Raw genomic sequence first — 70,110 nt, forward strand, 5'->3', positions numbered from 1 at the left:
CCCCAGGAGTCCCCTGGTTGAGAACCAGTGTGCTGGTTCTCAGTTCACTTTGCGGGCTCTCGTAACTCAGGCCTGGGCCCATTTAATCCTCGCAGCAGTGCCCACCCTTTCTCCTGCACCCTGGTACCTGCCTTCTGTCCCTCACCTTCCCCTCTGGGGCCACCACGCCTACATCAGAGGGGATCCTCTGACCTCTCTCTACCCGAAAGTAGCACCTGGGGTGAAAATGGGAAGCAGAAGTTTCTATCCTTCACCTCTTGCACCAAGGGGATCTCCCTGACTGGATAGGAATTTACATAATTGGTTAAAATAAGACAGCATGTCTGCAGGCTAAGCTCTTAACTGTGACTTGTGCATCAAGGGGCGAGCAGGGCCTGAAGCCCCTTTTCTACCTTGGTGGACTCGGTGGGATAGATGAGGAATCTGCTTTTTCTGCATAGTTTCCCCTTGACTCAGCTCTCCCACTTCCCTTCCCCAGCCCTCACTCATCCTCACCAGTGCCTACCCATATTTAGACACTGCAAGCCTGTGTTGTCTTAGAAAGACAAAAACCAGATGGTTGCTATGGAGATTTATTCACACACACACACATACACACGTACACATACACACCCATGGCCCAGGCTGAGTGGTAGGAGTGTCCCAGCACTTCTTGCTGGGACATGCATTTTTCTTCCTCTTCATTTGCTACTACCCCACCTTTTCTATTCTCCCCACATTTCCTTGCTTCTCATTCCTGCTCCCCGATGCCACTACCCACTCACCAGTACTGTTCTTAAATATCTCCTCTGAATGCTCTCAGGGCTTCCAGAATGCTCTCGGGAAGTCACAGCTTAAGAATAAAATTAACATTTGTGAGCCTTCATCAGTCATAATATGTCACTTCATCTGTACTAAGAGGATAATTATAATACAAACATCATATGGCTTTTGTTAAATTAGATATATGTAAAGAAACTTGTGTCATGGCTGGCAGAATAGGTGCTCAATAAATGGAATTTGTTCTTTAAGCTGTAATAAAATCCTGCTCTGGCACCTGAGAACCAGCCACGAGTGCCTTTGGAAACCTCTGCTTGTGCTTCCTCTCTGACAGTAGGAAAACGCCGTTGTGGGACTGTCCCTTGTCCTGTGGAGTGATGGAGGGCAGAACTGGGGGGAGGTACAGTTGCTTTGTATTTTGTCTTTGTTATACTCAGCTAGAAAGCTGTTTTATTTTGGGGGGCAGGGATCTGGGCACATGATCTCTTTCTTTCTGCATTTTGAAGTGAAAGCCACAGGGAAGAGAAGCCACAAGACAAAATCTTCCTTGCCTGGCTGAAATGGAAGAGTACAGAGGAAGCAGAATGCCCTCTGGGCCCTGGGCTCCGGCTGCCCTCCTCCTGTGCAGGTGGAGACTGGCTGTGTTGTGTAGAGAAGACCCGGCTCTGTTCCTACTGTAGATTCTGTGCATGACCTCTGTTGAATTTGGGAAGAGGAAAATAAACAAAAAACATGGGTATTTTCTAATACCAGATAGAGGGCAGGTAGTTCCACCCCGGGAATAGGTAAGATTTCTCTTCTTCACCTTGAACTTAGTGTAGAGCTATGATCCTGCCAGCGGTCTCAGCTCCTCCCAACACACTGAGGAAATAGAAGAAAATACTATGCACCTTACATTTTCACCTCTGCTCTGTCTCACAGAATAGATATCACTATCCTATTTTTTACACGTAAAAAAACAAAAACAGATTTGAGTGAGATCAGACTGAAAGATAAAATACTAGACTGAGAAGTGTGCTTTCATTGGGGGGGAGTTAGGGGAGGTGGTAATCAAAGGAAATTTAATCTCCTCTGAAATGTTTTGCTTTTTTATAAAGAGCACACCTATGCATTCATTGTGTAATTCAACATTAAATTCTGGATTAAAAGGTAAGACTATTTTACAGAATTTTAGTGAGGCTCAGAAAAGCTCATTTATCTCAGGTCACTTGGTAATTGACAGGTTCTGGAGTCCATGGCTGCTCCACCAAACCACATGACCTGTGTACAACCTCATGGAGAAATGGGTTTGGAGCCAAGAGAGAGGGTGTCCTGGGCAGGGGGTTGTTAACAGTGTTGCCTAGGCGTTGGCTTCGCTTTTTTATCACTAAAGGGAGGTGTGGCCAGATTATGGTAGAGCTACTTGCTGACTATGCTATGACTTGGCCAGTGGAGTGTGACTGAATCACATGCATAGACTCTAGGGAGGCAATGGGAAAGGAGGTAAAGCAAGATTGACAAAGGAGATTGCTACACTTTACACTTAAGATTTTAAATTAGATAGTTCAGCTGGGGTACCAAGATATGAAATTCCAAAGGGAGACATCAGGCAGAAATTGAAAAGAAATGACCGAGGACCAGTTCTACGATTCTGGAACCCCCTCCCCTGTTTCAAGAGTGGGAGATCGGGTTTACACACGAGATTTCTGTGGAGAAAGCTACTTCCGCATGGCATCAGGAGCCTGATACAATTTCAAGGAGAGGGGGGAGTATCTCCCACTCCTCAAGAGAAGTAGCCATTACTTTGGGCCAAATACAGCTCCTGTCTCCCACGTCCTCCCGGCTTCAGCTCTTTTTCCCTGTCCACCTTGGGCTCCACAGACAGGGATCTCAATAGAGTGTTCCACACCCTCCCTCACTTTATCTTTTGTTCTTTGCTCCCAGCTACCTCACCACTCCCCAGTTCTAGAGAACTGGTGATGAACAATCTCACCTTTAGTTTACTTGTTCATTTCAGAAAGAGGGGCTTCGAGGGGCCACTGAAGCATTTGTCCCTGGGTAGGGGGTGAACATGAGACTGTATGACTCATGGCAGAGGAATTTCAAAGCTAAGGTTGGCTAACAATGGAGTCTGAGGTAACAAAGAAGCTACATCTTGGAAGTCGCGGCACTCCCTTCTGACAAAGGGTCAAATATACATGAGTCCTGGGGACCAACCATGGAGCCAGTTTAAATTCCACTTGAGAACTTCCTGGAAGCATAGTGGGACTCTTCGCAAAGGGTTCCATGTAGAATGGACCTCTGGAAAACCAAAGGGTGAGAAGTGGAGGGGTGGCCATAGAAATACGATGAATCATTTCACTTTGGGGAAGCTGACATTTGCCGTTGGAAAGGCTCAGCAGGGAAGCCTGTGATAAATGCACACAAACACCCATGACACAGTCAGCTGTCAGCATCAGCCAGGCCTAGACAGCACGAAGCCACTAGGAACGTCCCTCCTTCTTTCTTTTCCATTCTTGAAGGATCAGTGTCAGCATCTAGCAAGGGGAGGAGGACATGCAGCCAAAGGAGAGAAACCAACTACCCCATGCCCACAACAGCAAGCTGGCAAGTTATACTGACCCTAGCTGGGGTGATGGAGCTATTCTCACGTGTGACAAAAACTGATGAGCTTCTTAATATATTTCTGAATCAAGTGTGTTTTGCTACTTAAAATGATTGCAAAGCTGTTACCTAAGGGTGATGAAAGGTTAGGAGGAGTGCTGAAATTTTCATCCAAATCAGAGGAAAAACCTCTCCCACTGAAATAAATTTTGCAGAGGCCAGGGGAGACAAAATTAAACTCTGATTTTTATTATATCCCCTCACTTGGTACTTGGTAAGCGTTTCAGTTGTAATCATCTCTGTATTCTGAGGCATATATTTGGCACTCATGGAACTGACACTGTTTCTTCCAGTTTGTAGTGTGCCGAAGAACCTGTGAAAGATTAACATCCTCTCCATAATAACACAAGTCCAAAGAACAGACTTGTAGGGGTCTGGGGCCTGGAAAATCTGGCTGAGGCCAAGGGAGTTTTAATTAAAGTTTGTTGGAACCTTAAAGAACAGTTCCAAGTAATTCTTCCTGATTCAATCTTTTCCACAGCATCCCTGGCGAGGGATCCTTTAGTCTTTTCTTGAAAAACTCCAACGTCTTGGAATTTACTACTATCTTCACCCTCATTAAAACTCTTCAGGTGTTGAAGGCTCTCTCTGTCTCATTCCACTAGTCCTAACCCTTCTCCTTTCTTCCAATCATTGCTCCTGGATGTACTGTGGACTCCTAGCCTCACCCTGACTTCTTTCTGGGTGAGTGCAAATGGGCCTGAGTCTGGTCCAGAGATGACCAGACAGCCGAGTAGAACTAAAGCATCACCTACTTGGCTGTGAACTTGGACTGGACGACCGCCTTCAGCGACCTTAGATGTTTTTCACTACCCACCTTATCCCACTCCTGACTTATCCCACTCCTGACAGTTGCTAAAATTTAGAGGTGTAATTTGGGGGGTGAGGTAAGGTTGTTTGGATTTGTTTTGATTTTAGAAATAATACACAAATGCATTTACTTTATAAAACCTCTAAAAAATAGAGATTAAAATCTGCATTAAAAAAAAAAAATACTACAGACAAGGTCAAAGTCTTCTTGGACCATTGTCCCAAATCCTGGTCCTTTCCTTCTGGAGATAAACACTGTTTCATTTGGGTTATGTATCTTTCGAGACTTTTAGCTATGTATTTCCATGGATGTATATTTACATGTAGGAATATGTTGTATGGGATTTTAAAAACATAAGATGGTTTGTGTTATCCTACATTTCCTCTTTTCACTTAATGTGTTTCAGAGAACTTTTCATATTAGTACATATAAAACTGTCTCACTCTTTATAACTACTACATACTATCCCATGGTATGGATATATCACAGGTCATTTAACCAGTTCTGTTGTTGGACAGTTTCCAATTTTTGCTATTACAATGTTTCACTGAAAATTCATCAGTGCTATGTGGGAGTATCTCTCTGGGATAAATAGGGACAGATTCAATTGCTGGGTCACAGATTCAATTGCTGGGTCACAGAGTATGCACATTTAAAATTTTAACACATACCTTAACATTGCCCTAAAATCATTTATATTCCCACCAACCTTGTGAGAATACCCAAGTCATTGCCCCATACCTTTGATAATATTTGGTATTAGTCTTTTAAATTTTTGCCAATATGAAAGGTGAACAAAAGTTGTCTCATATATAACATACTCGTACAGATACATATATATGTATGTATATATAGGTATGTGTATATACATGCCATTTGTAAGTCCTCTATTTCAATTACTTTGTCCATATATTTTCTGTTGTGTCTCCTAATTTTCAAAACATATTATGCCATATCATTCATATATATATATATACACATATATATATGTATATAAAACCTTTGTGCTAGATTTTACATTTAATCCATTTCAACAAAATCTTGTTAGATTTGATCTAGCCTGCCAAGATCTCTGCATTCTCATTCTGTTCTCCAACACACTCATTATCCCTCCCTAGTCTTGATATCTGCAAATGTGATCATCTATCTTCATGTTCTTAACTAAACCGTTTGTACAAAAGTCAAACGTGACAGCTCTCAGGTTGGCGCCCGGTGGTACGAACTAGAAGCCTCTCGTTTGGTATCAATTCGTTATCAGTCTGTTGGATTCTGGGCTCTGCTCATGCAGCCTTTTTAGCCACTAGCAATTAGGAGCTTGGTTCAGCTGGAACCTACAGCTCAGGCCTCATTGTCAGACCTCACACGAGAGGTCAGAGTTCCATGTCCCAGGCCAAAAGGATAAAAATTGAAATTCAAGTAGAAAACCAAGTTTACTACCCCTTTCCTGGGCTTCTGTCATATGAGTCAGCTACTCTAAGGATCTCTTCCATTTTAGAATGCACAAATTTTGTAAAAATGTGTAACTTGTCATTCATTCTTCTATCTTGTATCGCTTGGTTTGGGCCAACTACAGCTCCAGTCTGCCACATCCTTTGTGGCTACACTTCTTTCCCTGTCCACCTTGGGCTCCTTGGACAGTGATCTCAACACTGTTACCACACCCTCCATCGCCTTTATCTTCTGTTCTTTGCTCCCGGCTACCTCACCACTCCCCAGTTCTAGACCAATTTAATCTTTATTTACTCAAGGAATATTTATCGAGTGCCTGTTGATGTGCCATGAGTTGTTCTAGGTAGGGGTACAGGTGTGTTTTCTCCACTTCCGGTTGTTGGCTGCTGCTTTATGGGACAGCACCAGTTGACCACCAGTCAGAACTGGTACTAACGTGTTGTTTCCAGCCTTAACTTGGCTGTCCTCACAGGGAGCCAGATGTCTTGAGAATTTCCCACAGCTATTGCCCTCAAGCACCTCTCTCTAGCCCCAGCCTCTGCTTTTGCAGACCGCCTTGCCGTCTACCTCAAAGGAAAGTAGACAAACCAGTGCCCAGCATTCCTCTTGCCCTCTAAACTGACCTGTGAGGGCACCCGGTCTGTAGCTTCCTGCCCAATTGGAAAAGAGGATCTCCTCACAGTCTCTAACTCCAGCCTTTGCCCTCCCATCTGTCTCTCCCGGAGTACCTATCAATTGTCCCTTCTTTCTCCTTTATAATTGCTTTCATTCCACAAGATCATTCTCCTTAACCTACAAATATGTTTGAATCTCTCATTCCAAAAAAAAAAAAAAAAAGCTTTCTTCAATCCAACCATCCTCTGCTTTCTCATCTCTCTCAAATTTCTTTAAAAACGAATTTTCAACTCCTATTTACTCTTTAACCCAGTGAAATTCAGCTTTTGCCCTCGTTAATTTGCGAAATCTGTTCTCAAAACCAACCTAATTGCCAAATGCAATGGCCAATTTGCAGTCCTTACCAGAATGTATTCCTCTCTCGCCTATCTGACATCAAAGTCTGTGCTCTTTGTGAATATAGCTAAATCTTAAGGTAAAGGAGAAAGGAATTTCCATTCCATCCCAGTGAATTTTCCATGTCATCGGAAGGAGAGAGCCTCAGCAAAAACAGGAACTTTCTCTGCCAGACTGGTAAGAGTGGTTAGAGTCCCAAAGGAGCAGTCCCACGTTCTTCCCATGAGTCCACGTGCCACCCCAATTCCCTCACATATGGTTTCCCTTTGGAGAAAATTCAGGCCCTCAGTTAGGAGTCCCATAGCCAAGCACATTGTTACCAGTGTCTGGCATGTCGCAGACACTCAATAAATATGTATTTCATCCCCTTTATACTGTAATATTTCTCTTGATAACTCCCAAAACAGTATTCGTAGCCCAGACCATGCCTGTAGCCTTAATCCTGTATTTCTTTTTTGTTTTGTTTTAGAGATTACTTTATTTTTTAGTTTCAGGTGTATAAAACAATGTAATAGACAGTTGTACCCCTCACAAAGTGATAACCCTCCTCCCCCAATCTACTACCCCTCTGACAGTGTAGATAACTGTTACAATTCAATCCTGCATTTCTAACTGCCTCTGAGACTCCCACCTACAAGTCTCAAGGGCATTTCAGGCACAGTATGTCTCGAGAATCTTCCCCAACAAATCTTGTCTTCCAATATATACGCTTATCTCATTAAGAGCAGCACTTGTCTCCCATTAGAGAAATCTTGGCATTATCCTAGATTCTTTCCTTTCTCTTATGTCACACATCCAATCAGGTATCAGATCCTGCTGACTCTACCTTGAGAAATGTTTCCCATTCTTGATATTCATTCAAATCCTTGTCACATCTTTCCCAGACAATTGCAACAATCTCCTAGCTAGATTTCCCGGGACAAGCCTCTCCCACCTCTCGCCTACTGCTCTCAGACTAGGATTCCTAAGATACAAAATTCTGCTATGTCATCCCCTCCTTAAAATGCTATCAAAAGCACTGAAGACACTTCACAATCAATCTGGCACCACACTCTCTCTTTAATCTTGACTCCTGCCACTCCCCTATCCTCCTACTTCATGTTAACAGCTACTATCTGAATGCTTATATGCTAGAACCTGTGACAAATGATGTGTGTATAACCTGATAGACCTGCCATTCTCAACTCTTTTGTTTTAGGATCCCTTTGGATTCTTTTTTTTTTTAATTTATTTTTTTTAAGTGTGGTTTTCCAGGACCCATCAGCTCCAAGTCAAGTAGTATTTTCAGTCTAGTTGTGGAGGGCGCAGCTCACAGTGGCCCCTGTACGGATCGAACTGGCAACCTAGTTGTTAAGAGCACTGTACTCTAACCAACTGAGCTAACTGGCCACCCCCTCTTTAGATTCTTAAAAATTACTGAGGGCCCCAAAGAGTTTCTGTTTATGTGGGTTATACCTACTGATAATTATCATATTAGAAATTTAAACTGAGAAACTTAAAAATATTAATTTGTTTTAAAATAATAATAATAAACCAATTGCAGGTTAAAGTAAATAACATATTTTCCAAAAAGTCATGAAAAAAGTGTTATTTTACATTTTTGCAAATCTCTCAATATCTGATTTAACTTAAAGGCAGCTTGTTTTTCTTATCTGTTTATGCATTTAATCTGTTTTGATATGTTGTGGCTGAAGTATTTGGAGAAAATCTGTCCTCATACAGATAAGTAATAAAAAAAGAGGAGGAGAGGTACTTTCCCGATAATTCTGGATTTTCTTCGATAGTACTCCAAACCATGACAAGTCGTAGTTTCTTCATTAAGTGTCATAGGGTATTTGAAACCATATCAGTGAACTTTCTGTATTCCGTTACATTAAAACCCATTGATCTATCTTGCAATTTGAAAGGATCTTCTACCCAAGCATGATTTTGAAACAACAAGCATTGGTTATATGCAAAATATTCGTTCACTGTAACGCAGATATTCCAAATGTTAATATATTTCATTATCCAACGTAAAAAATAATCACATTCATCAAAACCACAGCCAATCCCATTAGCAAACTCTTTCAGTGTTGGGAAGCTGTCAAATGCACTAGTACATCATGAAAGTTTTTCAGAATTATAATTTTCCCTTGAAAGCTCAATTTTTTTTTTAAAGATTTTTTTTTTTAATTGAGGAAGGAAAACGGGACTTTATTGGGGAACAGTGTGTACTTCCAGGCCTTTTTTCCAAGTCAGGTGGTTGTCCTTTCAATCTTAGTTGTGGAGGATGCCGTTCAGCTTCAAGTTGTTGTCCTTTCAGTCTTAGTTGTGGAGGGCGCAGCTCAGCTCCAGGTCCAGTTGCCGTTGCTAGTTGCAGGGGGCGCAGCCCACCATCCCTTGTGGGAATCGAACCGGCAACCTTGTGGTTGAGAGGATGCGCTTTTACCAACTGAGCCATCCTGGAGCTCAGCGGCAGCTCAGCTCAAGGTACCGTGTTCAATGTTAGTTGCAGGGGGCGGAGGCCACCATCCCTTGCGGGACTCGAGGAGTTGAACCGGCAACCCTGTGGTTGAGAGCCCATTGACCCATGTGGGAATCGAACTGGCAGCCTTCGGAGTTAGGAGCAAGGAGCTCTAACCGCCTGAGCCACCGGGCTGGCCCCGAAAATCTCAAATTTTATCATTGGCAACAAATACTGTCATCTGTTTTCCTTGAAGTGACAGGTTCTCTTTTCATTTTTGAGAAAATGCCAAATACTCAATATAAATAACCATAGTTTGATTGTGTCATTCTTTCAGGTAAAAATGGTTATTCATTAAAAAAAAAGGGGCAGCTAATTCAGCTCACAATTCAAATAACTGCACAAGTGCTTTTCCTAGAGACAACTATCACACTCTGATATAAAACAGAAGTGATTTATTTAAATGTACTTCTCATTTTGTCAAAGAGAATATTAAAAGCCACGTACTCAAGAATTGAGGTTTAATAAAATTAGTAATTTTCACTGCTTCATCAAGGTCATTCTTAAGCGAAACTGGCCCTTTTGTTCACTGCGAGTGTGTGATGGGAAAGAATACAATGACAACGAGCACAGTTTGGTACCATGGCCTATGCTGCGCTCTCAGCAGTCTTGCCCCCATGGCTTTTGCACGATGAATGCAAATGCCAACACATCGAAAAGGGCAAATAACATCTGGTATTTTGAGAACACGTTTGACCTCATGAACCCCCCGAAAAAAAATGTTGGAGACCCTGGAAGTCTGTGTACCCCACTTAGAAAACTGCTGTCTTAGATCCTTACAACTTCATTGCTCACTTTACAGGTGGACAAACACACATAAACTACATAATACGCCCGGGGTCACTGAACTGGTGAGTGGTGGGGCTGCGTTCATTTGATTTGAAAGCCTGTGTTCTCAGGCAGCCCCTCTCTACTGTCTGTGAAGCCATGGCTCCTGGAAGACAGCACACTCTCGGCTCTGTACCTGTACACGAGCTCTTCTCTCTGCTTAGAGCGTTTTGTCCCCCTGTGCTCCTGGCAAAGTCACAGCCAGTTCAATACCCATCTCAGAATGCCTTCCTCCCAAAGCCGAGTTCACTGTTCTCTCCTCTGTGGCTTATGCATTTTGCTTATGAGTCTAATTTTGGCACCAAACAGGTTGTTTTCATTTTAATGCCATCACATTTGTCAATTTTTTTCCTCTACGGTTACTGCTTTTTTTTATGTTGTTTAATAATTCTTTCTTACCCTGAGTTCATAAGATATTCTCCTACATGTAATTTTTACAGTTTTTAATCCACCTGGGATTTAGTTTTTCTATATGGTACAAGGTAGAGATCCAGTGTTATTTTTTCCACATAAGTATCCAGTTGTCCTCACTCCATGTATTGAGCAATGCAGTCTTCTCCCTACTGATCTGCAATGCTGCTTCTGTTATCATGTTTCCATATATACATAAGTCTGCTTGTGGGCTCTCTATTCTGTCACATTGACCCATATGTTCATTCCTGCTAATACCATACTTTTTTTTTTTCTATAGACTTATAAATCATGATGTGCAGCATGGCTAGTCCCCTCATTGTTGTTCTCTCCTTTTAATTTTTTTTATTTTTCTTTCAAGAGTGCTTGGCTCATCTTGGCCCTTTGGTCTTTCTTCCATGTTTTAGAATTAACTTATCCAGTTCCTTATTTGGAATTGTATTCAATCTATATATTAGTTTGAAGGAGTACTGTCATTTTTACGATATGAGTCTTCCTATATGTGAACATGCTTTATGTCTGTATTTAGATTTTCTTTAATGTATTTCAATAGAGTTTTTATAATTTTCTCCATATAGTTTTGCATGTAGTGGTAGAGATTGCTGGTTGTGCTTTCTTCCATAGTAACAGAATCCCTAATTTTTAGCTGGGCACACAGACACTCAAAACAAAGTATTTCCTAGCCTCCCTTGCAGCTAGGAGCCACGTAACTAACATTTCTAGCTAATGGGAATGAACAACAATGGTATGCAACTTCTGGGAAGTGTCATAAAAGGAAGTTAGGTACTCTCTGTCTTCCCTTTTCTCCATTCTGCTGGCTGGAACTCAGATAACACAAGTGAAACTAGCCATCTTGGACCAGGAGGTAGAAAAGCATGTATGAGGATAGCAGAACAACATGATAGAGGGAATATGAGTTCCTGATCTCTATGGAACTACTATGCCAATTCTGGGTTCTGTCAGAAAGGAAGAAGAATGAATACTGGATAAGGCTGCAAGCAATGTCTGTCACAACTGAGACGCTACTGAACCCTAGTTTATGCTAGTGTTACGTATGGAGTCTAGGGCCTGAAATTATGATCTTGTAGGCAAAGATGATAATTATGGTGTTGTGTTGGTAGGGTAGGAAGATGCTGGAGACACAGTGAAAGAGTATATGGTATGCAGTGAGAAGTGTAGAAAATGGCCAATTAAGAAATTCAGTGAATGATTTTGACACGAAAACATGAGCTCGATCTTTTCAGTGTATGATCAAGAATAATCTTTAGAGATTATGGTCACAGGGGCAATTGTTTAGGAAAAATTATGTACATTTTGGAAACAAGTCAGAAAGATGACCACGTGATCTTTTAAAATTATGCCAGAGCATTTTCAAGTAAGTCCACCTGAAAGTCACCAGATTATCTTGGAGAATGTGATTTTGTTTGATTAGCACCCAGAAGTTTTACAATCCTCATAAGTTAGAGGGTAATGTATAGACCTAATAAGGTTCAGTGATTTTTTTCCTAGTTTACTAAAGAAGATAAACCCAAAAGTTATAGTTTATTGCCATTTAGGACATTATACCTAACTTAGCATCTTTCTTCAGCATTTCTTTCCCTATTGACTACATAAATCCTGATTCCTCATATCCTCACTGACAATGAGCTTTGCTATTCTGTTGATTTCTTCATTACTGAGGTAAATAAAATTTTGATATGTGAGAAAAAAGAAAGAATATGGTATGAAAAAGCCTTAGAGAGAAGCTAAAGGCAAAAGATTAGCCTCAGCTTAGAAGAAGAGGACAGAGTGCTCCAGTAGTTCTGGAAATTTCTATCAGGAGAGGGGAGCGCCTCACAAAACTGAGTTATATATAGGGCCTAAAAAACAAACAAACAAACTAAAAACCTCACGGCTTTACCAGGTAGAAGGAATAAAAGAGTTGAAAAATTAACATGGATGCCAATTTTATGATAATGTAACACTCTGTTCTGTCATCCTTAGTCATCAAACCTTATAGACTCTGCTTCCACAGTGTCTATGTTATGTTTTCCATTTCCTCTCCACCACCCAAGTACAGGCCACCATTCGTTCTTGCCTATCATATTGCAGTGGCCTCCTAATTTATTTCTTTGCTTCCAATCCTTTCTCCCTTGATGCATTCTAAAATCCACAATTAGAGTAATGAACCTCAGAGCATATACCACAGTATTCTAGGCTCAATGGTTCTCAACTGCCTAGAAAAGTTTAAAGCCCTTCGACTAGCTGTCAAAACCCTCAATAATATGACTCCACCCCACTTTTCTCGCCTTTATATATATTCCATATTTGTAAACAGGCAGAGTCATCCAGTCAACAATGGAGTATCTGCCATGGGTCAGGCTTGGCTAGGGTTGCAAAGGGAAACAAGTTGCAAAGCGTCCTCAGCCAGAGGACGGTCAGTGGAAGAGATGAATAAAACTGAAGAGGAGCCAGAGTGGAAGAAGGGAAACCAGGAGAGTGTGATGCCCTAAAAGGCACATAAAGAGTGTTTCTAGAAGGGAATGATCAACCACATCTAATACTGCTGAGAGGTATCAAGACAAATGAGGACTGCAAATTGACCCCTGGAACCTGGCCACATGCATCAATCACATGGTGACCTTGACAAGAATGGTTTCAGTAGAGTGGTGGGAACGAAAGCTTGATTGGCATGGGTTCAAGAGGGAAACAGAGGTAAGGATGTTGAAGGTTTTTGCTGTAAAGGGGAGCATCAAATAATTTCAGTTCTAAGGAAGACTTTTTAAAGATTTGAGAGAGAACATTAAGTTTGTATGCTGATGGGAATGGTTCAATAGAGAGAAATTGATGATGCAAGAAGTAAAGGGATAACTGCAAATACTTGAGTAGGCAAAGGAGATGGGATCCAATGCACAAATGAAGAGATTAACCTAAGATAGCAGGGAAGGTCATTCATTTAAGCCACTAGAAAGGCAGACAGAATGGGAATAAAGGGATAACTGCAAATACCTGAGTAGGCAAAGGAGATGGGAACCAATGCACAAATGAAGAGATTAACCTAAGATAGCAGGGAAGGTCACTCATTTAAGCCACTAGAAAGGCAGACAGAATGGGAATAAAGGGATAACTGCAAATACCTGAGTAGGCAAAGGAGATGGGATCCAACTGCACAAGTGAAGAGATTAACCTAAAATAGCAGGGAAGGTCATTCATTTAAACCAGACAGAATGGGCAGAGGAGGAGGAAATTAGATTTGGTGGTAAGAAATGATGTTTTTCTCTTCTGATTGCTCCATTTTCTCAATGAAATAAGTTAACAGTTAAGATTCAGGAAGAGAGAAGGGAATATTGGAGGTTTAAGGACAAAAGAGGTGTTGCAATAGTCATCTGGGATCTTAGGAGAGTGAATTGACTTAAGGAAATGCAAAAGGGTTGCTGAGCACTTGAGATTTCTGGCTATAAACTTAAAGTGAAACTTGCAATGCATTTGAAAAACAAAGTGCTTTTGCATTTGTTTTTTCCTCAATCCCTCCTCCCTTGACCATATTCTAGAACGCCCAGCAGGAAAGCTGCCTTTTCCATAAGGTGGTCTTGTAGCTCTCCTAGCCCCAAGTGAATTTTTCAATCCCAACTCCGGTATTGTTGCGTTTTATACAGGACATATCTTCCATCTCACATTATGGTTAGTTTCTGTGCCAGACTAGAAGTTCCTTAAGGAGAGAAAGCACTTCTTACAAACACAGGATGTTTCTCTCCGTCCTCTCTGCCACTTATTATAAATCCCCGTGGTTCTAGGTCCTGCCGAAACACATACTGTAATTGTGTGGCATGGGCCCCCTATTTCCTTATTAAACTCTGATATTTGGGGGAACAAGAACCTTGCTCACCTTTCCTGCTTATGTCCCTCAAATACCTCGCTCTCGAATTTTAGCTATTATTTGTATAGATCTTTTAACAAAAAGAGTTTGCTTCAATTACTGTTAACTCACACATAGGGCATGTAACAGGATCCTTGTTCTCAAGAGGTGTACCCCCAGAGTCAAATGTGCCTTATTATCAATACAAAAATAAATGGTGTCAAGTCTCAGAAGAGATGCTAATAGAGTTAAGGTTTATATGTAAATAGCAACAAAAAGTGCTGAGATGGGGGATGGGCAAAAGCTAGTAGGCAGACAGGAATAAAAATGAGGACGATTTCGTTTGGTCAATTTATATATTAACGGTTCTATAAAGCAGTTCATGGAGCTGCCCCATTTCCAGACATCATTGGAAGGAGTAGAGAGCGGCCCATATGCAAACTAAGTAACTACAGGCTGTCCGCCCTGCACGGCGGAACTTCTTCATCGCCTTTCCTCCACCCCCGAGTGATTCCATGCTTAAGATTCGGGTACAGAAAAAAACCCCGGCACAAAACCCGGGGCACGCCAGTCACGACTCAGGGCAGCCCCGAGGCGGTCAGCAGGCCCCGGTCAGCCCCGCGGAAGGGCGCCAGCCCCCACCCAGGCGCCGTTACGTAACCCGCCGCGAGGGGCTGCGCGAGCCGGAAGGCCCCGCCCCGCCCTAGGCCCCGCCCCTCGGATCGCCGGTTAGGTGCGGTGCGCAGCTCTCCGCCGCTTCCGCCCCTTTCCCCTTTTAAGGGAGAGGCATTGGTGGTTTTTTTTTTGAGTTGACGCCACCGCGCACGGTCTACCACCGTGAAGCAGCGCCTCTCTCACTCCAGACTTCCGCTGCCTCCAAGTGAGGGATCGCTGCGTCCCCCATTTTTCCCTGCTAGGCGACTGCGAAAGCTGCTGGAGATGTTCGGCTTCAAAAGAAACGCGGTCATCGGACTCAACCTTTACTGTGGGGGGTCCGGGCTGGGGGCCGGCAGCAGCGGCAGCGCCTCCCCTTCGGGAGAGCGGCTTCTGGCCGCCGGGAAGGAGGCCACCGCCCGGCGAGAGGCAGGGGGAGGGGAAGCCGGTGCGGTGATTGGCGGAAGCGCCGGCGCGAGCCCCCCGGCCACTCTCGCGCCGGACGCCCGGAGGGTCGCGCGGCCCTCGCCCATTGGCGCCGAGGGCCCCGACGTCACCGCGACCCCCGCGAGGCGGCTGTTCTTCGCGCCCGCCTTCCGCGCGTCGCTGCCTAAAGAGATGGAAGCCCCGGCGGCCGACGCCATCATGTCGCCCGAAGAGGAGCTGGACGGGTACGAGCCGGAGCCTCTCGGGAAGCGGCCGGCTGTGCTGCCCTTGCTGGAGCTGGTCGGGGAGGCCAGTAATGGACCCGGTACGAGCGGCTCACTGCCCTCGACGCCGCCCCCAGCGGAGGAGGAGGAGGAGGACGAGTTGTACCGGCAGTCGCTGGAGATTATCTCTCGGTACCTTCGGGAGCAGGCGACCGGCGCCAAGGACGCGAAGCCGATGGGCAGGTCTGCGTCCGCCAGCCGCAAGGCGTTAGACACCCTTCGGCGGGTTGGGGACGGTGTGCAGCGCAACCACGAGACGGCCTTCCAAGGTAAGGGGGGGTGTGCACGGGGGCCGCACTGCCTTTTGTCCACCGCTTCCCGGACTCGCGGGGGGTGGAAACCGAAACGAGTTAGTCTTGAAATGACTCTCATCCTCTTTCTGAAACCAGAATATTCTGGCCATGACTCATTGTTTCCGCCCACTCGATTCTTTTGGAACTAGCAGCTCTGTTCAAAGCCCGGAAAGGGTGGGATGTCAATGTTCAAGTGGGGTCGGTCGGAGTTACAGAGCGCGCACGTAGCGATTTCCCCCGCCGTGGGTGGGCAGGCGAGTCGAGCGCTGGTGTAGACAAAGGGGGTGAGAACCGCGTGCTTTTCTTCCTCTCAGGCATGCTTCGGAAACTGGACATCAAAAACGAAGACGACGTCAAATCTTTGTCTCGAGTGATGGCTCACGTTTTTAGTGACGGAGTAACAAACTGGGGCAGGATTGTGACTCTTATTTCTTTTGGTGCCTTTGTGGCCAAACACTTGAAGAGTATAAACCAAGAAAGCTGCATCGAACCATTAGCAGAAAGCATCACAGATGTTCTCGTAAGGACAAAACGAGACTGGCTAGTCAAACAAAGAGGCTGGGTAAGTTTGTTTTAAGGTTCAAGAGGGGCCCTGGAATGGAAACGGAGTGGAGGATTTTTGTGGCGAAAGTGGGGGCTAGCTAAAGGTTTTTGTGATGCAAGCTCAGTTTTCAGGCTCTTGGTTGCTTGATGTTAAGTAGTGAATCCATGGAGATAGTGGTAGGACTGTCGTTGCATCGAAACTCCTGGCTTCCTGTCGGTTATGGTGCTGGTTGTTGAGTCTTTTGGTTTTGGTATTTTATTGTATATCAGCTGGATACCCTTCCCACCAGTGGATTCAAATAATGATGACATAAGAATCACCTGGAAATAATAGTAAAGTACATTCCTGAGCTCCACCCTCCCATTTTAAGTGACTGTCTTGCAGCCCAAGACAAGGGTAAATGATTGGTTCCTCCTTGTGTTGGGTGGGAGGGCTAGCTTAAGATGTTTTAATTATCTTTTCTCTGTAAAGTGTAAGTCAGTGGAAATCCCATACTTGAAAATGTGCTTTTCTTTTTTGTTTTCTAGGATGGGTTTGTGGAGTTCTTTCACGTAGAGGACCTAGAAGGCGGCATCAGAAATGTGCTGCTGGCTTTTGCAGGTGTTGCTGGAGTCGGAGCTGGTCTGGCTTATCTAATAAGATAGCCTTTTAAGTGAAATAATTGACTGTTACCAACTCCAGGCACCAAATCCACATACATCTGCGGTGACGTGTGTTTATGACGTTGGACTTGAAGCTGTCCAGGCTGTAACCTCCATGCAACATAGAACAGCAAGTGGCATGAGGATTATAGCTCACGAATAAATACATGGGGAAAGTAGTCCCCCTTGAAGAGTCACTGTCTGAAAGAAGCAGAGTTCAGTTTCAGCAAACTTTGTTTGGGAGGCCATGGAGGAGGACTTTTAGATTAGTGAAGGCGGTAGGGTGGAAAGACTTGACGTCCTTTATCTAGAACAGGAGAGCGGCCAGTAGCCAGGCTAGTCATAGAGTTCATTAAATATGCCTACTGAGTTCATTAACCTCCCTATAGTGTTAAAGGAAGCACTAACAATGCCAGTGACTTGCAAAGTGGATTTAAGCTACAATAGAACTCTGACTAAAAGCCTCAGTACTGTACAACAGTGTAAAGGGAAGCTTTTTCCTCCTTACAGTTAGCTTTCCCAGATATGCTTCTGAAGAATAGGAAGCCCAAGTGCTCAGGACTTTTGTACCTGGTCAACTTGGGCTTGGTTTGAATGAATCAAAGGTGGTTCGCCTCGTAATGGCCAAAAATACTTGATGTAAGGCTAGTTACAAAGGTGGTAAATACCCTCAATTTTTAAGATAGAAACAATTTGTAAATGTATTTGTCTGTAAAAATTGTATATATTTTTACAGAAAGTCTATTTCTTTGAAATGTAAAGAAAAGATGCTCAAATTTCATTATTTTTTTTTCATACCCTTTTGAAATTTACAACTGTTGTAGTTAGGAACCTGTTTCTTACAGCCTTTCTATTCTAAACTTTGTCCTCATCAGTTCTAGATTGTATACAGCCAGTCGATGTGTGCAGCCCTGGTTGTAGTTAAACAATTCTGATTCATAACTATGCAGTTTTTAAATTTTCCTATCTGATTTTGGTAAGTATTCCTTAGGTAGGGTTTTTTTTGGGGGGGGTACAGAAATTGAGGAATGGCAATTAATCCTTTCACTTTGTTACCTGTAGGTTTTCAATAATTGAAGCAAGGGGTTTTGGGGGGGGCAGGCCAATGATGTACAAATAATGGGCTTTGGGCAAGTACTCCTTTGCGTTCCTTCCTTAAAAGACTCAGCTGTTCCAGATGGGACTTACTAGCAGATATGTGTATAAAAAGATCACATCAGTTGAATGAGAGACATCTGATCCATTGTTTGCTTAATAAGTTGTAAAATAATGGCTTGAGAAAGAAAGCAGGCTGTAGTCTTACCGATGGTGCTATTTTAGGCTGGCTTGTTATACACAGGTCTAAGCCTAGTGTATGAAAAATACTTTTCATTTCTGTTCATGATCCCCAAACTCTGATTCCTAGACTTTGTTTCAGATTTTTGCGTTGCCATCTCTTCAAATATCAGACTAGATAGTCTATTGAACTTAGCATTTGTTTCCTCTCCTTCCTTGAGATACTTGCTGCTTGTTCACCTCCCCCTACAGATAATTAGATCAGTTCCTACATCTTTACCCTGCCATCCCTGAACTCGAGCCCATTTAGTTTTTGGCACTAGGAACCTAAGTAACCCCCCTTCATCCTTCATGAATTTTATCCTTGGGAGGTGGCATTACCATGGGTTCTGTGACAGTAACCAGTCATGAGGTAGGACGAGTCCCTTTTCCTCGGACTGGTACCTTTTTGGTTGTTGCTTTATCTGACCTTTGGAGAGGAAAGTCTCAAAAGTCCCCTTAGGAATTTTCAGAGGAGGGGACAGCATCTTAAGTGACGTTCTCTAGGTTCCTTTGAATTTGCGTATTGATCGCTTACGAATGATAGAACTAGGTGGGCTCTGTTACACCGCAGAGTGCTATTTAAAAAGCTGGTTAAACTACAGAAAGCTTCAGTGTTAAAACGAGGGTCATTTCAAAGCTTCAGCCTCAAAATGTAACCTTTATTTAGTCTGTGGACTCCAGATAAAAATAGACATGAATAAAATGACTAAGAATGTATGAGGGAAGAATGCCCTGCCTGCCCATTTCCGAGCCATAAGGTCATTTAGCTAGAGCTATTTTTACCTATGTATTTATCGTTCTTGGTCAGAAACCACTTATTTATGGCACATCTATCTCTTAAGGACCTAAAAGCACTTTATGTAGTTTTTAATTAATCTTAATATCTGGTTAAGGTGACTAAAAAAGGCCTGTCTCCCCAAATCCAGTTGTGGAAATCAGCGCAGAGATATACATGGGTGGGGTTTAGGGGCCCAGTTCCCTATTTACTAGGTGTGACTGCTGAAATGGTGAGGATCTAGGTTGGTATTTGGGGTCAGTGGCTGCGAGGGCTTAGGGAAGGGTGGGCGGTTTTGTAGGGAGAGGAGGCAAGTGTTCTGGGTGCTGGCTAGCTGCCAAGTTCCGGCCCATTCTCCCAGAGCAAAGGGAGGGAGGGGCTTCGTGGAAAGACGGCTCTCAGCAACGTCTCTCTTCAGCTTCTCTCAGGGAAAAACCTGCAGTCCTAGTGTCCACGTACATTGTATGGAGGCGAACACCTTGGTTGTGGTTCAACAGCTAATACTGTTGACAGCTGTGCCAGGAAGGGTTAGGACCAACTGCAAATTAAGGAGGGCTGTAAAACGTGTTTTCCTAACTTTCTATTTTTCCTGAAAAGAAAATAATAAATCTTTTTTTCCAAATGCAAGGTGTGGTACGGGTGTTTTCTAATCGTTGCCTATCTTCCTTCCCCTCTCAGGCAAGCCTTTTAGGGAATTCAGTCAGCTGAGCAAATAAGGTGAATTAATTACTAGCAAAAGCAGCCCCATGAAACTGATTTGCCTGAGAGCAGCTGACAGTTCCCTTCGGAATAATTCCTTTCATTCACATGAGAGCCGGGTGGGTTTTGAATTGTATTACTGCTGTGCTTCGGACTAGTTCCTGTATATTCTGTCTCCCCATCTCACTCAGCTCTTTGAGATAGAGCCAGAAGAATGAGGTCCCAAAGTTGAATGTTGATGAGGATTTTGGTACCGTTTCAGTACTTTTCCCCTTTCCTCTGCCAAAAAGGAGGTGAGCACAAGCAAGCCAATTTCAGAAACCCTATGCTGTATTTTCTGCTACTTGGAAAGGAGGAGAGTCACCATGGAAATGTGCAAATAAGAGGTTTGCATATTGCTTTTAAGCCCTGAGCACCAAATGCTACTCATGCAAACGGTTTCCCCAAAACTACCAGAAGACAACTTTGTATTCCAGAGAATGCCAGTAAGACAAGTGCACTTCCAAGCAGAGGTGCAGGACACAGGACCAAAATCCTGGCCCAAGTTCAGTTCTGAGCAGTCCTGTTGCTCCTGTTGATACATTGGGACGTGAAGCCATTTCTGTCAATATCCTTAGTGGAAGACCTCCAAATCTTGGGTAAGCAGGTAGCATGAGTCACTGGGGGAGTCAATCAACACTTCCTTCATTTGACACAAGCAGACTTTTTCTTTCAGTTCCTGTTTTGCAGCTTTAGAGCCAGCTCTTGCCTCACACGGTTTCAGAAAATTTTATTTAAAGCATTTGTGACAGCTGGAGGATTTTATAAAAATTGAAGTGAAATAACTTGTACAACTGGTTTGTAGCGTGGCTCCAGCCGGATTCCCAAGAGTACCGGCCATTAATTCCTGGGGTTCGAGATGATAGCTGAGTCCAGTAATTTGTCCTCGTTCATTCTGCCTCCACTCCTTCACTGACCACAGAACTCTGTATCCTTGAACCTCCCCACACTGTTCAAAGGCTTCTCTTTCAAGATTTGAAAACTTTGTTCCTCTTCTTTTGTTTTAAGGTTATTACAGTGTCATGCTAGTTATGTGACGCATGGGGAGAGATGGGGGTTGGGACTTGCCTCCAGGCAGCCGGAACAGACCTCTGAGAATTCACTGTTCTTTACTAATGATGTTTGACGTTATACAAAAAGGAATACATGTGACAGGCTTTTGTTCCCACACTGCACCTGGTTTCTCTTCCAGTTCCTAATGGTTCTTGTTGGGAAGTGTGTTACTCTGGAGTTTTACCCCTTCCAAGGATCCATTTCCATAGCTTGTTTCTGTGCAGGGTTTCTTCTCACTCACCTTGCTCTCATCTGCTCAGGGATTACTTTAGTTGGTTAAGAATTCTCCAACACTGCAATGTGCTGGGACACTGAGTGAGCTCTAGGCAGCCGATGCTTGTTGAGTCTTTGTTACGTGGCAGTGGCCAGTCTTATAATAAAAGACGCATTAGAGCTGATCGTCTGGTGAGGTCTTATTTCCGGGGAAACGGTATGTACCATGCACTGCTGGATGCTGGAATTGGAGAAGAATTCTTCCCCTCAAGAAACTCGGTCAAAAAAGACTAGGGAACAGCCGAAAGAAACATGACAGCTAAGTGCAGGGTGCTCTTTGCTTGCGTCCTGGATGATAAAAAGCTATAGAGGGCATGGAGTCAATTGGGGAAATTTTATCGTTAGCATTGGATCAGTGTTCAATTTCTGGAGAAGGTTGATTTTATGGTCACATGAGAGAATGTTCTTGGGAGATACATCCTAACGGGTTTGTGCATAGTGAACTCTTAGAATCAGAACTCCATTGTGGCAAAACGTTAAAGCTCACCAGTCCGGGAAGGACAACGGCGGACGAAGGTAATAGGATATGGTGCACAGAGCCACAACTTCTGGAAGCAGAAGGTGGTCCAGAAGGCTTTGAAAAAACCATCTGTGACTGGATCTTAAAAGAATGAGTATAAACTGACACGCACAAAAGAAGGGAGATGGAAAAAAATTTCTGGGGGAGGGAGGGTTTGCAGATCACTTTTGTCTTACCATTTCGTCTTTCCTTCCTGCCTTCGTCCCCTTCACGGGGGCATGGCCAGTGCACAGAGCATCTCTTCAGTTTCTTCCACTGGGGGTCTTACATAAAAATACTGGAAAACACTGGTAGGAAAAAAGAATCTCTGGTCTTAGAGGTTTGACTGGTGTAGATGACGCAGCTGGGTGCTCTGCGTTTATTTGAGAAAGAAGACAGACTTCATTGATTGTTTCCTCTATCGTGTTAAAATGGTGACCCTGAACACAATCTCAGCATGACAGCCACCACTGGATCTGGAGAGCAGGAGTTGGCCCTGGCAGACCAGTTTTGAGTCAAGTTGTCTTAAGATCACCCCTTCGAATAGGTTGGTCACTCACACGTGATCTCACCCATCACCCGCCGTGATGATCATCTGACCGCACCCCGGTTCTCATTACCAGGGGAAGGAAACGAGGGTTTGAGAATAGGACTGACAGCAGCACCCCCAAACACACAGTTATTTAACTGGACACCCAAATACTGAAGGGCGGCTTTTCTCTCCCTTATCCTGTTCCCGTGGGAGACTCTCTCACAGCTATTCCCATCCTGGTTCAAAAAACCAGTCTGCTCTGACTGCCCAGACTTCCCCACGGGCTGCATTCTTGCCGCCCGTGAGGTCATTGTTTTGGCTTGGCTGCCTGTATAAACCCACAGCCAGTGCCAGAGGTCTCAGCTCCGGCCCCTAACTAGCTGGGGCTGCATTCCATTCAGAATTTCACCACCCCCACTCGGTTTTCTTCCCGCCCTCGTGTGGTCACATGTATGTTTATTCAAGCTAGCCTGGGACAAGGTGTGCTGGGAAAGGGAGCCAAGGACACAGACAAGGAAAAGAATGTTTAACCGTTGGGTTTCATCCTGGATTCGATGAGTTTTCCGTTTTATTGTGATTAAGAAACCTTTCAATTCTGTGCCCCTAAAAAAAAGGTAATTTTCTTGTCTAGCAGAGGAGCTGGTTTCGAAAACATGGCTACACATTTCATAGTCTCCCCTACCAGGCTAGTATGACTGAGGTGTTCAGATTTGGGGTGGGTGGCAGGGGAGATGGGGCTTTTCCCTAAGAAACATCGCTTTTATAATGCATTTTATTCCTAAATTTCTGTGCTCAGATCTCTCTTGCATTCCATCCTTAGCTCACACCTCTATTCCTGAGGTTGCCTGGAGCTGTTCCTACCCACCTCTGAACCTCCAACCTCCGTGGTGTGGGGGGGATAGGGAGACAGCTGGGCTCCTGCAAGGAGCAGCTGTTAGGTTTCACTGCTTGTTACTGAAATTTCCTGGGAGGATAGCTTGTTTATTTCCTTAGACCCTGAAAGTCCAGATCTAAGGCAAGGTGGGGCCCACATCCACTGATGGAAAGCACATTTCTCTTTAAGTTTTGGATTAATACTGTATGCTTAAGCATCTCCTTTCCACTAACCCTCTCCTTTTCCTCATTTGAAAAAACAAAACTGTAGATTGAGACTGTGGGAGGTGACATTTCTCATTTCTCAGAAATCCCTCAGAAGGCCAATAGAGAAACAGAGGGGAAGAACTTAGTGTTGAAATGAGGTTTTGTCTCGGTTTGTGTTTTGAAATGAGGTGTCTGTTTTCAGCTTCAAGGAACCACACTACAGAGGAGCCTGGGGAGGTGGGGAGGAGAGGCAGATTACCTGCTTCCTTGCCCCTTCCCCCCACCTCCAAGTTTGGGTCAGGTCTGAACCAGGATGGACACCTGCATCTTTCTTTCCCTATCCTGAGCCATGAAGGTGACATCAGTGCACGTGAATGAAAGAAAAACTGATGTGGAATAAGGATTCAGAAGCAATCCCTGATTTAGATTCTTTTTAAAAGAAATGCAGCTGTACTGCTTTTAAGTACAGAACATATTAACATAACACACAACTCTGACAAAGTTTGTCCTAGGGAAAAAAAAAACTATGACTCAATTAGTAATACATAAGCGTATGTTTGCCACGACAGTGTACCTTAAACAAAGAACAAGTATATTTGTTTTCGTGACATACTTGGACCCAAATACTGAATACACGTGAAAGTATTTTTAATTCCTTGCAACTTTGGGGTGAAAAATAAAATTGAAGACAGGATTTTCCTAAAATGCTCAAAAGTCATGAATTGCATTTAAAAACAACACTGGGGGGAGGGGGTCCACAGTGTGAGGGATATAAATGATAAACGTCTAAGTATTACTTTGTTTTGTGCACCTGAAACTCATAATATATATATAAAAACAACAACACTGAACACCATTCAAGTTCTGGGTCACTTTAACAGTGTTTTGATAGAGGGTAGCCTATGGGAGTGAAACTGAATAACAGAACAAAGAAATCAACAAACTCAGGAAGAGTTTTTTCACCTCCCCCCTATCTGTCTAAAGAGATACAGATAGATAACTAGCCTCAGGAAGCATAAGTGTGGCAGACTGGGGGAATCCAAGCAAATACCTGTTTGCTAGATTCCTCTTTGGTCCCATTCTGTCTGGGTGGCCTGCAAGTATTTGTTTACCAAATAGTTGCTCTTTCTCATCCACCTGTGAGTTGCCCAGGTGGGAGCTCAAGAAATCATTTTCCTCCCACCTTTCTAAATTCTTCTGGTGAGCTACTAATCCAGTTAACAGAGACAGCAGATTAACAGGAGAAAACGTCCAAAATTTATTACCGGATGGACTTTTAGGCAGTTAGGGGGAAAAGTCAAGTTTTGGGGGAGTCTTTCGTTTCTTAAAAACCAGCTTAAAATCAATATCCCAAAAGGCATATTTTGGGGTGACAAAACTTTGGTCTCCGTCACCCACCACCCCCTCCTTAGTCCAAAATGACAGATAGACCTCATTTTGCCTCACTTTGAATTTTTGCCTTCTTTGGAATTTTTGTGCTTACGTGAATTCCCCATGCGCAGCACGTATTAAAATTTTATTTTTTTCCTGTTAATCTGTTGTATGCTATTTGAGTTACTCACCCGGTGGCCCTTTGAAGAAAAAGATTGCTCACTCCTGTACTAGAGCTAAAAAGGAGCTTCACTATGTGATGGAAGCCGCAGGCAACCAAGAATCAGTAGTGGGAGGTGAGGAGGGGTGGGGGGGAAGAGATGAAAGAAAGAAAGGGTACTCTGTCTCCCCCATCCTGCCTTTTAGCCTAGGGATCCCAGGGACACAGTCTGTTCCTTTTTATGAGTAACCCCACACTCTTTCCCCCACTTTCTTTTCCTCCTCACTCAAAGTTCTATAGAGCTCTCATCAAGAGAGCCAGGCAGGGCTCAGAAGAATAAACACACACATTCTAACCCTGACCAGGGACCTTCCTAATATGGAACCCATCCTCCTAAGTACCAAGATTGTTTCCCAGGCCAAACTGCACCGTCCTTTGGTGCTCGCTAAGAAAATGCTCTGGTCTGTCTGGTTCCTGGCTTTCCCTGCCCTTCCCCTCCAGCTGAGTGGTCTGACTGCCATGGCTCACGTACACCTTGTTTGGACTAGTCTTACACATCCCTCCCTCAAATCCTTTCTACCTTCAGACCTCAGCTCTGAAACCCTCCTTTTGAGCCTCCTGGTCTCCTGGGCCAAGGGGCCCAAAGTCAGATTCATGATTTGTGCTATCTAGTTTGAGGTTAACACAAATATCACTCTTGTTGACAAACTTAAACTTAGGTACTTTCCTGAGGCTTTCTACTTCCTGTACAAGGTGCCTCCCACCCTTTAAAGGTGACACCTGCCTGACAAATAAGCCCCCTGGGCTCTAACTTCCCCACCCAGCTGACTGGGTCATATGAGTAGAAGAAAGGGTGGAACCCTCACCCCCACCACACACACAGCCCCACACTACAATCTCTAGTCTTGCATGATTCTCCATGGTTGAGAGGAGAGGTCTCCCTGATTCAGTTCACTTCCGTGGGGAGGCTGTTCAGTTAAAATGAAGTATCTGTCTGTAAAACTGGGGAGAAGGGAAAAGTAAGAAATGAAAGAGGATGTGGTGCTGGCATTTGGTTCTCTACGCTGTGCCCTCCCATGGCTCTCCCTCCAGGTCTGCCTAGGTCCTCCAACCATAGTTCTCCTCCAAGGAGCTTCTGACAGTGCTTTAGGTTGAGACACAGCAACTTGAGTTCTGGTGCTGTGCTCCACTCCTAGTCACCAGAAAGGCTGAATCTGGACAATGGAGGCGACAGTGACAGTCTCGGACCCAGCCCTGCAGCTGTGAGCACCTGCTCACAGGGAGGCCCAAGGGGGTGGGGTCTAGGAGCTAAATTTAGTCCGAAGGCTGCAGCTTAATTGGTTGGGTAATTATCCGGGGGAAGCTGGGAGGGGGAGGGGGAGGAATTCCGACCCAGCTGAACTGAGACCTCACAAGTTCACAAATACACTGACCCCCGTGCAAGCACCCGGAAATGAAGCGGAGCCCTCAGCAATTTGCTGACCTGCATGCTTCATCTCTCCTGCTGATCGAGATGGTTCCTCTCACCACCCCACCCCCACCTCAGTTCTCAGGGGTGCACTTCCTCAGTCCTTCCTGAGGCCTCCCAGCGCACCAGACCTCAGGACCCCTCCACCACACCTCCCTGACCTTGATTTGCAGATTCCTGTCTCCCAAGTCCCTCCAGAGGGCTTCAGAGGTCAACAGAGAGCTGTCTGGCCGTACTACTCCCCTCTAAGGGGCCAGGAAAAGGGGTTGCTTGCGGTCAAGTTCCTTTTCTTGAAAATTTCCACACTGACCTCAGAGGAAAGAATCCTGCACTAGTCCTAACTTTAAAATGAGAGGGGGAAGGGGGCAACCCCCAGGTGAAAGCCGGCGTCCTTCCCGAGAAGTCAGGGCCTGGAGCTCAGTGGCTATCAGAAGGAGAAAGACGGTGCTGACGCTGGGGGAGCCCTAAGGGGGGCTGTGGCGGCATTTCCCACCTGTGATTGGTCCTCAGGCTCAGGCTGAACTCTAAACCTGCCCAGCAACAGCCTTGAGAGGGAGGGGAAACTTTGGGGGAAGTCAGCTGAGCTGGGCACCGCCCAGCCCAGCCCACAGGCTTCCAGGAATCGCTGGGAGGGCCCCAGCTGTTTACCAACACCTCTCCCTCGCCTTCAGCCATCAGTATATGTTGGGCTGTCTCAGGTCTCACTTCCCTGGTCCCCCACATCTTTGACGCCTTTACATGTTCACCAGAAGAACGCCTCTCTTTTTTTCCCCCTTTTCTCCCCCCTCCCCAGTTCAAGCCGCTGTTGTTCACAATCTGTTCACAATCTTAACTGTAGAGGGCGCAACTCATGTGGGAACCCGAGACCTAGGGCGTTCCAACCACCTGAGCCACCCGGCAGGTCAGGGTTTGATTAGGATGGGTCATCCTCCCTCCTCCTTCCCCATTGTTTTCAGTCTAATTGTATAGAACACAGCTCTCGCTGGCTGAGACGGCCACTCATGCCGGCCACTCATGCCAGCCACTCTGGCCACCGGCCGCTCATAGGCAGCACACAGCCGCTCTCGCTGGCTGCCGGCCAATGCCGGCTGCCGGCCACTCAACACTGGCCACTGGCTACTCATGGCAGCACACAGTAGCCCAGCTCCAGGGAGAGCTGTTGTTCACAGTCTTAGCTTGTGGGAACTGAACCCGCAGCCTTCAGCTTTAGGAGCACGGCGCTCCAACCACCTGAGCCACCGGGCCGGCCCAAAGAGCAGGTCTGATTAGGATGGGTCATCCCGCCTCTCCCCTGCCTTCCCCGTTGTTTCTCCGTCTAGTTGTGTAGGACACAGCTCTCGCCAGCTGCAACGAGTGCTCATGCTGGCCACTCACACTGGCCACTCGCCACCCATGGCAGCACTCAGCAGCCCAGCTCTAGGGAGAGCTGTCGTTCAGACTTAGCTGTAGAGGGTGAAGCTCACCTGGCCCAAGTGGGAATGGAACCAGAGACCTTCACCTTTAGGAGCATGGCACTCCAATCACCTGAGCCACCGGGCCAGCCTAACATGTCTCTATAGTGTTCCAGTTTAGGCTGAACAGGGGCACCCAGGCCGATGGGGTTCCCTTGTACCTGTTCCTAACTGCCTCCTTGCTCTGGGCTACAAGTCAGTTTCATTTTCCATTCTCTCTATTCTGTTTTGCCTCCTTCTCACCCACTCTCAAGGTGTAGTTCAAGGTCGTCTTTCTCGGCCCCTTCCTGCCCAGGGACAGCCTAACTCCCAGGGCCACAGTGTGACCGGAAGGAGCTGCCAGAGTAGGCCAGTCCTCGTCCTTCCCAGGGACAGGGTGTGCTCAGGAAATAGCACCACTGAGTCCAACTGTTTCTGCAGGCCTTTATTAATGGTCTTCCTGGGCCAGACCGTGGAGGTGCAGAGAGGGCGAGGGTGGGGATGTTTCCAATGGGGAGAGGAGTCTGATTCTGTTGCTCTGACCCTTTCCTAGGCACAGGGACCCCCGGGAAGTCCAGCGTCCAGAGGTGGCGTCTGGATTGGCCCTCAGAATTGTCCGGGTCAGGGAGAGTCCGTATGGAGAAGGCTGCCCACTCGTACACCACCTCCTGCAAGCTATTTACCTTGACAGACGAACTGGGTGGGGGAGGCGGGAGGGAGGAGACGAGGGTGAGACGTCTCTGAAGAATGTTCCTTTGGCAGGACATCCAGTACTGCCTTGACTCCGCCCAAGTCCCCCAGAGCCAGGCCAGGCTCCTCCTCCAGCCGGTTCGCTGAGGGAAGCAGAGGCGGAAACCACTTCCCTTCCCCCCACCCTCTGAAAAGCCATAAACCAACAGCTTAGTAGGGAAATGGGTAATAGCAGAAAGGATGGGGGAGGCAGGAAGGCGGGGCCAAAGAAAGGGAACAGGAAAAAGGACCCCTGAAAAGGGTCAGAAGAACATTCAGCTCAGCCCCAAGCTGTAAGAAGTGCTGCCAGATTCCTAGAGACTTTACAGAAAGACGCAGCCTACCAAGAGACCCGCCGTGGACCAGGAAGTCTTCCCTCCGCTCAGGATTCCCAACTCCGTACCTAAACTGCAAGAAGTGGTGCCCTCTAGTGGTCAGTGACCAACCTGCAGGGTTCACAGCGGCCAGGATCCTCTCCCTTCCCTGTCAGGTGATTGGGGCTCACTCATTAGCCTTTCTCCGCCCAAACTCTCTCGGCCTGGGCTCTGAGTGCTGCTCTCCTTCATGCCCTTCATTCTGACCACACACTGCTTGCTTAGGCGGCCCATAGGGCCGGGTTCTCACGAGGACAATAAAGAGCCTGTTTCTTATTTGTCATAATCATCTTTAATAAAAAATAAATTAGTTCTGGGGTGGGAACCATTTCAGGAGGTGGGGAGCGGGAGCAGGGGCTAGGTTGCCTTATTCTAACCTTTCTCTTTCCATCCTCTGCCCAGCTGGTCCCTATTCTGGGGAGGTCGTCTCTCTCCCTGGGGTCAGATAGGGCTGGCAGTGGCCGACTTCCAGCCCCAGATAATTAATTCTGAGAGGTAGGGACAGAGAGACCTATGTAAGGGAGGTGGGGCCTGAGGACAAAAGGGTGGTTTTGAACATGTGAGGCCTGACCATGAGAAATGAGGTTTTGGGCACGAAGTTGGGATTGATGGGGGCCAGTCGCTAAGCAGCTCGGATTACTACTAAGGAGCTGCAGACTTGCTTTCCTCTCAGCCTAGAAAAGTCTCAGAAACAGGCGTTGTCCCCTCCCCCTTCCTCCTCAGTCTGTTTAGCTTGTGACACGTGACACACACACACACACATGCATGCAGGCTCAGGTACACATTTGGGGGCATGTGTGCACACACACCATCACACCATCACACACCCACAGTCATCATGCCACCTTCAACCATCCTGGGGAACGTCCCTGGTGAGACGAGGACAGTTTGGAGAGCCAGAGGGTACAGAGAGGGCAGATTGATGGATGACTTATGGTGGCATGAGAATCCACGAGGAGAGGGTCTCCTGGACCCATTTCAGGTGGGCTTCGCGGGGGACCGCTCCAGGACGTGGGCACAAGAGCGGCAACAGGTGGCTGTGTAGTAGGGATAGACGCAAAGCCGGGCCTGTACCACCAGGGGGCAATGTGGAGAGCTGTCCTTGCATTGATCATCTGGGGACAGAGGCACGAGAGTCACCAAGATCCATCCTCTGGAGGAGTGTTGCCCACCCCCACGGGTCCTTTCTCATCTCCACCCACACTTCAGCTAAGCCCGCTCTACCGGGAGTTGTGGGGAGGAGGCTCTTTACCGGGGCGCTGGCTGCAGGGTTGGCTGTTACAGGGTCGTTTCCTGGAGGGCCGCAGGTGAAGGGGGCACTGGACGCTGAGGGTCTGGTTGGCGGTCAGGCACTGGACCTCCCTTGTCTGCACGCCACCCTGGCAGGAGCGAGAACACTGGGGAGAGCCCCGCTACCAAATCAGACCTTTGCTGTCTGTGCCCCAGGCTCCTCCTGAACCCCAGGCCTTCTCCTCCTCTTCTGAAAGGAGTGTGTGAGGGGGACTGTCCTGGGGCATTATGACATCCCACGGGCAGCGGGCCACCTGTCCTCCAGGTACAGGAAGTGGGCCAGTGTTAAACTGCAGCTGGCCTTGTCCTGGGGCACCAAGGGAGTACAGTGACAGGAGGCTGCCCGGCCCTGGAGTCCACGCTGAGCAGAGCCAGGGAGCCAGACACTCACCGGACTCCAGGGCGTAGAAAACCATCGGTCCTGGCAATCCTGCCCCTGACAGGGCTGCAGGGCAGGAGGCCTGGGCAGGTGGGAACAGTTGCTAGGAGAAGTCACGTTGAACTCAGTCCCCAGTTTGGACACACAGATGACATCTCTACGCTGTGTGCCAGGGCCACAATCGGAGGAGCACTGATGGAGAAGAAGCGTGGGTGTACGAGGGGAAGAGGGAACTCCCGCCTGCACACCGGGACTCCACTGGCAGGCACCCCCTCCCAGGCTTGCAGCTCACCTCGGCCCAGGGCCCTGTGTACCAGCACCATGTCACCTCACAGGGCCCCAAGCTGCAGGCCCGCATGTCGGAGGGGCGGCTTCCGGGGGCACAGCTCTGCTCACTGGCTCCTACTGCTGCTTCCTCCCGGCCCGCCCCATGGGCCTCCCCACTCCCGAGGCAGACCACAGAACGTCGCTGGATTCCTGTCCCACACTCAGCTGAGCACTGTTGGGAAGCAGAGCAGAGGGGTCTCTGTGAAGGGAGGCTGCTGGTGAAAATCAGGGGACGAGAAAGGGGCTGAAGACTGACTGTCCTGGATCCAGACCCTTGGAGTTAGGGAATGTCCCTGGGGTACCAGCCAGATAAGGGGAACCTTTGGGAAGGACCCTAGCAGAAGTTTTTCTCACTTGTTTCTGCGTTCCCAGCCTCAGCAGTGTCTAGCACATAGTAGGTGCTTTCTCAGGAAATGTTTATTGAACTGTTTTGTGTGAAAGGTGTGCTAGGGTGTCCTGGGAGTGGGGCTCACCTTGGAGCTCCAGTCGCTGTGGAACCAGGCCGTGGTACAGGGCCCCATGTCACAGGCCTCTCTGCTGGGGGGCCGCGGGGGGCCTGACACGCACTCCCGCTCGCTCACTTCATCTCCGTCATTTCCCACACAGCGAACGTGCCGGGTCCTCTGTCCACGCCCGCACCGCACAGAACACTGCAGGGTGAGGGGTCCCCGGAGCTGGGCGCAGGCTTCCTCACCTGCCGCCAGCTCTGTGGCTTTTGAAGCAGGGTCTGCTTGTGATCCCTGGCTCAGTGGTTACGTGGCTTTGTGGGGTGAGCATGGGACGCTGGGTGGGCCCCAACACTGATTCAGTCTCTTATCTGACTTGTGGATTGGGGTTCCATACGAGATCTTGTTTGTAAAAAGTTTCTGCTGATTCCACAGAAGTTGGAAAACCACGGCTCCAGCTCCCTGGGGCCCACCTCCCTAGAATCCCTGCCCGGAGAGCCAGCTTGTCAAGTCCCACTCACCTGGCTCCAGGGGGAACGAACCTCCCAATGGCCACAGAGGCGCAGCTGGCAGGGCTGCGTGATGTTGGGCCGGGGCAGGTGTGCACAGCGTTCCAGAGGTACTGACGAGCCACCCCCCCCAAACTCCTGCCGGCAGCGGAGCTGGCGCTGCTGGGTCCCGGGGCCACAGGAGCGGCTGCAGGATGTCCACTCGCCGGTCTCCCAGCTGCGGGCATGGGCAGGGTGGGGACAAGATAGTGACACAAATGGCCAAAACAGATGTGTGGGCTGCCATGTGCAGACAGAGGCCCAGCCTGGGGTGGGGACCCCTCAGAGGAGAGTGGGCACGCTGAGCATTTGGAGTCTGGGCTCCCTGGTGGGGCTCATGCTGTCCATGTCATGTCAGCCTTTCTAATCTGCACGCTCTCTCGCTCTCAGCCAGGAGGACTTGTGTTGCATGCAGCGTCCAGGTAAGGTCCTCTGGGCAGCGAGGATGTTTGTCCAGAGCAACTGTCCCTAGGACCCTAACCCTCCCTGTGGGTCATACTCACTATGGGGGACATGGGGGGCCATGGCAGGGTTCCGGGGAGGCTGGGGGCCTGGCACCCACGGCACAGCTGTGTTCATCCAGTTCCTCTCCTGACTCACGAGAAATGCAGAGGAAGAGGGGGTGCCAAACACCTGAAGGGGGTGACAGGGAAATCAGGGGGGTGGGATGGCTCCGAGCCCAGTGTCAGTGGGGTCCGAGGCACTGGGCTTGGATTTGGCACAGGGTCGAGGTGTGACCCACAATCCAGGGTCTGGGATCGGGGGTGCCACGCTGGGGACATGGGCTAAGGGTGCCAGGAATATAGGCTGGTGTGTGAAGTGGCACCTTTTCCACAGGATGCCGAGCACTCGGAGTGTCCCACTCGCTTCCAGAATCCAGTTGGAGACCCCAGGGATGTCCTGGGGTGGGGTGGGGCGGCCATCTGGGGGATTCGCACCTGACGCTGCAGGGTGCCCGGGGTCCGGGCGGGGCGGGGCGCTGAAGCAGGCGCGGACTCTACCCTCAAAATCTCTGCAGGGAGAGTCAAGGAGGCAAGTCGGATGGTCCTCACTGCCTCGGAGCCCCCCTTTCATCCTCACCCCCTCCTTCTAGGTCTTGGGGTCAGAGTCTTACCAGGCTGGAGTTGAGGGGTACGGGGCTCTGGGGTTGGGTTCTCCAGGTTTGGAGGAGGGGAAGAGATGACATACTGATAAAAAACACCTGGGTTTTCCTCCTGAAAGATCATCTGGGGAGAAAAAGAGGAGGTAATGAATGTTTGGGGTGGCAAGGAGTGTCCCCCCATCTTTGCTCTCAGAGGGAAGGGCCCCCCTCCCATCAGTCCCGCTCCCCCAGGCCCCAAGCTCACATAGACGTCCACAGGCTGGGTGGTGGGGCCCTCGGCTGACAGACTCTCCCCCGTGCCCTCCTCTCGAGGAGGACGGTTGTACCGGAAGACAGTCCCGCCGGCCGTGTAGGACCCAGGGGGATCCACGGCCCAGTTTCCATTGATGATGGACCGACCCCCAGGGCCTCGCAGTGCTGGAGGTGGGCGATCAGGACAGGCAGGTGCGTCACCGTCACCGTCCCCCTGTCCCACCACTTCCTTAAGCACTCCGAGCCCCAGATACCCCACGCTCCCTCGGCTTCCTCCTTCCCTCCCTTGGGCTGGTTTGCTGTGCTGCATGGAGGTGTGGAGGGCAGAACCAAGAGACCAGGAATGGAGCGGGCCCCGAGACTGGGGGAGCCCAGGGAGCTCGGTGGGCTCACCCAGGTAGTTGGAGCTGGGCCGGAGCTGGGCAATCTGGAGCCGGGAGGCTCCGGCAGGAATCCACAGCACCTTCTGATAGCCGAGAGGCCCCCCGCGGTCGGTGAGGTTCCCCGAGACGAGGCGACACGTAGAATCATCACCCCCACAGACTCCACAGGCATCTGGACGCCTGCCAGAGCCGAGGATCCCGTCACAGCCCGGGCTCTGGGGAAAAGAGGGATGAGGCAGGGGCCGCTGGATGCCAGATGCCCTCACACCCCAGCCTGGTCCTCTAGGGACCCTTCAGATTCAGCTCACGGGGTATCTTGATCTTTGCACCACAAGTAAGAATGTGTTTCTGTCAGCCCCATCCCCACTCCCAGCAGGCCTCAGGGAAGCCTGAATGTGCCTGAGGGGAGCCTTCCTGCAGTTCACCTCTTGGCTCTGCTCTGCTCAGTGTGGCAGGTGAGAATGTCCCTCTTTGCAATCTCAGTCTAATGTTTTGTTGTTATGATGAACAAGGAAACTATGTGTGTGTCTCTGTGTGTGTCTCTGTGTGTGTGTGTGTGTGTGTTTGTGTACACCCCATCCTCCCTCACCAGACAGCGTCCAGCCACACAGATGTCTAGGGCTCCTGGCTGACACAGCGTCCCATCCTGGACCTTTTCAGTGTGACGGACATAGAAGCGGAAGCCACGGGGACGACAGTTCAGTTCACAGCGTTGGGAGCCCTGAACTAAGAGACAGGGTAGGAGAGTAGTTAGCTGGGTGGGATTGGGAGGGTCACTGGGAAAGGCCCCAAGGCCCCGGAAGGAGCTTGGCTTGTATTAGCTATGGGGCATGCTGAGGTGGCTTAGGTCACTGTGGACCAAGGGAACAAGACGATTCTGTCCCCTCAAAGGTTTGTTTGAGGGTCACAAAGGAGTTGGGTCAGGTCAACTGAGGTTACTGAGACCAGGGTTGTGAACTCTGACAGAGAAGATACCGGAAACCTTTGATTATGTGAGTTCAGTGCTCATGAATGGTTGTCTTGGTGGCACATTGACAAAGGCTGAAAATCAAGTGGATGGTAACTTGGGAGCCACCCAGGATCCATGGCGTACCCCCCGCTCCCGCCGTCACCACTGGGCAGGATCTCTCCGCTGTGCCCCTCTCATGCCACGTCTACTCCACATCCGGGATGGACTTCTTCCCAGAGAAAGCCAGCCAAAGGGCACGTCTGGACGTCTGGACACATCCTCTCCCAGCCTGACCCCTCTGCCGACACTGTCTGAAACCCCCCTGCCCTTTCGGGGCCTGTCCTGTCTCTTCACCCCAGCCCTGGGAAATAAGAAAGGAATTTGACACAGAGGAGAAACACGAGGGTCTACAGAGGAGAAACAGAGGGGTTGCTGTCTCCTATCCCATCATCGCCAATCTTAAGCCCCCCCTTCCAGGGGGTAGGCTAGAAACCTCACCTTCTGTGAAGGGTTCCCACTGGTACAGCTGGCCCATGAACTCCTGGGGGTCAAAGGCTGCACACTGCAGGGCCCGGGGGTCTGGCTGCTCAGGGGGGCAGGGCTGAGGTGGGGGGATACAGAGGAGTCAAAGCTGGGGAGGAAAATGGGGGTGTGGGTCAGGGCTGGATTTGGGGAGTAGGGAGGAAGTCAGGTCTCTGGAAGAGCTCCAAAGCCCCTATCCTGAAGAGGTCAAAGGCCAAGGCCCCGCTCGCTCAGGTCCAGATCTGACAAGCTGAGGACCCAGACTCAGGGTCAGGGAAGCAGACATGGAAGGGGGAGGGGTCCAAGGAAGAACTCACCGCTTGGCTGCAGGCTCTCAGCTGCTCTCTCTCCCCAGAACACCTTGGGATGGGGCTACTGGGAGCAAACAGGCTCCACTGGGAGCTGGAGTGGGGGTCAGGCCTCAGCAGAGGCAACCAGCCATCCGGGTGGCGAGGGGCAGACTCCATGATGGACCGCTGAAGAATCCCCCCAGGTCTCCAGGGCTCCCGGCTCTGCTGGCCTCTGCCCCGAGGCACAGAAAGGAGAGGATTAAGGTGTCTCTCTGCCACCTGGGGACTGGCCCAACCTTGGGAACTAGACATTCTTGGCTGAGGGGACATGTGGAAGGAGCCAATTTCTCCTGGGGAGGGGGTGGGCAAGGGGTGCTCTCTGCCAGACGCCTGGGTTCCAGGGTGGGGCCCTGTGGGGGCAGGCCTGATTCTAGAGGGCACTTCTGTCTGAGCAGCTTCAGGGCCTGGGGCCTGTGCTGGGGAGGACAGAGTGTGGGCAGACAGTTCCGTAGGAAGGAACTGAATTTGAGGGGTGTGCTTTGCAGAGGACGGCTCTGCTCCTGGAGTCAGGGCTGGAAGCTCTGAGGTCGGGGACAGCTCAGATCTGGGCAGTCTCCCTGGGTGCCTGCGGTTCCGATGGAGTGGCAAAGCAAAGGGCACTCTTCCATAACCAAACATTCCTGGCTTGATGGGGTCTCGAACCCGGGACCTGAAGAGTTGCAGACATGGATTCACAGCTCAGGTCATCTTCCACCCTCCCTCTCCAGTCCACTTCCTAGCACCAGAGATAAGCCCCCCTAAACCACGTGTCTTTTCTCCCCTTTCCTCTATCCCAAGCTTCACCCCTTGCCTAAGGTCTGCCCCCTCCCTCAAAGCCCCACCCCTCACCTCCTGGCTCCTTGAATCTCCTGGGCCTCCTCTCTCCCTAATGGGGAAGTAGAACCTCGAAGTGGGCCACCTCTTCCCCGGGGCTGTGGCCTGTACAGGGGGAGGGCTTCTCGGGAAGTCTGGGGTCTGGGGCCCTGACTCCGGGGAAGCAGGGTTTCTGGATGTCTTGGGGGCCGGGGAGGGAGGGGTAGGCCCTGGGGGAGCTGAGCTGTAGGCAGCTGACATGTCCGGGTCCTGCGCTGCACCCCCACCCCACAGGGCTGGGAGCAAGAGGCCCACTGGTCCCAAGGACCCCAGACGCCCTCAGGGCCTGGGCCCTCCTCAGGGGGTGTCTGAAGAGCGTGTCCAGACAACACCTATGTAGACAAAAAGGTCAGACAAAATTAGAATGATTTTAGAGGAAGCCATACAGAGACTGTAGTCTAATGCTCAAGGCTCAGGGAGGTTGTAACCAGCTCAAGGTCACAGGCAGTAGCAGAGGTTGGACTTGAAGTTAGAGGGTTGGGGAGCAGGGGAGGCTGGGGACGGCCAAGTGTGAGAGAAAGGGGCCAGGGCTCATCAGCGGCTGTGGAAAATGGAGGCATGGCCTGGAAAAGTAGAATGGGAGGTCAGGGAAGGTGAAAGGGTCCCAGCCTCTGGTCCCTGGCTCACCTCCTGATCCAGGCAGAGCCGAGGGAGGGACAGAAGCAGCATCAGACACAACCGAGGCCTACGAAAGAAGGGCAGAGGGAGGACGTCAGCCATCGGCCAGGAGCCAGAGCTGGTGTTACCACATGGCCCCTCACCCCCAGCAGGCTCCCCACATCCTGATGCCAACTTCTCAGGAAGCAGAAGTTACTCATCACTTCCCCCCACCCCTGCCCCTCCCAGTGATCTCCTTTCCCTTGCTTCCAGTGTCAGAGCCATCCCTTCACCCTGGCAACCCACCTCTTACCTGTCCACCAACTTCTCCATCGCTCCTCCTTGACTGTTTCGGGCAGGGGAGGAGGGGACCAGAAGTAAACACACTACTCCAGCATCTGGACGTGGAGGGGTGTGCTCTGCAGGGACCAAAGCCTGGTGATTACCCCTCGTCTCCAGAAAGCTGGGGGTTGGGAGGGGTGACTCCTCAGAAGGAAGGACATCTCGGAGTGAGGAGGGTGGGGTAGGGGAAGCCTGGCCCACCCCTTAGGATTCTAAGGGCTAGCGTGAGAGGGACGCGGCCCTTGTCCAGCTGCTGAGGCTAAAGGGTGGGAGTCTCAAGCTCAGTCCCCTCCCCTTGGTCCTGTAGGGACTTCTCAGCTTCTCCCTAATCCAGGTAGGCCAGCTCAGGCACAGGCATCTTTCTTAGGATGGTTTTCATCTGGCCCCCTCTCCCGCCCTGCTCTCCCGGAAGACCTGCGAGGAGGAAGAAGGAGGCTCCAGGGAAGGACATGCCAGACGCCCCCTCGCCCCCTCGAGGAGCTGACAAGAAGCCCCTTGGGCCTTCTTTTGCCTAGCTGCCTCTCAGCCTTTTCTTCCCTGAGCTAAGCTCCTCTGGAACACTCAGGCATCACAAAAGTGCTTCCATCACTTTTTTAGCCAAGGGATAAACTAGTGGGCTGATGCTTAATCTCTAGAGAAGCAGGTGATTTGCCCACTGCGATTTAACCTCCCTTTAGGGGCCAGCGTCCAGCCTTGGTTCAACGAGGGCTTATTTCAGGTGCCACTGTGATGGACTGGGGGTACCTGGAAGGAGAGATGTAGCTAGAGCTGCCATTGCTCCCCAACCACAGGCCTCGCATTCTGAAGAGTCTAGAAGTCCATCCTGAAGTCTAGCGTGGATCAGTCGGGGAAGTGGCACTTGGAACCCTCCCCTGGTCTCACAGCCCGATTCGCCCACTGCTTCCCCTTACCCTCCAGCCCCTCCTGCTCAATACCAGCCCTTCCCACCCCCACTTTCATCCATTAGTTCTGCTTTCCAGGAAAAAAAAAATGTTTCTGTTGGATCTGAAAGGCACCCGGGAAAGGAGTCCAGGGAGCCAGTGCCGAGGTGGGCCAGCCCAGGGGCCGGAAAATGACAGAGGGAAGCGCAGGAATGTGCTTGGGGATAGCAACGCTCAGCCCCACTCCCCTCCCTGAGACCCCAGGACTTGGGAATTTCAGGGCAGGAAGACAGTGGTTGAACCTGACCCACAGGGTCACCCCAGCTGCTTGCGGTTGGGGAGGGGGTTGCTGATGGCTTTGCCTTCCCCTGGCTGGGCTGACCACTGAGGTAGCAACCCCACCCTGATGGGGGGGTGTAGGGGCTCCAGAGAAAGGCCAAAGTTCCACCCAAACCGTCCACTCTCTGCCTGGCTCAATCACTTGAGGTGGAAGGGGGCGCTGGCCCTTTCTCTGCTGCTGGGGTCCCCTCGCCACGCCCTTGCTGCTTCCCCAGGTCTGTATCTTGCTGTTTCTCCATGGGTCTACCCAGTACACATAATCCTGTCCTGAGCTGGGCTTGGCTTTGGCAGTTCCCTGGAGAAGTGAGGGGTGGGGGGTGGGGGTGACGTGAGCTCCTGGGGCCCGGGCCAGGCCTGGCTCTCTCTCTGGAAAAGTCCTACCCCAGCCCCCCTGCACAGCTAGGCAGGGGGCCGACACCCTCTCCAGTGTGGAAACAAGACACATTTTGTGCTTCTCACCCCTTGTCATGTCTCTCATCTGGTGTCTCTCATTGCCCAGGGTGAGGAAAGGAGAGGTCAGAAGTGGTCACCAGTGCCAGGCTGGACACTGGTCAGGACAAACCTGGGCTCCTCCTGGCCACACCTCCGTAGTGGCCAGTGAAGATCAAGGAGGAGAGACATGGGCAGGGCTAACCCCTTCACCCCCAGAGGGACCCACCTCTGGGAAATAGGTGGCCCTGCTGGGGCAAGGGCTGGACGACATGTTTCTGGCTGGCTGCTGGAGAGAGTCCCTATCTTGGGTAGGACTCCTTGGTCCTCACTGTGCCCTCCACTCCTGGGTCCTGGAGGACCATCCCAACAGGTGTCTTTCCTTCTACTCATCAGGCTGAGCCCGGATCACCGGCACCCACCTGTTGCCCTCTCAGCGCCCCTGTCCCCCAACTCAAGGAGCCACGCGGGTGGCGGGGCACATCCTCCAGGGGAGAGCAGGAGGCGCCGGCGCGTGCGGGGAGGTCCTAGGTATGTTTTCCAACTTGACTATGTGACTTAGTAGGAATTTTGGCTGATTCTCCTCCCAGATGACAGGGACAGACTTCCACGGGATCAGAGCCCCCTCCCCAGGAATTCGACCCCAGGGACTGGAAGATCTTCCGAGGCTGTAAGAGCAGGGGCCGGGGTCGTGGCTATGGCGCGACCTGGGGCGCAAGGAGCGGGGGCGGCGCGGGCGCGCGGGGCGGGTGGCCTAACGGGACCCGGGAGAGAGGGCGCCGGGGCCGGGGGTCCCAGGGAGGGTCTGTACCTGCTCTGCGCGGCCCCGGCGGCCCGTTAACCCCTCTGCGCCCGGGCGCTCTCTCGAGTCAGCCTGACTCCGCGGCGGCCACTGCGGCCCCTGAGCCCGGCTCGGGACACTGCCGCCTCCGGCCGCGGCTCCGCCCCCGCCCCGCCCCCGCCCCGCCCGCCACGCGCCCAGCCAGCGCCCCTCCGCGGCCCCCGGGTGGGGGCGGGCCACCCCCAAACCCTCCTCGCCAGGGCCACCCACCCGGGGCTGCGGGCCTTGGCCACCCCTGCATGCGGGGCGCCTGCCGACGGCTCGAGGGGGCGAAAGCGGGACGGTCCCCGCCGGTTCGGAGGCGGCCGTCGGCCGGGCACTGCCCTTGGGCCCGTGTGCTGGGCCCGCTGGCGTTCGGGACCCCGGGACCCCGGCCTCGGGATCGGCTCCGGGTGGGTGGTGCGAGCGCCGGGCCGAGGAGTTTGGTGGCGCCTGTCCCGGAGTGACGCGGGCGAGTCCGAGCTCCAGGTCGGGGCTGCGTACCCGGCTGGGATGGTCCCGCGCGACCCCAGACCCGCGTGGGTCAAGGCGCTCTCCTTCACGCAGCCTCTCGCGCTAGCCCGGGCAGCCCTGTCTCTTCCAATTCCATCGTGCGCTGCTGATGGCTCAGGGACCTCTAGATGAGCCTGGGTTTCTTCACCCATAAAATGTTATACACGGGGCACGGGGCGCAGTGGGACAGATGCGCTGACTCAGGAGTCACGATATGGATTTGAATGTCAACTCGAGTACTTACCTGCCAACTCTGGGGACCCTTCTGGGCTGCAGTTTCCTCATCTGTAAAATGGGGCTAATCTGGATATATATATATATATATATATATATATATATATATATATATATATATATATATATATATAGTAAGCTTGGAAATATGTCTATGTCCGTTCATATTCGGAAGAATGCACCCCAAACTCGGACTGTGTGGCCACAGCTGAGGAGAGGGGCGGGGTTGGGGAGGGAAAAAACGGGCTTTGCTCTTTACACTGTATGTTTATGCGTTGTTTGAATTTGTAACCATAAGTGTTATGTTATTAGTTACGTTTAAAAATAAATAATACATATACAATGGCTGGCATAGAGTAGCTAATAAATGGTCACTATTTTAAAATTTTTATCTGCCATTTACTCACGAGCCACAGTCCTGTATTTTCGGGTCTACTCAGTATGCCAAAGCTTTTTTTTTTTTTTTTACATTATTGATTATGTTCCCCAAATTAATTTTCAAAACCCCTGTGGCCATCTTGTGGTTACCAACTGTTTTCTAATCCCCTCACCGTCCCACTTATCCTCCCCCCCACCCCCGCCTGTCTAGCAACCCTCAGTTTTTCCTCTTTGTCTCCAAAATTGTTTTTGATTAGTTCATCCACTTGTTCTTTTCTTTAGATTCCACATATAAGTGAGATCATATGGTATTTGTCTTTCTCTGTCTGACTTATTTCACTTAACATAATGTTCTCTAGGTCCATCCATGTTGTTGCAAATGGTAAGATTTCTTTCTTCTTTATGGCTGCGTAATACTCCATTGTATAAATGTACCACAGTTTCTGAATCCAGTCATCTACCAATGGACATTTCAGTTGTTTCCATGTCTTGGCTATTGTGTATAGTGCTGCAATAAACATAGGAGTGCATAAAGATTTTTGAATTGGAGTTTTGGATCTCTCCGGATAGATACCTAGGAGTGGAATTACTGGATCATAAGGTAGTTCCATTTTCAGATTTTTGAGATACCTCCATACTGTTTTCCATAGTGGCTGCACCAATCTGCAATCCCACCAACAGTGCACAAGGGTTTCCAAAGCTTTTGTTTTGTTCAGTGACTTGTCAATATTTTAAAACCAGGATATTGTATAACTTCTCTTTAAAAAATAAAGACATAAGGGTGGCCGGAGGGCTCAGTTGGTTAGAGCAGGAGCTCTGAACAACAGGGTTGCTGGTTGGATTCCCACATGGGCCAGTGAGTTGCACCCTCCACAACCAGATTGAAGGACAACGAGTAGGAGCTGATGGGCCCTGGAGAAACACACTGTTCCCCAATAAAATTAAAAAAAAAATAAAAATAAAGACATAAAAATAGAAGTTCTAAGCAACGTTGTTCTGCATCCCCATAAAATAACAGGGTCTCAGATGCTCCCACCCAACTAACAGTGAGCACCTTTGGTACTTGGTGGTGAGGCCACAGTTAGATTATAATCTCTGGCCTCTAGGAGCTGGGGCTAGCTGGGGACAGACAGCCATGGGGACATAAATACTGGACTCAACAGAAGCAAATGTTATCTCTAAGAGATGAGGAAAGTGAAACTATAAAAGGCTTTTAAAATGCAAGAACTGGATCCTCATTTGAAGTTTAATGTGCATATTTTGTTTCCTCAGTAAATCCCTTTTTATAGATTGCATTTGTGTTTTGTTTTTTTTTGTGGATGTGTAGGGTTAAAAGAAATATTTGAATTGGAATGTTATAGAACAGACAAATGAGTCCCAGTGCCCAGGCTTGCTCTCCAGGCTTTTCCAATCAAGCTCAGAGGTGCATAGGCAGGTGGGTAAGCTGGCTGGGGACACCCGAGATCCCTGTGATTTTGTGGCAATGCAGGACAATGTTACTAGTGCTTTTATTTTTCTAATTTTGTTTTTCAAGAGAAGTGATAAAATACTGTTTTTAAGATATTGAAAAGTCACTACAACAACAACAACAAAACTTTTAGACACCAAGATCAGGTTTGTCTGTAGGCCTCAAGTTTTGCCTCTCCTTAGAACACTCTCAGTCTTGCTTGGTCCTGTGTTTTTAAAGAGCATGGGAAGATAACAGGTGAATGCCTCCCTCCCAGGAGGGGTGGTTTATCTAGGGACTGTGGGTGACACACAGTCCTAACCAAGAGGCATATTTATAGTCATGGATTTGGAGCGGGAAGCCCCTTTGCTCTGACCTCAGAGTACAGTGCAGGTGATGAAATGCCCAGCCCACAGGGGCACAGAAGATATTTTAGGTCAGGGACCTTTCAGTGCCCTGCAGTCACACCCCAGCGGCATTCACTTATCTACAAGGAGGCAAGTTGCCGGAAGGTGGCCCTGAAGACAGCAGAGTGGAAAGGGAGCCGGGAGGATGGAAACGGTCTGCCTATGACATTTGTAACTGCTGTGAACTGAAGGTCAGAAATAGTCCTTTCCATTAAGAAGTGGCTGCAGACCAAAGAGCTCGCGAGATTTACTACAGCTGTCATCTCCCCTGACTTGGGGGGCTGAAACTATTGTATAAAGACAAGAATTTCACAACTTGTGAAGTGCAAGATAAAATCTATGGACACTAATAATAATAATAATGATAATAATGATAATAATAATAATAATAACAACAATAAAGTTACCATGTGTATATATTTCGTGTAGTCCTTATCATGACAGATTTGGAAACAAAGACACAAAGAGAAATTCAGTAATTTGACCAAATCTCACAATTAGAAGCTATTATCTCTATATGTTGTGTATAAGTGAAATTTGTGAGAAATTTAGCTGAGTTCAGTTAATAGTTTTTTTCCTGGTAGTAAACTAAGGAAGCTTTATTTACATCGAGTTAAATAATATTTTAAACTAATGTTTCCTGTGAGATATTGTCCCTGTTCCAAGATCATACAGACACTAATACCAGTGGGTACAGGTGGGGCCAGAAACTAATGTGAAACTATCTCTCTTTTGATCTTTTTGGTTTGTGGTCATAGCAACCATTTTCAGAAAGCCTGCTGTTTGCCTTTCTGCCTCTCAGAACCACAGTTTGCTCAACTCCTTTGTTCCAGAAGAGCCACTCTATTCCCAGTCGCTACACACCAGCCGTTGAGTCCCAGCGTCCTGTCAAATTATTTTACACTGTTTTCTTTCACGGATGCCATTCTTCTAACCATTTGGCTTTGCCTTGGCCCAGTTAGCTCGACCCACAACGGTTATGAGAACAGGTTGTTGTGACCTATTCTCTATGAGCAACCTGGGGGGGGTGGACCACCTGGCCATGCTTTCCTTTGTATCCACCACCTTGTCCTGCACATAGTAGGCATTTAATAAATGCTTGGGGGATGAGCCCATGAATGAGAAATGGTGAGCACTGCCTCAGCTCTGGCCATGTTCCAGCACTTTCTGGTTGTTGTCTCGCCCTATGGCTGAGCTGGCTCTAGGGTGATGAAACGATGAAGAAACAGGATGTGACCCGTCTGGTAAGATGAGGACCAAGACATGGATGGGACGTTCTGGTTTCCTAGTCACTACTCTGGAGATGTTAACTTTGGTCAGAAACACCCAAAGCCAGAATTCTTCTTGATTTGATCTCCACATTTCAATCTACCAGTGCCTCTCAGGTAGGTCTCGGTGGCCTTGGTGACAGCCTTTGCTTCTGTGCCACCCTGAACCATGTGACTGCTCAATGGCATTCTGAAAACAGGAAGTGCTCAATGTTTATGGAATTGATGGAATTGATCTGGCATAACCTTGGCAGCCATTAAGCCTGGAAAATCGGGGGCGACAGGATGGCTCACTGGGTTAGAGCGCGAACTCTGAACAACAAGGTTGCTGGTTCAATTCCCACATGGGCCAGTGAGCTGCGCCCTCCACAATTAGATTAAAGACAATCTAATTGTTGAGCTGCCAACGAGCTGCTGGAGGGGCTGCCAGTTAGAGCACAAGCTCTTAACAACAAGTTTGCTGGGAATAAGATTGAAAACGGCGACTGGAAAAACGGCGAGTGGACTTGGAGCTGAGCTGCGCCCTCCACAACTAGATTGAAGGACAACTACTTGGAGCTGATGGACCCTGGAGAAATACAATGTCCACCAATGTTCCCCAATATAATTTATTTTTTTTAAAAAGACTGCAAAATCGTCAGTACTTTGACAATTATGATAAGGAGTTTGAACGCATGTGCACATCTTCTTACATATATGTTTGGGAAACATGGCCATAAGCTGGAGCTTCTGGGTTAGGCCTCCAGAGTGTGTGAGCATATCCATTGTCTGCTAAGATGGGAAGATTTCTCATATCTTCCTGTGTTATAGACTTGTCATAACTGACTTACAGATTTAATAAAAGGGTACCTATCACCAGGAACAATTAGCCAGGACCATCCCTCTGACACAAACTTCCACTCAACCCCGTCCTTAAGATCTTAGAGAGGACCCAGCTTATCTACTTCGTAGGCTGTGGTCAAAACTAAAATAAAAACGATAGCAGTGTGCGAAAGCGGTGGGGTCATATAGAAAAGTAAGCTAGTGTCATGACGAACAACGCTGTTCACATTTATTTTTGGTTGCTGTGCGACATAGATCAAGATTCTGCATTATGCAAAGACCTGAAGCTGCCTCGTCATGATTCCCAGAATGCTTTGCTCCCTCGGAACCCAGCAAGCCTCCTCCAGGAGGGGCCAGGGACGTTCATGTGTTCTCACAGCAGGTTGACAATAGCCTCTGTGCCAGGGGTTGGGGGAAAATGTAATGTCGCATTTGGGCAGAACCGGTCTGCCTTGCTGAGAAATCTGGCAGCAGACGCGCCACCAGGACCCAGTTCTGTGAGGTCATCCTCTTTGGCAGACTCCTCGTGCCTTGGGGTTCCAGGACCAGAATGTGAGGGGCTGGGGGCTGGGACAGGTTTTAGCAGCTGCTGAGGACAAAGATGCTCTGGGAAGATGAGCCAGGTCACAGAAAGAAGGGCAGACGCTGCCCAGAGGTGGCAGGGATGGGACCTGAAGAATCCACACTGAGAAAACAGAGCAGCCCATTGTTTCTTCCTGGAGTCTGTAACTGCATGTAATGCACTGGCCACACCAACAGCTGTGACCAACTCCAAGATCAGCTGCAGATGTGAATGAAGAACAGGAAATAGAGTATTTTGTCCCCAGCAAAGAAGGTGACAGAAGCCCATCTTCCCTCCCCAAAGAGGCTCCTGTGAGAGAATAAAGCTCCGTGGGATAACTGGGCCCAATCTTCAACCTCACGCCTAAATCCGGAAGTAAATGAAGGATTTTTTCTGCGCAGAACTGAGGTGTACAGAAAGGCAGGTTTGGAGGTGACATGGGCACTCTCTGTGGTTGGAGGATGGTGACCCTCAGAGCAGAGCCGGGAAGATCATCAAGGAGAGGAGAGAGCTGGGTTCCATGGGCCAGAATCTGAGCAAGTTACCTCCACCAACTGAGCTTCAAGAAATGGCTTCTTTCTCCTGTGGGGTGTCAGTGGAGACAGAGGGCTGTAACCTGAGGACCGCCCTCAGGACTCCCAATATCAGTCTTGCTCTTGTGCCCAGAAAATCCCAGTTTCTGAGCACTTTCTAGAGAAAGCCAGTTTGGTGTCAAACTAATCTCAATAGAGTGTCCTGAAGGCCTAAAAAAGGCAGACATAAAAGGGTAGGAATTAGGGTACTGTCATGCAGGGACTCATGTGGGGTCTCTGGTCCTGCTCCCTGCACGAGAACGCAGGATATGGTGAAGCCAAAAAGGAACACCCACGGAGCCATAGATAGGGCAGTCATACCACTATAGTCTCGCTGGCGGCTGGGTTGGAGACACAGGAAGCAGGAGCCACACGATGCGCAGCCTGCCGGTTGCTTCTCTGCCAACCAACCTCACTTGCTAACTGCAATCCACCGTGATAACTGCAATCCACTGTGCTAACTGCAATCCCCGCTCACTAGCTTACCCACGGCAGTTATATCAGTGGCTAATGGCGAACTGGTAACAGCTGATGGCCATCTACTACCTGAGCCAGCACCTTCCTATGTGAGGCCGAGAGCCTGGAAACTGCTCTCTGGGACTCTTGTCCCCACACTCCACCCCTACTGGATCTTGCCTCATAATTTATGCGACAAGCGTCTTCCGCAAGGGGCCCTGTGCCGTATTAGCCTATAGGCACCTGTGGGGGGGGGGTGGGGAGAAGAAATAGTAGTCTTAGGAACCAACAATGGCAAATCCCTTCCATCTGGGAGGATACATGCCAGCTTTATGTCCTGGGAAAGGAGGGTTGCTGCCACTGGCACCTTTCCCGGTTTGTGGTACCAGACCTTTACAGCAGTGCTTGGGGTCCATTGCGTAGTTTCAACATGTAGCAGAACAGAGGACCCCATAGTAGGCCATAATGAGAGCACATAAATTCCCCACAAAATCATCCCGGTATCGGGACCTCCGTATACTACAGTCACTTGCAGTGGCCACTCAGCCACCACCCCTGGTGTCACATGCAAATCATGAGTCAAACCAGCTCCCCATGGGGCTATCAGGCCCAACCATCGACAGTGGGGGCTTTTGACCTGCCAGGGCCAAGTCCATTGCTGCCGTTCCCCTCCTTTCAAGCATGTGGGTGCTGGCAGCAAAATGTTTCCATTTCTGCCATAGCCCGGCTTTAACAGAGTCTCACTGGTGGTAACTTGTAATTGAATGGGAGCGGCCGTTTGATGTAGCAGAGCTTCTATTGGTGCGGGCCCTCCCTTCCGTGGTCTCTCATTCAGGACTCTCAGGACGTCCCATAGACGCGAGGCCCAGTCACGCATCGTGGGAGGGTGTTTTGACACCCGGAGACCTTGCTTCAAAAGGCCATTATAGCGTTCAATCATGCCAGCTGCTTGTGTGTTATACGGGGTATGAAACAACCATTGCACGTCCATCCTGGCAGCCCAGCGCTGCACTTCTTGCCCCGTAAAATGGGTACCCCTGTCACTTTCAATGACTTGGGGGCGCCCATAGAGGGCGCACAGCCGTGTAAGAGCGACCACTGTATGCCGCTGATCCGCAGCCCTACACAGCCAAGCAAACATCAACCCCGTAGCAGTGTCCACTGCTGTGAATGCGTATATCGCATTGCGGACCTTAGGCAGAGGTCCAATGTAATCCACTTGCCAGCGAGTGAGGGGCACCCTCCCTCGTGTAATCTGCTGTGTCTCCCAGGGGAGCCTCCGCCTTTGGGGGCTGTCCTGGTCACAGATGGCACAGTCATAGCAGGCATCTGCTATCTCCTGCCATTTCAAAGGCAGGCCCCAGCGTCTGCTCACCTGCCACATGGTTTGGCTTCCAGCGTGCTGCAATTTCCTGTGCAGCCAATGGGCCACATCAGTGGCAGGAGCCCGTTCTAACCATCAGGCCCGTGCTAGGGCATCTGCTTCATCATTACCTGGGGACTCTAAGGGGGAGTGACCTGTGACATGCATTAGGGTCACCTCCTTTCCCTGCCCTAGGTCCCAGAGGTCCTGCCACATGGCTTGACCCCATAGTGGACGGTGTCCTACCAACCAGTTTTGGTGTTTCCATGTAGGGAGCCACAACGTTAGGCCCCGGAACACCGCCCAGCTGTCAGTACAAATAACCAGGGGCCCAGGCTCATGGCTGATTACCATCCACACAGCCCGTAATTCAGCCCACTGGCTACTCTGGCCCATCCCAGTATCAAACCAAATGGTGTCTGTTTTGGGCTGCACACCAATAGCCATCCAGACAGACGGCTGCAGCCCCTCGGCTAGAACCATCAGTAAACCAGGCATCCTCAGGTACTGGGGGGTGTCCTTCTGTGTAGGGCGAGGGCTCCCAGTCCTCCCCTCTAGGCAGAGCGCTTGGCTCAGCCTGGGCTACAAGCTCCACAGAACCCAGGACCTTTTGTAGCTCTGTGCTCAGAGGGCTTGAGCTAAGGGTGCTACATTGCTCCAGTAGGCACCCCACTTGGCGAGGGTGGTGGTCTGTGCCACCCCCATTTTGGGTCCCTGAGTCCCCACATGACACCCTGCTCGCTGCGTCATGTGTCATGCAGGGACTCATGCGGGGTCTCTGGTCCTGCTTCCCACATAAGAACGCAGGATATGGTGAGGCCAGAAAGGAACCCAATGGAGCCCTAGATAGGGGAGTCATACCACTATATTCTCGCTGGTGGCCTGGTTGGAGACACAGGAAGCAGGAGCCACGCGATGCGCAGCCTGCCGTCTGGTTCTCTGCCAACCGACCTCACTTGCTAACTGCAATCCGAGCTTGCTAGCTTAGCCACGGCAGTTATGGCTAACCGGTAACAGCTGATGGCCACCTCGTCACAGCTGATGGCCATCTACTACTCGAGCCAGCACCTTTCCAAGTGAGGCCGAGAGCCTGGAAACTGCTCTCTGGGACTCTGTCCCCACAGGTACAAAACTCAAAACTGTGTCCAGAGAGGCGTGCAGAGCTGCTAAAGGAGGGCAGGAATTTCATACATATCAAAGACTTGACGTGAGAAAGCAAAGTGTCAGGGCCTGCCGTGAAGGTGCCGCTGAAGCAGCAGGCAGTGCAGGCTTATCCCTCTAACCAGAGGCCCAGGTTCATCTCAGAGACCCCAAGAGCCCTGAGCGTGGATAAAGAAGGGGATATGGGTGCCGGAAAGGGTCTCCCTTCTCTGCTCATAAGCTCGCTTGCTCCTCGCAGCTTCAGGACCTGGTCCTGGCACTTAGCTTGGCATTCAAAGTCTTGCCGGACTCTCCAGCCTCACCCCAAACAGGCCGAGGCCCCCAGCCAGGCCTGTGTGCCTTCTTGCCTGGAGTGCACCCCCCCACGCACACTTGAACATCCGCCCTCCAAGCCCCAACTCAGTCTGTCCCTGAGTGAGCCCAGGCCTGCCAGGACCACCTCTCTCAAATCCTTCTCCTCAGCAGCTCTGGAGCTTCTCTCTTAGGTGTGCCTGACAGTTGCCTGAGGGATTATTAAAATACAAGTGCCTGGTCCCCAATCTGGGTGATCTTGTCCCTGAGCTCCACGGGGGTCCAGTGTGCACCCGTGTAGGAGGCCCCCTGGTTCACACCCTCCCGGGGAGGTTTGCCTGTGTACCAGGTACTAGTTTGGGGTCTGGAACGCAAATATGCAGGAACCACCCTTCAATTTATTTCTCAGCAGCAGCTGAGTTTCTGTTTCAAGCGCCCCTTCCCCTGGGAACTTGTCAGTTTAGGGGATTCTCTCCTCACCTGTGAGTACACTTAGACCGTGTAGCTGAAGACAGAGGTGTTCATTCCCCGAGGGAGAAGCAGACAAAGCTCCTTGAGCAAAGACAGCTCCTCTCTTGCTCTGGCCATGACGGAGCCAGGGTTACGCTCTTCCGGAGGTGGAAAGTGGCCGAGGTCCTAGCAAGACAAAGAACCCAGTGGAAGGAAGGGTTATGAAGGGTTCACTCAATCTACTTAAAACTGAAATGTTCTCCCCAAACCTGCTTCCTCTCTTGACCTCTCTCCTCTTGTTGGGACGGTTCTTCAAAGTTCTAGAGTCATCTTTCCTCCTTTCTCTCCTTATTCCAGAACAGTACAGAACGTTAGAAGTCATTTTGCCCAGTCCCTTCCTTTTACTGGTGAAGAGATGGTGGCAATTCCTGGCAAACCCAGAATTAGATCCCGGATCGTGTCACACACATGAAGTTCAGTGCTTTTGGCCCAAAGACATCCTGTCCTTCACATAGTAATGTGTCCCCATCCATTCTGTGGGTACCTGACTAAACTATCTTCCCCTCCTACATGGGTCCCAGTGACACTGATTAATACAAATGTGTGACACTTTGCTCATGGCACCCATGGAATGAATGCCTCTGTCCTTCCCATCCTTCACATCCTACTCATCCTTCAAGGTCAGCTCAAATGCCACGTCTTCCAAGAAGCATAAAGGGCTGGCTGGCCATGAGCTCACTCCTGCAGCTGCGTTCAGCAGGAATCCACAGGGCTCTTGGGAATTTCGGCTGTGTCTTCATGCTAGGAAGTTTCAGTAACTTGATTATAAATTCCTAAGAGCAGGGCCTCGCCTGGCACTTCCGGGTTCCCAGCAGGACCTGGCATGAGGACTACCTGATAACATTTCAGTCACGGCTTGCGTGGTGAATGCCAAGAGGGCAGACTTCAGCAAAATGCTTAGAAATGTCCACTGAGCCATTAGCCCAAGTGAACTGGGGACAGAAACTAAGAAGGACATGCTTAATTCATGGAGTAAGCAAGCTCCCCAAGTGGCTGAAGGAGAGGGCAAGACCCGGAGAATCGGCCCAGCAGGCGCCTCATTCCAGAGCAAGGGGACAGACTGTACACATGGAGGACACAGCCGGGTAGGGGCTTGTGGAGAGGCTGCGCGAGAGGCAGCAGGTAACCACAGGCCCAGGGTCATCCGCCCACAGATTCACAGACGCTCCTGGACTCTGGCTGCCACCACTGGCCCCAGAGGGATTCCTGGGGCTCGAAAGTGACCACAGCTCTCCCTGGGGCTGAGAAGTGTGTTGGTCCCAGCTCAGTGGCCTTGCGTTCAGTCTGGGACTTTGGCTCCCCAGCTTCCCTAGGTGGCCCTGGCTGCCACTCCAACTTGTTTCCCTTCAGGTCCTGTCCCCAGAGAGGCCCAGCCAGTCTCTTGGCTATGCGGGCTCGGGTCATGCACAGGGCACTGGGAATTGGGCATTCCTGAGCTCACTGTTCTCGTGTCTGGTACATCATGGGTGCTCAATTACACTGTTGAAAGAAAGAATTGTCATGTGGGGTCAGCTCCCTGAAGGCACTCAGTCCCCCGCTGCCACGGGAAGGGCGGCCAGACCCAGGCATTGCTTGTTTTGTGCGTGGGAGGATGGGCGAGTCCACCGGGCCCACCTGCCATTCTCTCATTTCACGTCCTGTCCTCATCTCCGTGACTGGGAAACACCCACAGGTAGGGGTAAGAGGACGTCACAGCCCCGAACTTCTCAGTGAGCACGGGGCCTCAAGGTGTGCAAGGACAGTTTAGATTCATCATGTCATTTGATGTGCCCCCAAAGTCCTGCAAAGTGGGGGTGGCCTGGTGGACCTGCTTTCATGTACCAGATGAGAATGACGAGGCAGGAGATGTCCAGCGCATGCCTTTGGAAGCAGAACCCAAGCCAGAACCCAGGCAATCCCACCCTGGGCCTAGCACCTTCCCGTGGACGCTGGCGCATGGAGAGGGTTAGCCAGCTCAGCCAAGGTTTTCATGGGCCAGCGCCCCAGCAGGAGGAGCTCACGCCTTCATCCAAAGTGGTAGCAGCCTTTCGTTGAGCTGGGATGGCTGGAAAGATGCAGGTCGCCCCCTTATTTTACCGAGGAACCCACCAGGAAGTCTTGAGTTGCCCGAGTCCACAGGGTCTGGACTGCTGAGTAGAGCTGGTCCCCCGCCTCCAGGCCGCAAACGCCCCGCCCTGTGCTTGGAGCCCAGTTTTGGACCAGTCAGGACCTGCGCTTTTGTTCTCTAGTTGCTGGGCTGCAGATCGGATCCCATTTGGTGAGAGGCTATGGGGCCCTTCTGGGAATCACTTTGTTTTTGTTGGTGAGCAGCTATGGGCACAGCGTGCCCAGACTATCTGTGGTCACAGCCCAGCTCGCTGGCCAACCGGCTGTGTGAAAGGGGGATGTCACCATGCTACCCCCTTGGGGTTCTGTGGAGTTTAAATGAGAGATACCCATGGTGTTAACTGAACAGCGCTCGGCCTATAGTGAGTCCCCACAAATACTGGCTGGTATTATTATTCAGTTGGCAGAAGACTGACGGTAAAATTTCATTTGGCTACACAAGTATGAGTACCTGTGCTGACACCCCGGAGGTGGCCCCAGGAGGAAGCTTTGGAAGGTCTGAACTGTTCCGCAGCAGGAGAGCAGCTCTGGTTTAACAGACCTGCACACAGACACCCTGGACCCTTCCCTAAGTGTGAACCAGGAGGCCCTGGCCTTCTCTGCCCCCTGCCAGGGATCTGTCACCCACAGCTGACTCCACTCCCCGACGCGTGGCCTGAGATTACTGGGGATCTGAACACCGCAGGGAAATGGGTCCCTGCCCACTGGCTGATCGCTGACGACAGGTGGGTCCTGAGGGCCAGGCCTGACCTATTTGTGGAAGGCAAAGCAAGTCCAAGCCAAGATTCTGGTGAGAATTAGAGAAAACATGCCCATCTCAGCCTCCAGCTGCCCGGCTACGACTGGGCATGGATACCAAGCAGAGCGAGACGAACTTTTACTCAAAGCAAAATGACCAACCAAGACTTTGGGAATGGACCCTGTATAAAAGCAGATGAGAGAGCTGTCCCCATCTGAGCCAAGAGCTTCTGGTGCTGTGCTGGGTTGGCAGGGTGCTGTGCTGAGGAGGCCCAGGCTTCCCTCCGGGAAGGTGAGGGCTCAGGGGAGCCTGGGGCACGGACAGAGGACAGCGGCCTAAGTGACCTAAGCAATGGGCATCTCTAGGTGCTCTGTTCCAGTCACTCTCCCAGAGCAGAGTACTCGGTGCTCGCTGGCAACCCAGCCTTCTGTGGGCTCAGGGCTAGGGGTGGCCCCCCTTACTTACAGCCGCCTCTCTGGGATAAGTAAGACCTGTGAGCACAAGTTAGGGGTGGGGTGGGTCAAGTTAGGACCAGCGGGTTCATCACTGCCCCACCCTGGCCACACCAAGACTTTTGCACCTCCCTCCCCACCCTCCCCATTCTTCTCCAGCTTCAGTCCTTTACACTGAAGTGGATTTTTTAAAATAGGTAAAGCATGAGGCACTCAATGAAAAGTCTCCTTCCCTCCCAACCCCCGCTCTCCTCTGTGGCAACATGTGCGTGTCCTTGCTAATTGTCATGTGCACATGGTAGCATACAGGTCAATATTCTCCTTTTCCATCTTCTTTTAGTCAGAGACTCCTCTGAGAGTCTAAAAATGCTCTAGGTTCTGCCCTAAAATAGGGTGGTACACACAAAAAAGTAGTGTACAATTTCAGGGGTTTACACACACTTTGTGGCCCGTTTTGTTCTACTCAACAAGGGATTCTGGTTATGGCTTCTAAGTAACTGGATCTGGCTACATCCTATCTCTGTAACACTGTCCCCCCACATACACACATCCCCAACTGCTGGGGTCTTCACAAGATCTCAGCACAGGAGCTCTTCTAAGGCCTTGATAAAACCACTGAGGCAGGCAGCCATGCTGTGCCTTCTTTCCATAACTGCCTATTAAATTTAGAATAAAATGAGATCTAAACTCTTAACACGGCCTGGAAGGCCCTCTGTGCATGGTCTAACCTGAGTCCCCTCCTGGTCTCATCTGACCACTCTGCTCACACTGCTCTAGCCACACCCACCCTCTGCTCACACTGCTCTAGCCACGCCCACCCACTACTCACACTGTTCTAGCCACGCCCACCCTCTGCTCACACTGCTCTAGCCTCACCCACCCTCTGCTCACACTGCTCTAGCCACGCCCACCCACTACTCACACTGTTCTAGCCACGCCCCCCCTCTGCTCACACTGCTCTAGCCATGCCCACCCTCTGTTCCCTATTGAACATGTCAAATCAGGTCCCATCCTTTGTGTAAGCTGTTCCCTCTGTCTGGAAACTGTCCCCTGAGAGTTGTGTTGCTGGTTCCTTCTGGTGTCAGCACAAAGGGCATACCTCAGAGAGGGCTCCCCCAACCACCCTGCCTGGTGCTGTGCTCCCACGCCCAGCACCCTTCTCCAATCGCTTCATCCTATTTCACTGTCCTCAGGGTACTTACCATTTCTGAAATGATCTTATTTTTTCAGTCATTTACTTGCCTGTCTGCCTCTACTGGGGTGGGAGCTCCATGAAGTCTGTGGCTTGTCTGTCACATTTCCAGCACCTAGAACAGTGCCTGGAACACACTATGTACTCACTAAATAACTGTGGACTGAGAAAAGAATCTTGGTGGAGTTTAGATAAAAATCTTGACTCATTATCCATCCCACCAAGGCAGCTCCAGGCAGTCTCTGGCTCCTGTTCCAGCAAAATTCCTGCCTTCCCCTCATTTCTCGAGTCCCAGCTGTCCTACCCTTTTCCCAGATCTTTGGAGCCCCTCCCTCCCAATCAGCATCTAACAAAAAGTCTTTTGTGATTTTATGCCTGCGGGACTTCATCTGAGTCAATTTGGCTTCTCCAGCTCCAGCTCAGCTGAGTCCAAAGGTCTGATCAGCGTTTCCAGTGGAGCAGCCAGCAACCCTGTTGTCAGAGGGCTCAGAGCTCCACCCCAGGGGGAACCAGGGAACTGACGGAGGCCGGTCTGGGCCTCCGCCCCCTGCCCTTTCATTCCTGGGTCTTGTGGAAATCAATTAAGACCAACCAAACAAGGAAAGCAAAGGCTATGTATTCAGAGCTTGCAAGAGTTAGCCATGATCACTCGTGTTTTAGCAGAGATGGAAAGGCAGGCGGAGGGGGGGAAAGCTGTATAGTGGACAAGAGGTGTGCTTCAGGTATGCCCTCGGGGAGGCTGTTGGCATGGGGAGGGTGTAGGCAGGCTGACTAGCAGCCCGGCATCATGGTTGGAGTGCATACTTGGCCTTCTCTGGTTGGTCCTAAGTTGAAACGGAGACAAAAATTAAGGAAGCGGTCAGTTATTAATCAGGTCCTGGCCAAGTTGAGCCAATTGTTCCAGAAGTTTTTGTTTCACTTCCTGGATTGTTATAGAGATAGTCTGACTTCCTACATATTTGACTTACAGATTTATATGGTTTATTCTAGATAAGGAGTTGGTTTCCTGGCCAGGTGGCTGCAGACTGTGGAGCTGAGTCCTAGTTTTCTATATGGCCGGGCCATTGTCTGTGTGCTCAGCCTTAGTCTGCAGAAGTCAGCCTTTCGGTGACTCTTCCTTACTTCCCTCAAACATATGACTGCCTTGGAATAGTAGAATCATCCAGTATTCCATTTCATTTCCTTCATTCAGCGGCTCTCTAGAGAAGGCGTTCTCTGCACAAAGAATGGTGACAGGTACAGCAAAAGGCATAGGACTGGGTGGGCCCTGAGCCCCGTCAGTGGTTTAGCAAGGGAGGCGGGGACTGCTATGACTGACTGCAGAGCTATGCTCCGTGTCCCACGACTGGGTCACACAGGGAGTTCTGATTAGGCAGTTAGGAAGGCTTTATGGTCAGTGTGGAATTTCACCAGTGGGGCTGCTATAGATGGAAACAGGGAGAGAAAGGGGAGACGCTTGGAAGGGAATGCTGTGAGGAGGGGTCGGAGGGTCAGTCACTTATTCTCCTTGGGTCTCATTCTTCACCCCACAGAGCCACTGTGAGGCAGACGCAGTGTGTGTGAAGGTGCTTTGTGGGCTGTGAAGGTTTCATTGTAAGGGAAAGCCATGGGAAGCAGCTGGAAAGGGCCTCTCTCATCAGCATGAACCTGAATGTACCTAGGCAATAATAATAATAATAATAAAAATAATAATAATAATACCAGCATTAATGAGTTTGAGTCACTGCTCTGAGCTTGCATAGAACCCCCCCAATAATCCTATGGGATATTATCTCCATATTACAGGACAGAAAACTGAGGCACAGCGCAGTCAAGGAACTTGCCCAGGTTCACACACTAAGTATCAGGGAGAGGAGAGAAAGCTTCAATTGTATGCTTTGCATAAGATGAACTGTTACTGTGCTCCCCTAAATGCTGCCTTTATCCTTGCACGTGTCTCCTGACACATTACTAATCATTAATTATAATAAAAACCAGCCCTACTAAGTGCCAGGCATGGTCCTGAACATTTGCATGTATTAACTCATTCAATCTTTACAACAGCCCTCTGAATAAGCAACTGTGATGGTCATTCCCATTTTATAGATAGAAGACTGAGGAGCCAAGTGGAACAGCCCAGGCCTTTGTCTGACCCTGGAGTCTAAATATTTCCCACGGTGCCATGCCACCTCCTGTCAATATGCAGGGCTGTGACGACCCATCAGACCAGCCCTGATCCACACAGTAGGTCCACACAGTGACCCACTGCTGGGAGCCAATCCCAAGTCAGTGGATCTCGCTTTTCTGGATCTCATACCCCTTAGAGAACCTAGTGGAAGCTGTCGACACTCTCCCAAGACAAATGCACACGCACACACACACACACACACACACACACATCATTTTCACACACTTCAGGAAATTCACAGATCCCCCTCAAGCCTTTCCATTGCAAGTGGGTGATGGCAAAAGACTTCACCCAAGGGATGAAGGGCTTCAGCCAAGGGATAATCTCCAGTCTGGAAAGAAAAGGCAAGCCTTTGTGTTCTGAAGGTTTCACTTATTGAGAGAGTGGAAACAAAATTCCGTGTCTCCTTTTATTTACTTCACCAGAGAACAGAACAGAAAGCAGTGTTCTGAAAGCCCCCATCTTTGGAGCAGTCTCATTACCCACTTCTCTCCAACCCCCAGACAGTTGAACCCTGCTGGAGGAAATCTCATCATTCTGCTGATTTATGCCAATGAACTCATGGCTTCTCATGCCAGCTGGGTCTTTCACACTACTTGGAACCTCTTACTTGTACCAGATCAACGCAAACCCAGTTCTTAACGATGGCCATTCCAATCCTTCTTTAATGATTCTTTGAGCTTTCAAAGTTTTCATGTGTTAGCAGAAACACAACTGCACACATTTTAACTCACATCCTCTGAGATGTTTATCCAGTTTCTCCCTCCACTTATGCTCTTGACTCTTTTGTTTATTTGGATAGTTATTTCTTTGGAGACGACCCTGTCTGGCCCTGGGCTGGGCTCTGGGATACCAATCATGGTCTGTGTTCTCCTGGAGCTTACAGCCTAGACCGAAAGACTGTCATTCAACCAATAATTACAATATGATGAGAATACTGAAGCGAAAGGAGAGAACATTATCAAACACATTGACCTAGGGGATTCAGAAAGGCCTCCTTCCCTGAAGGAGTGACAGTTAAAGCTGAGTCTTGAAGGATGACATGTCAGTTACAACTTCTTGGAGCTGCACACGACAGAAAACCAAACAGTGGAACCAGGACGATGTTTACTGTTTCCTTGAGAAGCCTGGAAGCAAAAGGTTCCAGGGTTTTTAAGTGGGTCAGCAATATCAAGAGCATGAGTTGACATCTCTGCCATTTTCTGGGCTTTTCCCTCAGTCATTTTTTAGCCACAATCCGGGCTGTCATAGATTCAAGTGTGACTTCCTTGTATAACATCATCCCAAAACAGAGAGGAGAGAAAGGGCTCTGATTCCCAAACAGCTGTCTTTAAAATGGGCACAAAACATTCATTCACAAGTTCCCAGGAACTTTCTTTTTGTGTCTTTTTACCCTAAAATGGGTCCTGTGCCCACCTCAGACAGGCAAAGAGGAAGGGACTTGATTTATTTAGACCAATCATGATTTATCCCAAAGCACCGTGAAGACCCCACTTTCTCTGAGGATACTGCTGCCTACTGGACCCCTCAATTGAGGGTGAAAGGGACCACCAATTCTGGATACGGAAGCCTAGATAATTCACACAAACCCTTATAGTAATAAAAACGTAAAAAAAAACCCCAACCCAAAAAACAAACAAACAAACAAAAAAACCCAAAACCCTAAAAAGTCATCTTAGAAGAATTGGAGAAATGACAGGATTTGAGGAACTGCTGAATTGAAATACTGAGATACTGAACTGGATGGAGAAGTACCGTGTTTCCCCAAAAATAAGACCGAGCTGGACCATCACCTCCAATGTGTCTTTTGGAGCAAAAAATAATATATAATATAATGTAGTATAATATAGTATAATATAATATAATATAATATAATATAATATAATATAATATAATAATATAATATAATTATGATACTGGGTCTTATATTAGTTTTTGCTCCAAAAAACACATTCGAGCTGACTGTTCAGTTAGGTCTTATTTTCGGGGAAACACGGTAACAACTTCCCTGAAGGCTGCTTATGACTTGGAGGTTTATGTTCTGGGAAAGTCTGAGCTCCAATTCTGACACCCTCAAGTGGCTAGGGTGAAAATTTCAGAGTCAGAACCCTGCCAAGAATGAGTACCTTAGTGACCATTTCTCTGCTTTGGGTGTGAGGCTGAAAAGAAGCATGCTAGGCCTAAGACAGACCCAGAAAATCTCAACCCTTGAACTTGATTTAAGGTGGTTCCCAATTGCTAGTGCCCTCAGGAACCAGCAAAAAAGTAAGTTCTCTTTAGAGGAAGACAATATTATCTTGAGCCTCAAGGCATTTCTATAAATAATTTTCAAAAACAATGTCTAGTACACAACGATAACCCAAAGATATAAGACAGCATGAATAAGAACATAGATACAATACGTAATAGATAGACTCACAGGGTCGCTGATATAGAAATTATCAGCGTAGATTACAAAACAAGGATGTTTGTATGTTCAAGGAATAAAAGCCAAAAAGGAAAATTTGGCTGGGAACTGGAAACTTAAGGAAAAAAACACAAAACGATATAGCAAATTTAAACAGAAAAAAAAAAGTAAATTCTGGAATTTAAACATACAGTAACCAAAATTAAGAAGTGGAACAACTGGAATATAGGTCAGAAGAAAATATCCAGAATGACGCACAATGGAGTAAAAAGACAGAAAATGCAGAGTGGGTAAGAGTCACAGATTCCACAATGAAAACGTCTATACAGAGTTCTATAAGGAAAGGAAAGAATGGACATAGGCAATAGTTGAAGGAAAAACGGCTCAAAAATTTCCACATTTGATGAAATACTCCAAATTATGCATTTAAGAATCCAACAAATTCTTAGAAGGATTAAAACAAAAAAACCAAACAAACGAAAAACCCAACCCCACAGCCTTGCATGTTAAAGTGAAACTGCAGGAAAGCAAAGACAAAAAATCATAAAAGCCGTCAGAACAAAACAAATTATTTTCAAATGCCACAACATTTGGAGGACTGACACTTCCTGATTTCAAAGCTCACTCTAAAGCTACAGTAATCAGGACAGTGTCACATAGGCATAGGGTAGACATATAATATAGGCCAGTGGGATAGATTTCAGAGTCCAGATTAAATCCTCACAGTAATGATCAACTGATTTTCCACACGGGTACCCAAAATCAGTGGGGAAAGAAGTCTTTTCAACAAATGGTTCTGGGACAACTGTTTATACACATACAAATGAATGGAATTGGACCCCTATATCTCATGTCATGTAAGTGAATTACATTCAGTAAAGTGGTTACCAAAAAGTAACTCAAAATGGGTCAAAGACTGAAGCTAAAATTATGAAATTCTTTTTTTTTCCCCCTTTCTTCCGCCTCCCCCACACACTCTGGTTCAAGCCACTGTTTCTCAGTCTGGTTGTGTAGGACACAGCTCCCTGGCCCATGCTGGTATTATGAGCCTTGTACTCGCCCCTACCCCACGCTGAGGCAGCGGAAATCAACTTTAGGAGCACAGTGTTCCAACCACCTGAGCCACCCGGCTGGCCTCTCTAAAATTCTTAGAAGGAAACAAACATAAGAGTATATCTTCACGACTTTGAGTTAAGCAATGTTTTTCTAGATACGACACCAAACGCATAAGCAACTAAAGAAAAAATAGTGAAAATTAAAAGTTTTTGTACTTCAAAAAATACCATCATAGAGCGGCCAGTTGGCTCAGCTGGTTAGAGTGCAGTGCTCATAACACCAAGGTCGCTGGTTCCAAGGTCGCTGGTTCAATTCCCACATGGGACAGTGAGCTGCGCATTCACAACTAGATTGCAAAAAGAAAAAGAAACGACTTGACTTGGAGCTGATGGGTCCTGGAAAAACAGACTGCTCCCCAATATTCCCCTATAAAATTAAAAAAAAAAAAGAAAAAAGATACCATCACAAAAGTGAAAAGACAATCCACAGAATGGGAGGAAATATTTGCAAATCATATATGTGATAAGGGACTTTTACCTAGAATATATAAAGATGGGGCGAACAGGTGGCTCAGTTGGTTAGAGCATGAGCTCTGGCAATGGGGCTGCCGGTTCGATTCCCACATGGGCCAGTGAGCTGCGCCTCCATAACTAGAATGAAGTCAATGAGCTGCCGCTTAGCTCATGGGTGGCTCAGTTGGTTGGAGAGCGTCCTTCTCAACCACAAGGTTGCCGGTTTGACTCCCTCAAGGGCTGGTGGGCTGTGCCCCCTGCAACTAACAACGGCAACTGGACCTGGAGCTGAGCTGCGCCTTCCACAACTAAGATTGAAAGGACAACAACTTGACTTGGAAAAGTCCCGGAAGTACACACTGTTCCCCAATAAAGTCCAGTTCCCATTCCCCAATAAAATCTTTAAAAGAGAGAGAAAGAGAGAGAGAGAGACAGAGAGAGAGAGAGAGAGAGAGAGAGAGAGAGAGAGAGAGAGAGAGAGAGAATAAAGAACTCTTACAACTCAATAGTAAAAAAACAACTACAGTGTTTCCCTGAAAATAAGACTTAGCCGGACAAGCAGCTCTAATGCGTCTTTTGGAGCAAAACTTAATATAAGACCCGGTCTTATTTTACTATAATGTAAGACCGGGTTTTATATAATATAATATAAAACTGGATCTTATATTAATTTTTGCTCCAAAAGACGCATTAGAGCTGCTTGTCCGGCTAGGTTTTATTTTCAGGGAAACACGGGATCCAATTAAATAACCAAGAAAGGATTACTAGACATTTGTCCAAACAAGACATAGCAGACAATAAGCCCATGGAAACATGCTTAGCGTTAGCCACCAAGGGAATGCACATGAAAACCACAGTGAGACACCACTTCAAACACACCGGGATGCTAAAGGTAAAAAAGACAGATAATCACAAGGGTTGATGAGGGTGTGGAGAATTTAGGACCCTCACACACTGCTGCTGGGAAGGTAGAATAGTGCAGCCACTTTGGAAAACAATCTGGCAGTTTCTCAAAAGATGAAACATAGGATTTCCAGGTGGCCCAAAAATGCTACTCCTAGGTATATACCCAAGAGAAATGAAAACATCTGTCTACACGAAAATTTGTACATGAATAGTCACAGCAGAATTATTAATAATATCAACAAATGGAAACACCCCAATGTCCATCAGCTGATAAATAAAACGTGTGATATCCATACAATAGAGTATTACCCAGCCATAAAAGGAAACAAAGTACTGACACATGCTACAGCATGGATGAACCTTGAAAGTATTATGCTAAGTAAAAAAAGGCACAAAAGGCCACACATTGAAGGCGGCTGAATGGCTCTGTTAGTTAGAGCACGAGCTCTGAACAACAGGGTTGCCGGTTCGATTCCCACATAGGCCAGTGAGCTGAGCCCTCCACAACTAGATTGAAGACAACAAGCTGCCTCTGAGCTGCCTGAGGGGCGGCCGGTCGCCAGTTCAATTCCCGCATGGGATGGTGGGCTGCGCCCTTCAACTAAAAATTGAAAATAGCCACTGGACTTGGAGCTGAAGTGCGCCCTCCACAACTAGATTGAAGGAAAACAACTTGGAGCTGATGGGCTCTGGAGAAACACACTGTACCCCAATTAAAAAAGAAAAAGGCCACACATTGAATGATTCTCTTCATGTGATATTTACAGAACAGGCAAATACCTGTAAGGATAGAAAGTAGATTAGAGGTTGCCTAGGTTGGGGGGGTAGATGGGGGACTGAGGACCACAGTCTTTTGGGGGTGATAAAAGTGTTCTAAAATTGATTGTGGTGATGATTACACAACTTTTGTGAATATGCTAAGAACCTTTGAATTGTATAGTTTAAATGAGTGAGTTATATGGGAAATGAATTATATCTCAATGAAGCTGTTACCAAAAAAAAAAATTAAAAAGAACACAGAACAGGTGGGACAAACTGAAACTAATCAATTTTGTTCTTTTCTTTTTTTTTTAAAGATTTTATTGGGGAAGGGGAACAGGACTTTATTGGGGAACAGTGTGCACTTCCAGGACTTTTTTTTTCGAAGTCAAGTTGTTGTCCTTTCAATCTTAGTTGTGGAGGGCGCAGCTCAGCTCCAGGTCCAGTTGCTGTTGCTAGTTGCAGGGGGCCCAGCCCACCATCCCTTGGGGGAGTCCAACCAGCAACCTTGTGGTTGAGAGGACACGCTTCAACCAACTGAGCCATCCCGAAGCTCAGCAGCAGCTCAGCTCAAGGTGCCGTGTTCAATCTTAGTTGCAGGGGGCACTACCCACCATCCCTTGCGGGACTCAAGGAGTTGAACCGGCAACCTTGTAGTTGAGAGCCCACTGGCCCATGTGGGAATCGAACCGGCAGCCTTCGGAGTTAGGAGCATGGAGCTCTAACCGCCTGAGCCACTGGGCCGGCCCCTAGGATTTTTTTAAGACATCAGACTCTATAGAAAAATTTTTAAATACATATTTGCAGTATATTATAACAGCCTCAAAATGAGTTGGCGAATAGAATTACTTCTATTCTCTAAAGGGTTTGTATGAGATTGACCTCATTTTTTTTGTAAATGATAGAAAATTGCTGATGAAGCCATGTACACCTGGATCATGCATTATGGGAAAATATTTAACTAGTATTTTAGTTCTTTTAAGTTATTGGTCTATTCAGAATTGAGTTTCTTCTTTGGTAAATTTTTTTCTTTTTTCTTTCTGTTTAATAAGTAAGAAGAGTCAGCGAGATACTCCAGTAAGGAATACATTACATACACCAACAATCTATCTCTCTGTGTAGAGCGGACCTCACGTGCACTGCTTCCATAAAAGATAAACTAACCAGTATCAGACTGACCATACTTTGGTAAAATTTTGTAAACTGTCCTTCCCCTTTAGAAATTTATCCATTTCATAAAAATTTCCAAATGCTCTAGCATGAAGCTCATAATATCCTCTTGGTTTCTTTTCACATTCTGCAGGAACTATCGTAATGCCCTGTTTTTCATCCCTGATGGGGTTCATTTGTGCCCTTCTATTGTGTGTATGCTTTCAATGAGCTTATTATTTCCTTTCTAATTTCATCAAGTTTAATTTGCTATTCTTTTTCTACTTATTTTTGATATTTAGTTCATTAATTTCCAGCTTTTCTTTTTTTCTAATGTAACTACGCAAGGCTGTAAATTTCCCTCAAAAGAAGAGCTTGTAGCCCACAACTTCTAATATGTAATACATTTAAATTATTAAGTTCAGAATTTTAAGTTTCATTATAATTTCTTCTTTGATCCATGGATTGTTCAGTAGTATATTGTTTTATTTCCAAACATATTTCCAAACATTTCCTAGTCATCCTTTTGTTTTTGATTTCTAGCATAATTGCGTTGTGACTAAAAAATAAACTCTGAATGATTTCATTCCTTTGGATTTGTTGAAACTAGCTTTATGACTTCGTATGTAGCCAATTATGGTAAATACTATATGTGTGTTTGAGAGTAATATGGATTTTGTAGTTTTTCAGGTATAATGTTCTATACATTTATTTGGTAGTTAGTTAATAGTGTCATGCAAATCTCATATCTTTACTGATTTTTTTTTTGCAAGAGTGAAAATGTCTCCTATGATTAGATATTTGTTTATTTTTATTTTAATTTTTGCTTTAAACACACTGAGGTCATGTTACTAGGTACAAAAATGTAGAATTGTTACATCTTCCTGGTGAATTGAACCTTTTTGTAATTACTAAGTATCCCTCTTCATTTCTAGAACACGAGCTGGATTTAAAATAGTTGGATTTTTAAAAATCCATGTGTGGTGACAGAAAGAGACCAGACTCTGGATGGTGAGTACACAATGCAACATACAGATGTTGTATTATAGGATTGTACACCTGAAACTTACATAATGTTATTAACCAAGGTTATCTTAATAAATTTAATTAAACTTTTAAAAATCCAGTCAGACAACGAGTGTCTTTTAACTGGTGCTTTGCTCCACTTACATTTAACATAACTATTAATATTTTTGGATTTAAATTTATTAGTTTCGGGCTGGCCCGGTGACTCAGGCAATTGGAGCTCCGTGCTCCAATCAAGAGAGGACGTGCTCCATGTGTCCTCTCAACCACAAGGTTGCCGGTTCGACTCCCGCAAGGGATGGTGGGCTGCGCCCCCTGCAACTAGCGACGGCAACTGGACCTGGAGCTGAGCTGCGCCCTCCACAACTAAGACTGAAAGGACAACAACTTGAAGCTGAACGGCACCCTCCACAACTAAGATTGAAAGGACAACCACTTGACTTGGAAAAAAGCCCTGGAAGTACACACTGTTCCCCAATAAAGTCCTGTTCCCCTTCACCAATAAAAATCTTAAAAAAAAAAAATCCTAAAAAATCCTATCCTAACAAAATCTTTTCTGGCTGGGGAGAGAGAATTCTTAGAGATAGCAAAGGGCCCAGCCTGGAGCATAATCCAGAGCCAGACCTCCTCTCTCTGGCCCTTGCAACCCAGGAGGTTTAATCATCTCAGGGCCAGCTGCCAGGTAACTAGGGACCACCCCAACAGCCCAAAGCCAGGCCAAATTACAAATGAGCCAGTCCTACACTGTTCACCCGACCCTGCCTTGCCTTTCCCACAGACACCCCCATAAGCTTCCCCCACTGCACTGTCTTCTGCCTCCTGACCAGTCTTTCAGATGTGGCCCTGTGTGGCGTGGCATGCCTCTTGTCTCCAGGACCTGTGAGTATAATAATTGTTTTCCCCTGAGCCTCTCTTCTTGTGAACTCATCTGACTGAGCAGCTCATCAAAACCACACAACACATAATCCTGATACCAAAACCTGATAAAGACAGTATGAGGAAGAAAAATTCCAGGTAAATCTCCTGCATGAACCATGACACAAAAATTCTAAACAAAGTATGAGGAAGTGGAATCCAGCAATTAAAAAAAAAATGATATATCTACATTGTGTGTATTATTATTTTAGTAATGCAAGCTAAATTTAACTTAACAAAAACATCAATTCATGAATTTACCCCATTAACAAACCAAATTAAAAAACTCATAGATTATCTTAATAGCTGCAGGAAAAACATTTAATAAAATTCAACATATATTTATGATATAAACTCTTAGGAATAAAAGAGGATTTTCTTAATATGATGGATACTTGCAAAGCACCAACAGCAAACCTCATATTAGTGGGGAAATGGTGAAAGCTTTTCCTTTGAGATCAGTGATTTATTGCTGTGCAGCAAATTACCTCAACACTTCATGGATTAAAACAACAAACATTATCTCACACATTCTGTGTATTAGGAAGCTGGAAGTGGCTTCACTGAGCGGCTCTGGCTGAGGGTCTCTCAGGAGGTCGTAGGCCAGAAGTCAGCGGGGGGCTGCGTCACCTGAAGGCCTGACTGGGATTGGGGGACCCTTCCAAGTCACTCACATGGCTGTTAGCAGAAGCCCTCAGTTCTTTTCTGGTTATTGGCTGGTGTCCTCAGTTTCTCACTACATGGACCACTGCTCACAAGAGGGCAGCTGGCTTCCCACAGAACCAGTTTCCAAGAGAGAGAGGAACATGTCACTATGTCTTTTATGTTCCGCCTCAGAAGTGACATACCATCACTTCTGCCATGCACAGCTGGTCACACCAACAATATGCGGGGACTACACAAGGCTGCGAACACCGGTAGACAAGGCTGACCGGGGGCCATCTTGGAGGCTGGCTACCCCAGTCAGGAACAAGACAAGGTCAGGATGCCCTCTACCTCCACTTCCCATCAACATTACTTGGAGGTAATCCAGGGTAGTAGAAAAGAAAAAGAAATAAGACGCAAAAGGATTAGAATGAAGAAACAAAACTATTGGTATTCACAGCGGGTGTGATTGTGTGCACACACAAAAATCACAAGGCTCAAGACTCTACAGCTAAGAGGCATCTTCTTTTCCTTCGACAGCCACCTCTGAGCCTAAGCACTCACCTTTCTGTTTTTCAAAAACCAATTCCACTGAAAGGGAGTTAGATGTCCTAGGCGATGGGCAAAGCTGCCCTGAAAAAGTTGAAGCTAAGTAAAAAAAGACAGTTAGAAAAGGATAAATCTTCAGATTATAAAAAGAAAGAAAAACAAGTCTAAGCAAGGTAAATTGGAAGCAAAAGCAAGTGAAAGTTAACTATACAAACAGGCTGGTATGTGAAGAATACCTCAAAGAAAAGGAGGAGGAAAGGAGGAAGAAGACAGGTATATGGAATAACATGAAAAACTACCTTCTGTCTGATTCTATTCTTAAAATATTTTTTAAAAAGGGGCAACAGTAAATGATTGTGCCTTATTCACAATCGCCAAAAGATGGAAACACCCCAATGTCCATTAACAGAGAAATGGGTACACAAAATGTGGTCTATCCATACAATGGAATATTACTCAGCCATAAAAAGGAATGTAGTTCAGATACGTGCTACAATGTGGATGGACCTTGAAAACAGGCTAACTGAAATCAGCAAGACACAGAAGTACCTACCAACACTGAAGGTACTAACACGAGGTTCCTAGAATAGGCAAATTCATACAGACAGAAAGTGGATTAGAGGTTACCAGTGGCTGGGGGAGGTGGGAATGGGAGGTGGTTATCACCTAATGGTTAGAGAGTTTCTGTTTGGGGTGATGAAAAAGTTTGGAAATAGTGCTGGCTGCACAGCAATGTGAATGTAATTAATGCCCCTGAATCGTACACTTAAAAATGGTTAAAATGGCAAATTTTGTTATACATATTTTACCATAATCTTAAAAAAATAGTATTAAAAATCATTGAATTAAATGAGTAGACTGTATGGTTATGTAAATTATATTTCAACGACGTTTTATAAAACTTAAATGATTCTTAGGATTCATTTTTAGGTGGTAAAACTATAAATAAAAAGCAAGTAAGTGATTACTCTAAATACCAGGACAGCAGGACAGTGGTTACTTTACAGGGGTGGGAGGAGTCTGTGACCAGAAAGAGGCATTATGGGGGTGCACCTGGGGTGTTGTCAATGTCCTTTGCTTGACCTGGATGATTGTTGCAGGGTTTCATTTTATAATAATCCATTGAACTATATACATTTATGTTAAGCACACTTTTTTTTTTTTTAAAGATTTTATTGGAGAAGGGGAACTGAACTTTATTGGGGACTGGTGTGTACTTCCAGGACTTTTTTCCAAGTCAAGTTGTTGTTCTTTCAGTCTTAGTTATGGAGGGCGCAGCTCAGCTCCAGGTCCAGTTGCCATTGCTAGTTGCAGGGAGTCAAACCAGCAACCTTGTGGTTGAGAGGATGCGCTCCAACCAACTGAGCCATCCAGGAGCTCAGCAAGCAGCTCAACTCAAGGTACGGTGTTCAATCTTAGTTGCAGGGGGCACTACCCACCATCCCTTGCGGGACTCCAGGAGTTGAACTGGCAACTTTGTGGTTGAGAGCCCACTGGCCCATGTGAGAATCGAACTGGCAGCCTTCGGAATTAGGAGCATGGAGCTCCAACTGCCTGAGCCACTGGGCTGGCCCCTAGCACACGTTTTAAACGTGTTATTTTTCATAGTGCTTTTTTAAAATTTAAATTTCAGCAAGAAGGCAGTATTGGGGGGTTGGAGGAGGATGGCTTGCTGAGTAGATAAGTGTCTGCCATAGGGGTACAGAGCTCACCAATTGGGCCGAGGCTCTATTGGGAGAGAGCAGTGCGGCAAAGGGGCACACGCACAGGAGAATGTGGTGGCCCTGAGTAACTGAAAGGTGACCAGTTCTGTGGGGGCTTAGGGAACGAGAGGGAAGAGATGTGAATGACAAATCCAGAAGACTAGGCAGAGGCCAGATGGTGGACGGTGGGACAGCTACACGGGGGTGTTTTAGACATTGTCCCAAGGGAACTGTGCGATGTCACTGAGGGGTTTTAAAGCAGTGAAGTGACCTGACTGAATCAGTTAGCAGCTCATTCTGCCTGGAACACGGGGAACAGATTGAGGACTCCAACACTGAACTTATTCTCCTCTTCTATAGCCTACCCTAGTTACCCAAACCTCAAACTGGGGAATCATCCTGAACATCTGCAGCAAACAGGGTTTATCTCCTAAATAGCTTTAAAAGGTCCCCCCCCCTTCTCATGCCCTGTACCATTAACAAGGTTCTGGATCTCAGGGTTCCTCAGTTTTATTGACACTGAAGAACCACAATTTCAATCTCTGAACTGGTCTGTCTCTACCCTCTCTCCAGCTCATCTATTCCTGTCTACCTGTCTGTCCATCTATCTTTAGAAAAGAAAAAAATCTGTTCACATCGCTTTTCTTTTTCAGTCCTTCACAGGTGCTTACTTCCCACCACACTTTCTGCTTTAAGGCCTCCTCCAAGAAGAATTCCCTGAAAGCCACGCTCGGTGTCTCCCATGGAATCCCCGAGAATACGTCTATCATTCGATATTCAAGTCTCCACGGAGCTAAAAACCCTTGAGGACGGCGTTTCAGTCTTCTTTGTAGCCAGCTTACTTAGCACTCTGCCTAACACCAAAAGGATACTATTTTATTTGAGCTGAACTTGGCAAACAAACAGGGCTTTGTAAATCTCCCCTTCTCCTCCAGCAAAATCCTATTCAAACTTGAATTCAAACTCCATGAACCTTCCCCGGGCCACACAATGTAGTTTAGGGCTCCGACTCCTTTATCTGCTGCCCCTGAACTTAATGAATTATATTTTAATAGCTTATCTATACAACTTGCAGTAAACATTAACACGCGCACCTTTTCTTGGTAACTAATAGTAATCCTATTCATGCTTCCGGGCTCTATCCAAAGCCACCTCCATCATTTAATAGTTCGCAGACGACTAGAGACAATGACTTCTTTTAACTCAGTTCATGATGCTTCTATCTATCTAGCGCTCTCCTTTCATCACGGCTGCTTACTATAGCTTTACGGCTTCCTTCGCCCCCGAGCCCGGTAGCCAGTCGACTCCCAGAGCTTGGGACGGCGGTCCCACCCGTGTCACACACCCCCTCCGGCCGTGGAAGCGGCGCTTCCCAAATGCAGCCTAAACCACCTCCGGGAAGCTTCTGGAAGGACAGGGCCCTTTCAAGACGTCTCCGCCCGCGGATCCGCCCACGCGTCCCTGCAGCGGCCGCGGCTCCACCCCCCTCCGCGAGCTAATGCTGACCCGGGCACGCACGAAGGACCACGGGGTGGATGGGGGCGTGAAGCGGACCCCGCCCTCCCCAGTCCAACCCCTGGGTCCTAGCATCAATCGGAGGAAGCCCGGCGTCTGCGCATTCGAGCACGTGATGCTCTTTGAGCACGTGACGCGAGGCCGAGGTCGCCCAGGCTCGGGAGGGCGGGGTTGCCGGCGCAGGGGCGGAGCCCAGCGCGGCTCTCGCTCGCTTATTGGCTCCCCTGCTGGCGGACTGGCCGAGAGGCAGTCGAGAGGCTGCTAGGTTAGAAACACCTATCCCGGCAAAATATAAATGAGTAAATAAACAAAAGGCTGTGGAGGAGGGGAGGCGGGAGCGGCGGGATCAGTTTGAGAGCTGCTGGGGCTCAGCTTGTCCGCTTGTCCCCGGCTGGGGCAGGACGGTGGGCTTTTTGGTTCACCCTGTTCTGTCTGCCATAACCTGGGCGGGGGAAGTGCGGCTTTCTGGATTGTTGTCCTGGCAGCGGGGTCACAAGTGACTCGTCCGCACAGGACCCGAGTCATCTTTCAGCTCCGGTTCCTGGGAGCAGCCTCGAAGGGCTGGAGAGTCTCGCTACCCTGTGGTCCAGCTCAGGTCTGACGGCTACAGCCACCTCCCCTCGGCG

At 48.4% G+C, this 70,110-nt stretch overlaps 2 protein-coding genes across 4 annotated transcripts; one reads left to right on the top strand and one right to left on the bottom strand.

The window, feature by feature from the left end:
* Positions 1-15,034: 15,034 nt before the first annotated feature.
* Positions 15,035-19,812, top strand: MCL1 (MCL1 apoptosis regulator, BCL2 family member). Of its 2 annotated transcripts, XM_081026921.1 has the most exons (3): positions 15,035-15,886; positions 16,225-16,472; positions 16,982-19,812. In XM_081026921.1, exons 1-3 carry the CDS (start codon positions 15,193-15,195, stop codon positions 17,096-17,098), a joined length of 1,059 nt encoding a protein of 352 aa, XP_080883047.1. In that variant the 5' UTR covers positions 15,035-15,192; the 3' UTR covers positions 17,099-19,812. The 2 variants fall into 2 exon arrangements, with proteins under 2 accessions (XP_080883047.1, XP_080883048.1); XM_081026922.1 differs by lacking the exon at positions 16,225-16,472 and having other exon boundaries at positions 15,053-15,886; positions 16,982-17,244.
* A 9,360-nt stretch (positions 19,813-29,172) lies between these two features.
* ADAMTSL4 (ADAMTS like 4) lies at positions 29,173-39,819 on the bottom strand. Of its 2 annotated transcripts, none has more exons than XM_081024775.1 (18): positions 39,694-39,819; positions 37,205-37,310; positions 36,922-36,979; positions 36,271-36,626; positions 35,410-36,091; positions 35,069-35,171; positions 34,211-34,347; positions 33,632-33,836; positions 33,231-33,403; positions 32,999-33,110; positions 32,711-32,896; positions 32,388-32,517; positions 31,858-32,062; positions 31,364-31,540; positions 30,856-31,062; positions 30,576-30,755; positions 30,147-30,291; positions 29,173-30,009 (listed from the first exon to the last, which is right to left on the bottom strand). In XM_081024775.1, the coding sequence occupies exons 2-18, from the start codon at positions 37,222-37,224 to the stop codon at positions 29,873-29,875; spliced, it is 3,213 nt and encodes a 1,070-aa protein (XP_080880901.1). In that variant the 5' UTR covers positions 37,225-37,310; positions 39,694-39,819; the 3' UTR covers positions 29,173-29,872. The 2 variants fall into 2 exon arrangements, with proteins under 2 accessions (XP_080880901.1, XP_080880902.1); XM_081024776.1 differs by having other exon boundaries at positions 29,174-30,009; positions 30,147-30,273; positions 39,694-39,801.
* Positions 39,820-70,110: the final 30,291 nt, after the last annotated feature.

This window comes from Rhinolophus hipposideros, assembly GCF_964194185.1.
Source record: "Rhinolophus hipposideros genome assembly, chromosome: 19".
In the NCBI taxonomy this organism is placed as follows: Eukaryota; Metazoa; Chordata; class Mammalia; order Chiroptera; family Rhinolophidae; genus Rhinolophus; species Rhinolophus hipposideros.

Coding starts and splice junctions, on each gene's coding strand:
- MCL1 (XM_081026921.1), top strand. CDS start 15,193: ATGTTCGGCTTCAAAAGAAACGCGGTCATCGGACTCAACCTTTACTGT. Junction 15,887..16,224: donor CCACGAGACGGCCTTCCAAG/GTAAGGGGGGGT, acceptor TCTTCCTCTCAG/GCATGCTTCGGAAACTGGAC. Junction 16,473..16,981: donor TAGTCAAACAAAGAGGCTGG/GTAAGTTTGTTT, acceptor TTTGTTTTCTAG/GATGGGTTTGTGGAGTTCTT.
- ADAMTSL4 (XM_081024775.1), bottom strand. CDS start 37,224: ATGGAGAAGTTGGTGGACAG. Junction 35,172..35,409: donor TGAGAGCCTGCAGCCAAGCG/GTGAGTTCTTCC, acceptor CCCCCACCTCAG/CCCTGCCCCCCTGAGCAGCC. Junction 30,010..30,146: donor ACCCTGCAGCCAGCGCCCCG/GTAAAGAGCCTC, acceptor CTCTGTCCCCAG/ATGATCAATGCAAGGACAGC.